Source organism: Delphinapterus leucas, chromosome 12 (genome assembly GCF_059928025.1).
Source record: "Delphinapterus leucas isolate spDelLeu-1000000601 "Yukka" chromosome 12, BTC_Dleu_Yukka2, whole genome shotgun sequence".
Classification (NCBI taxonomy): Eukaryota; Metazoa; Chordata; class Mammalia; order Artiodactyla; family Monodontidae; genus Delphinapterus; species Delphinapterus leucas.
In genome coordinates, this window is record NC_143140.1 from 38,950,506 (window position 1) to 39,022,594 (window position 72,089).

At 40.3% G+C, this 72,089-nt stretch overlaps 1 protein-coding gene across 1 annotated transcript; it reads right to left on the reverse strand.

Moving 5' to 3' along the window:
- Positions 1-962: 962 nt before the first annotated feature.
- MCHR2 (melanin concentrating hormone receptor 2) lies at positions 963-24,424 on the reverse strand. The gene is given in 7 exon segments (XM_022553286.3): positions 963-1,752; positions 1,754-2,020; positions 4,576-4,695; positions 6,908-7,099; positions 11,569-11,773; positions 22,050-22,054; positions 24,179-24,424. Coding segments are annotated over 7 exon segments (1,008 nt in total). The 5' UTR covers positions 24,361-24,424; the 3' UTR covers positions 963-1,715.
- Positions 24,425-72,089: the final 47,665 nt, after the last annotated feature.

Sequence of the window (72,089 nt, forward strand, 5' to 3'; positions counted from 1 at the left end):
GCTTTAAAACCATTTAAAAATTTAAAATCATAATATTTTCTGTATTAAAAAAGACAAAGGAGGTAAACTCTTCAATTTCTCTTCAATTATCAAATAATAACTTCTGTTTATGACCCATCGTGTTGGGTCTTCACATGTCAGGGTTATTCACTGAACCCTGACTGTTGCACCTTAGAGTAGCAAGAATGAAGGCCCCTGGAATTATAGTCATGACACAGCTTTTGATGGAAACTATAAAGGAGCATACAGCCTCTGTGTGTAGCTCTGCAGACCTCAGTTACAGAAGTGAAATATCTCAGATGTGCCCTGTCTCAGTTTGTAGTTCTAATGCTGTTTACACAACCTTTCATCCATATATGAATTTTGATATTACCGTGTTCCAAAATGGTCTCTAAAAGATCTAGAACCAAATGCATTGGGTTAAAAGTCATTTGTCTTGACAACTGAGATATAAAAATGGAGATCAGGTTATTAGAAACCTGGTCTCTGTGACTCTTTTATATAAAGGGCTGATGAAAAATCAGTTTTATATGCCCATGGAGCAAGCGGTTTTGTATATTTAGATGAGGGAGGTGGGTTTACAGATTCATCCCCAAACAAAATAAAATATTTACCTTGTTGAGAATATAGACTTTAAAAGCATTTTTTCCTTACTATATCAAAGTGAATGTTTTATACAAGCCACAAAAGGAAAAGACATAATGAACATCTGTGAAATTAAAAGCGAATTACTTTCTGCAGCCTTGACTAAACATCCACTGTAACCTAAAGAGAATGTGTCTGAGTGTACTTGACGTCCTGAAGAATACTATTATACTATTAAAATGCAGATGCTGGTTTCTATCATTTGTAGGTATGAGAACAAAGCTAAATGCAAAAGAATATGCGTAAACTTATTTCTTTAAGACTATGAACTCATTTCTTTCAGACTTTAGTTCTTTTCCTGTAGGGGTGTAGGAGAAAGCAAAAAACGCAACAACAACAAAACCCAATTATTGGCCCTTTTCAGTATGATAGGTACAGGTTGCCAAGGGGCTGTAGTAAAAAGACATAAACAGGCAGACCTGGATTTCAGCCCAGCTCTTATGTAGCTGTGCAGTGTTAAGCTTATCACTTAACCTTTCTGAGCCTTAGTAAACTGGGGTAATACTTACCTCGAAGGTTTGTTACATGTAATCTTACATGTTGTATGTGTTCAGTACATGCTAATGGTCATGCTAACAGATGGAGTTGATTATTGAAGGCATTAAATTAGACCCTATGAAACTGACATTTTTGTAGATTAAAAAATGGCCATACTTCAGATCTCATTGTAAGGTGGTCCCCTCTTAGGAGCCTCAAGGGCACTGTTACAGTGGGGCCACAGTGTAGACGGCAAGGTCAAATTCCTTGGTGAGTTTTCAGTCGATGGTCAGGGATGGCCATATTCATCAGTGACTAGTTTATAAGATGCTGAAATAACATCCACAACCATGGAGCTCGGGTCTCTTCAGCTATCCCACTGCCTACTGCCTACACAGACAAATATTTTATGTTTCACCTAAGTTAGCATGTTAAACTCACTGCATTTGAATGGTTACAGCACTGTTCTAGAGTCACAAGGGCACAACAAGAATGGACACCAGCACACCATTTTGCCCGCCCTTTTTAATAACATCAATAACATAGGCAAGCTTGTCTAGACTTTTGATGATCCATGTACTCTCCTTAAAGCTCTATTTCAAGGTGCTTTCCATATTGTTGATTTCCTTCTGTCACTCTCCTTTGCCCTTGAGGCAGGCGTTTCCGGAAATTTCCACTCAGCAGGATGTAGAGGAAAGGGTTGATGTTGCTGCCGGCATAGCTGAGACAGATGGAAAGGCAATAACCCATATAGAAAGCCAGCGTGGGCTGCTCTGTCTGTAAGTTCACCAGTTGTATCACGTGATAGGGGGCAGCACTCAGGATAAAGACCGCCACCAGCACCAGCACCGTCTTCGTCAGCTTCATCACCCTCTGCCTTGGAACACTGGGACTGTAGCTGTAGCGGAAACATCTGGAGAGACAGGACACAAACAACCACAGAAATTATGGGACAACAATGTCCCAGAACTTTTTGGACAGTTCAGAATGGCTATGTAGTGAAATGTGAAGCTCATTTTTCTTCTTACTTATTTGGAGCACTGTGAAAATACTCTTTTTCAGCCCTGTGAAAAATTGTCTGAATTTTCCAAAGCTGGAACATTTCGAGAAACAAAATAAATTACATAGCAGTGAATTATAATCCAAAGTATCAAATAAAGATATATGAATCTGTACTGATATATAAATGATTGAATAACATGGGAGAGAAGCGACAAACCTTCTTTACAGAAAAATTCCAAATAATATATGTAGATACTCCCCTTTCCAGGAGACACAGCTTAATTCTCACCCTCCTTTCCCTCTTGAGGGTGGGCTATACTTAATGACTCGTTTCCAAATAACGGAATAGAGAAAGGGATAAGTAGTCATTTTGAAGTGAAGAAACCTCGTAAACACTACCTTAACCTTAGAGTCTCATCGTGATACGTTATCAGACAAACCGAGACTGGGGGACATTCTACAGGATACCTGACCAGTACTCCTTAAGTACAGTACTTAAGACTACAAGGTTATGAAAAACAAGGAAAAAGTGAGAAACTGTCACAGACCAGAGGAGACTGTGGCGATGTGTCAACTAAATGCAGTGTGGTCCCCTGGATTGAATCCTGGAGCAGAAAGAGGACTTTAATGGAAAAACCAGTGAAATCCAATATAGGGTAGAGTTTAGTTAATAGCGGTGTACTAATGCCATTATCTTTGTTTTGACAAATGCAACATGGTAAGATGTTAATGGGGAAACTGGAGTGAGGAGTATATGGAAACTCTCTGTACTACTTATGCAAGTTTGATGTAAATTTAAAATTTTTCTAAAATAAAAAATACTTAAATTTCCCAAATTTCATCATGTTATGTCATATTTAGACATTTACTAGAAATTTCTCTGGGACATGACAAGCAGATGAATAAGCCTGGGAAATGGCAGCTGAAAATCACTCTAAGATAATGATTCTTCTGCAGTTCATCAGAGTAGGCACCATCATTCCTCTAACTTATTGCATTTTTAGGGATAACTGGACCATATGAACTTTGTTTTATAAGATGCTCTTAGCATTTCTGAGAAAAGTGTTGGGAGCAAAGTGATCTGATTTGGAGAACTGTTTTAAAAGGGTTCAAGCGTCCTCTCTAGCTGTTGATGTCATAATATTCCATATGATTCCATTTCAACCTTCTCACCCGTGATACATTTAGAAGCTAATTTTTGTCTATAACTGTGGTTGCTTCTCTTTCCCATTCTAAATAGACCACTCTTTTTTTAAAAAATATAATAGTGTTTATTTATTTTTACTTGTTGACAGTTTGTTTTATTTATTTATTTATGGCTGTGTTGGGTCTTCGTTTCCGTGCGAGGGTTTTCTCTAGTTGTGGCAAGCGGGGGCCACTCTTCATCGCGGTGCGCGGGCCTCTCACTATCGCGGCCCTCTCTTGTTGCGGAGCACAGGCTCCAGACGCGCAGGCTCAGTAATTGTGGCTCACGGGCCCAGTTGCTCCACGGCATATGGGATCTTCCCAGACCAGGGCTCAAACCCGTGTCCCCTGCATTGGCAGGCAGATTCTCAACCACTGCGCCACCAGGGAAGCCCTAGACCACTCTTTAATAATGTAATAATTCCAAAGAATTTAAAGAAGTCAGAAAAAATGTCATGGGCCAATAGAACACCTAAACCTTTGGTACCAGGGTTTGCCACAAATTTAGACTAATGGTGGTTACATTTTTCACATATTCTTTTTTTTTAAATCTTCACAGTGTTACATATGGTGTGTGGGGAAACCCCACAATCTTGTCTTCTCAAAAAAATACAGTAATTTATTCTGAAGACAAATTTTAATAATGATTTTTTAACCTAGCATGTTGTATAATCACTGACTCATTTGAACAACTTGGTATGTACAATTTCAAGTGGAAAATAATTTAGATTTATTCATATAGTTTTAGAGACAAGTATCATTAAAGGTCCTTCCCAAGTTTATTGTCTTTAGGTAAGTCTTTGGTTTTATTTAGTCCTAATTAACCTTGTTCTATGTATTCAAATATTAATGAGATCCTCCCCCCCATGCTAAAAAAAAAAACCCACAAAAATTAAAAGGTTATAAAATATACACAACATCTAGGATATTTACATATGTACACAACTCTGCAAAATGTACAAATAAAACATTTAAATAACAATGTTGATGACAAATACAAAATTATTCTTTAAGCAGAGTCTTGAGTTCTGTTTACATTTTTATGAAACCATTACATCAGTGATTACAATATTTATCACTGAGAGATCCTCAAATAGCTGCTTCAGAACATGACTTATTTTCAGAAAATGCCTTGTAGAGACATTAATGCCCATATGTCTGAGCTTGGCATGTTTCAAGTGACTAATGCTTAAGCTTCTACTGTAGACATCTTAGATCTCTGAATTGTTCTTTTAACAAATAAAACAAAATAAGGCATACACTTACCATCTGGCAACCTTATTCTGTTGATACATCTCCCAGGTATAGCATAAAATTAAAATATAGCACACCAAAATCAAGGGCAAAGGGAAAAAGAAAGCCGTTATCGTCAAATACAGAGTATACCTGTAAAATGAGAGAGAAGACATGACTGTTACATTCACAACGCTAGGGACTTTTACAGTTTATGATTCTGTGATTTTTCAGGGCCCGGAATAAAAGTGCTTGGGGGAAAAGTTAAGGCTCTCTGGGTACTTTCACATACAGAAGGTCCGCTTTTCATTATTCATAGACAACAACTCTTCTCTAGCCAGCTCTTCTCAGTAGCCAATGCTACTGAGTACTGCAGAGTGGGTGAGGGTGCTTATTACCATTATATTTAGTGTTATTAACAACAACAGGCAACAGGTGGCATTTGTTATGTAGTAGGCACTATTGAGGGTGCTTTACATATTTTAACCCATTGAATCTGTGCATCCCCAGGAGTACAATGCCATTAGCATCTTCATGTTACGGAGGAGGAAACTAAGGCACAGAGGGGTTGAGCGGCTTGCCCAAGGTTACTCAGCTAGTAGGTGGCAGAGGTGAGATTTGAACCCAGATACTCAGGCCAGCTCCAGAGCTCACGCTTGTAACTGAGACTCCAGATGGCCTCTCAAAGGGCACAGAAGAGGACCTGTTGTCAAATCAGCCGGTCATTTTCTCAGTGCTCCGCCAGGGGGAACCCTTGGGTGGGCCAACTCCATTTCTGCCCAGATACCGGGTATCCTCCTTCCGGGGCAAAACCCTTATGTGGAAGAAGGCAGCTGGCATTGGGTGGGTGTGGACTGGGTGGCAGAGAGAGCACTCCGCCAGAGGGCCTCTGAACGTAGCACACTAGTCCCAGTCTCCGTTCACCATAAGGACTTAATTCTGGCAGGAACAACAGAGGCCAGAACCTCAGAATATCCCTTACCATAACCAACCGAAAAGAGCAGAAACAGCTGTCGCTGCAAAATAGTCTCTGCTTATGTGACACAGGCCAAAGTCATGTAGTCATATAGTGAGCTTCAGGTCCTGCCCTCCTTTCAGACCGGGGTGCGGCCAGGTTAATTTATCAGCCCACGGTGATTAACTATCATTTCACCTTTAGATGAGCTGGCGCTTTCTGTCTGTGAGTGGAGCCACTGCTGTTGTGAGAGATAATGAATAAACAATCATGGTATCGACGTTGCACTCCTCTGGAGATTTTTTTGTTGCTGGATTCGTAGCCTTGCTGGGCCTCTACCTCCATCCCTCTCAGACTGTGTCTATGTGATTCAGAAATGACTCATCTATTTGACAAGTGGTAGACTGGGAAAAAGGGATCTGCCAGACTGACTTGCCATAATGTATGTAAAAAGCACCTAGCACAGTACCTGGCCCTTAGCAGGTGATCGAAAAATCTTAGAGATTCTAATGCTGTGTTCAAAATTTCAATCAGAAAAATTTCGCCTTAATTTTTCTTTTCAAATTAAGATGTAATAAATGACTGTGTTGGTTGCTGTATTAGTTTCCTAGAGCTGCTGTAACAAATTACCACACACTGGATGGCTTAAAACAACAGAAATTTACTGTCTCACCGTTCTGGAAGCTGGAAGTCTGAAATCAAGGTGTTGGCAGGGTTGGTTCCTTTTTGAGGTTTTGAGGAGGGAGTATGGGCTCCAGGACTTTTCTCCTAGCCTCTGGTGGCTTCTGGCAATCCTTGGTGTTCCTTGGCTTATAGACACATCACTCCAGTCTTTGCCTCTGTCTTCACATGCATCCTCTCTGTGTCTCTTCAAATCTCCCTCTCCTTATCAGGAACCAATCATCGGATTTAGGGCCCACCCTAATCCAGTAAGACCTCATCTCAACTTGATTATATCTGCAAAGACTATTTCTAAATAAGATCGTATTCACAAGCACTGAGAGTTAGAACTTGGATATATCTTTTCGAGGGATGCGACTCAACCAAACTCCAGCTGCATATTGATAAGGTTTGAGTCTCATAACTCCTAGACCCTTTTGGAAAGTCTGCCCCTCCTTTGATTGCTGTGCTCCTATTGAATCTGGCTGCCATGGATCTTTAAAATCCACATTTAAATATATTTGCACCCACTGAGGTTACATGATTAAACTCAGAATCTTCTTCTAAAGGTTACCCTCTCCTTAAAATCAAACTATCAACTTGATGGTGGGAAGCAGAGAACTAAGTGGGGAGACCGGCCCAAAGAGGATCCCCAAGGACACTCTTCGCGGTTGCTCACGTGTTGACAAGGAGGATGAAGCACTTCAAGATTTAATTCAACTCTATTTTTCTTAAGTTTTAACAACCTACCAGAGTACATCGTCAGGTGATGTTAAATCAAAAGCACAACTCTCAACGCCGTCATTAAATCTGATGACCTTCGAGTAGACCCAGTCAGGCAACGCAAGAATAAAGGAAGCTGCCCAAAGGCCCAGGTTGATGCGGCTTGTCTTGTACCTTGTTCTCCAACTCGTCAGTCTCGGTTGGACAAGAGCCAAGTACCTGCAAAGCCGGTTAAGGAAGGGTTTGGGAACAATCAATAAAAGCACTGAGCTCCAAGGATGAAAGGTTCATGACAAGAGTAAATTATTAGTATTATTATCCTCCCTGAAGCACACCTCTATCAGGGTGAAAGAAAGTTATATTTTTTAAGAGCTGGATGGTACCTGTAGAGAAAACAATTCTTGACCCCGTAAGTCTGAATAAACCACTCACGGATACACAGCTGTCACTTACATGAAGACCCTGAAAATGGTAAGATTGTGCTGTGCAAACTTTTTCTTTACAGAGGTGCTTCCCTTGCACAAGAGGCTCTGGAAAACTTTGTCTCTGAATGGGGATTTCCTCCAGGAGGGCAGGACAGGAGGGAGGGTGTACCAATGTGGGACAGGAGGGACGGTGGCAGATGTAGGACAGGAAAGAGGAAAGTGCGTTGGCTGGTGGGAGAATCCCCAGCAGCATGAGATTCAGGCACCTGGGACAGACATTTTGCTCAGATGGCTTTAGAGTTAGTTCCCCAGGCTCTTGGAGGCTCAGTTCACAGAAATCACAGTGAGAATTAACAAACGTGACTAGCAGACAATACAAATTCCTCAGGAAACGTAGGCTGGAGGGGGGATGTGGACTAATTTCATGGGGAAGGGGTTCTCTCTTTTCTTTTTTTCTATTTTGATCCAGAAAAAAGGATAATCATTAATCAAACTTGAAATCCTGATATATCAAACATATTTGGTCCTCCAGCAAATCCAAGAATAATTTTTCAGACACAGCTGAAAGCTAAAGCATGAAAAAGAGAGCTCAGATCCAGAGGAGATACTTGAGAAAACACAGTTTTGCTGGCAGTCGGGGGTGTAGGAAAGCAGCATTAGTAGATAATAAACAAATGTCAAATGTGGTCAGTGGTCCTTTAATTTTCTCCAAGATTTTGTAGAGCTACTTAATGAAGATTTATGAAAATGGAAAATTCTCTGTCTCCTTGCTCTTTCAATTTTGCACAAGAGGTAGGACGTTTTGCACTCACTTAGGGGACCCCTTGCCATGCAGGGACAGGCTTGTGACCCCGGGTGCCTCAGCCACCCCTCCTTCCCCACACTGCACCTGCGTTACCTGTCGCTAAGGAGAGAAAGCTCCCTTCCCTTCCTGCTGAGGAAGGGAATGAAGTAGTGATTGTACAGCAACCCTGCCATCATTCTGTCTGGGATTAAAGATGGAGTCATGGCATCAATCGGTTAGGGAATCTTCTCTCATCATCTCCCCAACTGAAAACCCTTCAATGGCCTTTCTTTGTCTTTTAGATAAAATTCAGAATTCTCACCATGACCCTTGATGTCTTTCTCCCTCCGGCCCTCCCTGTCACTCAGGCTGAAGTTTGTGCCAGTCTCTCCCTGGCCTTCATTCAAACTCTGTCTCTTTCAGCGTCAGGTACATGCTGTTCTACCCGCCTGGCAGGACGTGCCTCTCCTTCCTCCTGCTTCTACTGTGGGTCCCCATTTAGGTCTCCCTCTCGGAGAAGCTTCCCCTGACCACTCGCTCTATACGAGGGCCCATGACTATAAATGCGGATTGTGGGGCAACTCTACTTTTCCTTCTAGTAGGTATCATTGTGTGGAAATACATATTTACCCCTGTGGCTCTTCACGGTGTAATGTCTGTCTACACCTCTGGAATGGAAGCCCCATGAAGGCAGGAGCCTTGGCTATTAGTTTAATGCTGCTGTGTCTCCTGTGTCTGGCATCGTTCCTGTCATACGGTCTGTGCTTAATAAATATTTGTTAAATGAATGAATGGGGAATTTTGGCTCCTACTTACTGACTTTGTTGTTGTTCTAGAAAATTTACTTACGAAAGTAACCACTAATGAAAGTCTAGGTAGCTTTCACCTAAAGGCAAATATTTTTCATATTTTGGATGTTTATAGAATTTTTTTGTATTGCTTTAAAGGTAGGAGCCCTCTCTTAAAATATTCCACACACTTGCAGTTATTAATTAATCAGAGAAAGAAAAATGAAAGAGTTATGGGAAACACTTGAGTTTTATGATCCATTAAATTGACAGTTCAAATAAATGTATAAACAATAAGGCATACTGGTGGCACTGACATTAAGTGCTGGCATTACAGAGAAAACTTCATTTCTGTTTTACAGAATTATAGATTTTGTTGAATTTTTGTGAATTTAGTAGAGTTAGAACTGCAAGAAATGACAGGGGCTGGGGGAAAGTTTCAGTTTTACAAAATCTTTATTTGTCTCTGGCCACGTGATCCTCTAAAGTGAGGGCAGGGAGAAAGATAAAGGCCTGAGTGTCTTAATTTGAAAGTAAAATTTTAGCATTCTGTGTCCATAAGGTTAAAAGAAAAATACACACTATTCAGTTGTGTAAGATACACACACACACACACACACACACACATACACTCAGAAAAAACCTGTGAACATTAGGAAATGTTCTGTGGTCTGTTCTAAGGCAGACAATGCGCTTTCACTTTATTTGCAGTAAGAGGTTTACCGAAGGGGTACAGTTTCCCCTCTTTAAAGAAAAAGCCGATACTCTCCTGCCTTCATGGTATGTACATGGTATGAAGAAGATTTTCTCCTTCTGAGAATGGGATCACGATGGTGAGGACTATACTTTAGGTTGCTTTTCTACAGTGGTTCCTGCCCCGCACAGGGCTCTGGTGTTGGAACCCTGGCAAGCTCACCAGGCTTTACTCCACACACCATCAGCATTGGCGGCATCAGCTGAACTAACCAGGTCGACTTACCCAGCGTGCAGATTAAAAAATGTGAAGCTAAGTATAAGTTGAGAAGTATACTCTACATATTTTGATAATTCTTTTGTAGAAAAGCAGCAGGATATAAAAACTGCATTAAACATTACCATCATTATTCACGTCTGAATAATAATGATCCAGGGAATGATTTATATGGACCCCGCTATTCCTTTGTTTATCCATCTGAAGAACTGCTCATCCCTTCCTGACCCCAAAGGCCCACTTGGAAGGGTAAGAGAGGCAGAGCTCAGGAAAGAGTCCTTGATGGACTCAGGGAAATTTAACACAGCCCTCAAGACTGACATTCACTCATTCATTCATCAGTAGTTTTTGAGCACCCATGTGCCAGGCATTGTTACACAGACACTAGTGTAGTGACCAAAGACCCTGCCTTTGTGGAGTTTACATTTGATGGCCAGGGAAGGCTAGACAAAAACAACACACATGCATATCTTTGTACACGAAATATATTAACATATGTAATATATTTGAAGCAAGGGAGAAAGAAAAAGTAGATCAGAGCAAGGGGGACCAAGTGTGCTGGGTTGGGCTTGGGGTGGGAAGAAGGTGGATAGAGATTTCAAGTGGGTTGCTCTGTTGTGCTTTCTACTGTTGTCTTCAGGGCTTGTTTCTGTTTGGGGAATGCTGCTAAGAGCAGTTGTGGAGGTTCTTGCATCTGGGTGATGCAGGGCACATCCTAGCTTGCATGCTTCCTAAAGAAACCAGGTGGTGAGGTAGTTGCCAGCTACCTGCCATCTCCAGAGTTGGACAGCCTGCCTCTGAACTGGGCTCCATCACTCACTGGCTCCACAGGCTCTGGCCGTCACCATTATCTCCTTGAATAACATTAGCTTACATGGGTGGAGAATCTGGCTTTGGCATGTTCTGGGATACAGTCCAACAAATTTCTAATGATGTAAATGGCAGTATTTGCATTAACCAATCATAATGATGAGTATAAAGGATGGTCCTCCTGGTACTCTGACTTCTCTTTATAGCTGTTTAAGAGCCCACTACTCCACTGATTCCTTTAAGCTGCTAGGTGATAACAAGGGTGTGTGAGACATTGAACTTACCAGAAAGAGCCCTAGACAAGGAGTGAGGAGACCTACTTCAGTTCTCAGCTCTGCCACTGACTCTCTATGTGCCTTTAGCAAATCCCCTCACTTCTCAGGACCTCTGCTTCCTTCTTGCAAGAATGATGGGTGGTGGTGGGGCATTCATTCTGGTCTCCAATATTTCATGATTTTATGGTCTTTTTTTTTTTTTTACATCTTTATTGGAGTATAATTGCTTTACAATGGTGTGTTAGTTTCTGCTTTATAACAAAGTGAATCAGTTATACATATACATATGTTCCCATATCTCTTCCCTCTTGCGTCTCCCTCCCTCCCACCCTCCCTATCCCACCCCTCCAGGCGGTCTATGGTCTTTTTTTTTCTTGCAGTCAATTGTAAATAAAACTGAGATAGAAAAAATGATTGGGAAAAAGGAGATGTTTAGTGTTTTAAGTTTTCCATGAAAAAATTGACCTCTGTGAAAGTTGGAAAAATATTACCTGATCTGTCCTACAATGAAACAAACAAAGGAAGAGGAACTTTGCTATTACAAACCAGCACTGATGTTGCTTAAGTTGGGATGACCTTGGGGAAGTACAGGCATCTCTGAATTATGTTAATATATTTCATAGTCTCTTCACTTACCTGTCCACACTCATTACAGTCATGATGGCACTACAGGCAAACTGGTTGCAGGTATCCAGGGATGTGATGTTGGTGCAGAGAGGCCCCCCAAACACCCACTCTCCTCCCCGGGCCCACTGGTGAATAAGAAAAGGCATTCCCATGATGTGGACCAGATCAGCCACAGCCAGGTTGCAGATATAAATGTCAGGAATTGTTTTTTTTCCTGGACCTGAAAGAAATGGAGGGAAACCCGAGGATTGACATTGAAAGTACACACCTTTAATTTATGCCCTCTCTTACAGATTTTCAACTGCTAACATTATTTTAAAAGTTAAAAGGAAACTGTCACAAATGCACATATGAATGCTTTGTGTATATGCAGACGTTCTGAACTATTTGATAACTAACTGCAGTGGCTTAAAAATATGTCCATAACTTCTTTGATATTGCTTTCAAGAGCGGGGGCCTAGGGCTTCCCTGGTGGCGCAGCGGTTGAGAGTCTGCCTGCCGATGCAGGGGACACGGGTTTGTGCTCCGGTCCGGGAAGATCCCACATGCAGCGGAGCGGCTGGGCCCGTGAGCCATGGCCGCTGAGCCTGCACGTCCGGAGCCTGTGCTCCGCAACGGAGAGGCCACAACAGTGAGAGGCCCATGTACTGCAAAAAAAAAAAAGAGCGGGGGCCTAATTCCCTCCCTTTGAGTGTGGGTTGAACTTAGTAACTCACTTCTAACGAATAGGACGTGGTGGAATTGACAGTGTGACATTCAAAATTTGGACATAAAGGAATGGTGGGGTTTTCTGCTTGCTCTCTCTTGTATCACTTTCTCCGGGGGAAGCCAGGTGCCGTCTTGTGAGGTTACTCAACAGCACCGTGAAGAGGTCCATGTGGAAAGGAACTGAGACCTCCTGCCAACAACCAGTACCAACCTGCCAGACCTGTGAGTGAGCTCCCTTGGAGTAGATGCTCCAGCCCTAGCCAAGCCTTTAGATAGTCCTCTAAAGATGGACAGACAGCTTGACTGCAACTTTTTGAGAGACCCTGAGCCAGAACCACCCAGCTAATCTGCTCTTGGATTCCTGACCCTCAAAACTGTGTGAGAGGGACTCCCCTGGTGGCACAGTGGTTGGGAGTCCACCTACCAATGCAGGGGACACGGGTTCGAGCCCTGGTCCAGGAAGATCCTACATGCCGCAGAGCAGCTGAGCCCGTGCGCCACAACTACTGAGCCTGCGTTCTAGAGCCTGTGAGCCACAACTACTGAGCCCGTGTGCCACAACTAATGAGCCTGCACACCTGGAGCCTGTGCACCGCAACAAAGGGGGGCCGCCACGATGAGAGGCCCGTGCACTGCAGTGAAGAGTGGCCTCGCTCGCTGCAACTGGGGAAGGCCCGCGTGCGCAGTGAAGACCCAATGCAGCCAAAAATAAATAAATAAAAATTAAAAAAACAAACAAAAAACTGTGTGAGATAACAAATGTTGATTGTTTTAAGCCACTAAGTTCTGAAGTAATTTCTACATAGCAACAAATTATACCAACTCTAAACTCACTCAGGCAAAAGACTTTGTCTTTACCTATCCCTAGCACCAAATATAGCTGAATAGGGAAAATAAATGTTTCCATCTTGCAATGCATTTTTTCCCCCACTGAAGCTGTAAGTTCAAATCCTAACTGAGGCCATTGTTAAAACAAATTTTGACCATTACTTAGAAATATTCCAATAAAATTTAACTCAATAGAAAAGACTATTAATTAAGACCCTGAAATCCAGAGTGTGGAGTAGAAATCTGAAACGAGTGAATTGGTGGAGGGCACTGAGAAACATCTCCTGTCAAATGTTGGGGGAAGTGAAGGCAAAATAATTTTCTGAGAGCAGAAATTTAAAATTCAGTTACTCCCTATCTTCAAGGAGTTGGGGCATTCAGTAATAAACAGGTATCATCTTTATCTGGGAGATGCTGTTTATTAATTGAACAAACGTTTTATTGAGCAGCAATTATATGTCAGGCATAATATTGTGCTTTGGGCTGCAAAGCTAAATCACCTAGAAAGTCTAACATCAAGGAGCTTATAGTCTAGACGTGTAATAAATGATCACATTATAATGTGATGAAAGAAAGCTAGAGAAAGCACAAGGAGCGCATACAAATGGGCCTCTACACCCTCCCCTGGGGGCAGTCAAGGCAGATTTCTTGGCAGAAGTGACCTCTGTATTGAGGACAGATAAGAATTTAAGTAGCACATAAGAATTAGCCCTAAGATTGTGCCACAATTATTAGTTCACCCTGGATCCAGGTCTATTGCTCTGTTGTTTGGAAGCTAGTGTGTGTCTTCATTATTCAGGGACTGCAAATTCTACAGCCTGTGAACTTCATATTTAAGCCATCAAAGGCTCGTGTGAGGCGTCAGTCGGGGCCAGGATATTTTACCCAGGCCGTGGCAGCACACACTATATGGGGGAGTTACTGCTGTGAGTCCTTATTTAGCAACCACACTTTGGGCATTGTTGATGCCACTAATACAGCAGGTTGGTTCCTTGTCCCCAGGACGTTGGTGGCTCAGATCAGAAAGACCAAGAAGGAGAAGAGACTTGAGAAAAAAAACATGTCAACCAAAAAAGATGCTAAATGACTGTCCTTGGTCTCTAATCCTCATCCTCACCAGACCATTGGGAGTAGGAGATGGAGAGGGCTCAGGGGAGAGGAACTGATATTAGAGGTCAGCTGGAAGGAGTTCCACGCTAAAAAACAAAAACAGAAGCAAAGGGACTTCCCTGGTGGCGCAGTGGTTAAGAATCCGCCTGCCAAAGCAGGGGACACAGGTTCGAGCCCTGGTCCAGGAAGATCCCACATGCCATGGAGGAACTAAGTCCGTGCGCCACAACTACTGAGCCCGTGAGCCACAACTACCAAAGCCTGTGTGCCTAGAGCCCATGCTCCACAACAAGAGAAGCCACTGCAATGAGAAACCCGCTCACTGCAATGAAGAGTAAGCCCTGTTCGCCAGAGCTAGAGAAAGCCAGCGCACAACAACGAAGACCCAGCACAGCCAAAAATAAATAAATAAAAATAAATTAAAAAACAAAGCAAAAACACAATAATAAAAAATCCTATAAATCTTTGCCTATTAAGTAGATGTTATTTCCATTTGAACTGGGGTATAAACCACAAGTGGTTGCTTAGGTCCTAACTGCAGCAATTAGATCCATGGCCCTTGCTCTCCTCCAGGTAGGCACCCATCATTTACTGATAATGAATTATGGAAATTCCTTTGTTGAGGACAGTGCATGCCATTAACTGGAAATACAAAAGAATAAAATAAAAGTGTTTCTACATGATACTCTGTATAGCAAAAGAGAATTCTGAAGCAAATGATATATCTATCTGGGCATAAGGTACTAGGGTAATAAAACTAACACATTATATTTATTATTACTTTTTTAAACTGAAAGTGACTGCATAGAAATTAAAAATAATTAAATAGAAATGGTAAAATTTCTAACTATACCACTTGCATTCTTTTCTTAGGTCTAATTTATCTTCAGATTTCATGTTGCCAGACTTAATTAGATTTCTGTCTCTCATGAACCAAACATTAAAAAAATATGTAAATCAGTGATCATTTCAGCTAACGTGTTTTTCATATGGTTAATATGGCCATATCTAAATGCTATGATAAATTAAGGTATACCACAATCCCATACAATAAATGATAGAGTTGTTACAAATCATACTTTGGAAGAATATTTAATCAAATGAGAAAGTACTTATTAAGTAAAAAAAAAAAAAAATCAACTATGTACGTAGTATGACCCCAAATTTATTTAGACATTTGTCTAAAAACATGCTGAAATAATATGTCACAGTAATGCCAGTCATTATCCACTTGGTAGTAGTAGTATGACTGATTGCGACTTTATTCTTTGTATATTTTAATGTTTAAAAAGATTCTATTAAAAACATGTTTACCTTTTGCAATCAGAAACAGCGATATATGCAATGGGTTAAATAAAACAAAAAATATATATATAACCCCACACAAGCAGAATGATGCCTTGCTGATCAGCCTACTCTCAAGCCCACTTTTCACCCTTCTGCACTTTGTTCCTAGGTCTTCTTGCCAACTGGCTTTTGTTTTGTTTTGGCCAATAGGAAGCACTATTGGAGGGAAATTGGAGGGTAAGATGAGAGGAGAGGCCAGGGTATTTCCTTCCCGTCTCTGCTGTTGGCATCTCTGGTGGTGGCTGCATCCCGCCCATGGCTCCACCTTCCTCCTGCAGTTCCCGCTCCATGGTCCCAGATCCCACTGTGGCTACAGCTCCCACCAGGCAGCCCAAACTTCCAAGATCTGTAAAACCACTTTTTTTCCCTCCATTCAGCTCAGGGCCAGGAGAAGGGTGGTGGTGTTGGGGCAGAGGATGGTGGTAGGACATGGTAGTACCTTCCTAATTTTGTTTATCTCTGGGTTGCCTCACGTGTCCTTGTTTGGCATTTAACTCTAGTTAAATTATATTCCTATTGTGAGTGTAAAAATTAATAAACAGAAACCTCAATTAAAATGGAGTCGGGAGGCCAGAAGCGGGGAGCTCTCATGCCCTACGATAGCAGAGATCAACAGAAGAAAGACTTCTTGCCTGGCAGGAGCTTAGCCAATGAGAGACTGTCACCACTCAGCCAGTGACAAGCCACTATATTTTGAGCTCTCAATTTCTCCAGTGGACTCTGTTTACTACAGCCCTCCCAACTTCCTTTCCCCCTCTGTAAAAGAATCCTCCTCTCTCTTTTGGGTGGCACTTGCATGTGGCTTGCCATAGTTGCAGATACCCAATTGCAATACTTTGCTGATCTTGAGTAAACTAATTTCTGCTTCAGAAATAACTGGTAGTTCATTTGTTTAAGGTCAGCATGAGGCAACACCAATGGATTAGTAGTGATTTCATAAAGCACTGTGCTGAGAAGAATTGTGAGTCATCACACAGGCGCTACTAAAGGACAGATCTGTGTGATTAGACATGACTGCCAAGGGTGGGAGAGTTTAGAGTAGAGTGACGTATTTGCCAACCCTGCTCTAGATACACAGTGTAAGATATATAAAGAGAACCTAATTGGAAATTCTAGTTTCATTTCTGTGCCCTCACTTATTGTGTCCTTGGGGAAGACATTCAACCCCTTTATACTCCAGAGCTGTCTTGGTGCATTGGACCAAAGCAAGGGTCTCCAATTAACTTTCCAGTTCATTTGAACAGATGTGACTGGGAGTTTTTGTAGCATCTAAAGCATAGGGTATGTGTACAGCAAGGGTGTGGGTCAACTCCAACTCCAGCTGGCACCCTGAGAATGGTATAGGGCTGGGTCAGAGGGAGCACTAAGCTGAGTGGGAAAAAAGAAGAGGCCTTGTTCTAAGCATTTCCCATCTCTGTCTTAGCAACTGGTATTCCATCATTAGACCATTAGTATTCCTTCAGGAACACTCACTCTTCTTCCTGTAATCTCTGTATAAAATGTAGACACCATGGGGAGGGGTTAAAAAGTAAGATGTTTCAGTAATTCATGATTTAGTGTAAATTAGTTGACTTGACAGCCAGTTGAGGGCAGGGAATGAAAGAATGGGAACGTTTTGTTTATAGGGAGACAAGGCATCCTTTAGAGAGCCTCTGCCCACTCAAAGCCGTCTGTCAGTAGACAGGAGAAAGATATGTCCAAAACATGGGGGTGGGGGACCGATGGAGAGAAACATCATCGCCTTTATTGAAGGAGCTTCCCAGGACCGACTGTGGCCATGGACAATAGTTGAGTAATGGGGCTGAGTTCATAAGTCTCTCTCCCAAGAGCGAAAGGGGAAAATTTTACGTTTTAATTGGCCCAGTTTTCCTCCTACATTTTAAAATCTGGCTTCCTTTAGACCTGCTGTGAATTTAAAGTATGACTGAGTAGTAATGATCTGGCTTCACTACTTTATAGTCACCCTCCTAATGCACAAATCGATTCTTAAAAAAAAAAAAAAGCCACATAGGACACCTTATTCTGGAAGCTCCACCTTCTGTAAATCTATTCTTTCATACATTTTTGTAGTCTTCCTTTGGCAAAGTCAGAAGTTAGTTCATTTCTTGCTTTCCAGCGTCACTAATGATCTTACTATTGTTCTATTCATTCTCTTTTGATACAAGTATTTATCTTAAATGGAAATGGGAAAGAAGATCCTAAATCTTCTTTAAATGCATCTAGTTCTCCTTATTTTTAGTGTAGTCTTCATAGTTTGAGCAATCTATATGTTAAGAAGGCAACAAATAAAAGATCATGGCATAGCCAGACTCATCAAGAAAAAAAGGGATAAGACTCAAATCAATAGTTAGGAATGAAAAAGGAGAAGTAACAACTGACACTGCAGAAATACAAAGGATCATGAGAGATTACTACAAGCAACTCTATGCCAATAAAATGGACAACCTGGAAGAAATGGACAAATTCTTAGAAATGCACAACCTGCTGAGACTGAACCAAGAAGAAATAGAAAATATGAACAGACCAATCACAAGCACTGAAATTGAAACTGTGATTAAAAATCTTCCAACAAACAAAAGCTCAGGACCAGATGGCTTCACAGGTGAATTCTATCAAACATTTAGAGAAGAGCTAACACCTATCCTTCTCAAACTCTTCCAAAATATAGCAGAGGGAGGAACACTCCCAAACTCATTCTATGAGGCCACCATCACCCTGATACCAAAACCAGACAGAGATGTCACAAAGAAAGAAAACTACAGGTCAATATCACTGATGAACATAGATGCAAAGATCCTCAACAAAATACTAGCAAACAGAATCCAACAGCACATTAAAAGGATCATACACCATGATCAAGTGGGGTTTATTCCAGGAATGCAAGGATTCTTCAATATACGCAAATCAATCAACGTGATACACCATATTAACAAATTGAAGGAGAAAAACCATACGATCATCTCAATAGATGCAGAGAAAGCTTTCGACAAAATTCAACACCCATTTATGATAAAAACCCTGCAGAAAGTAGGCATAGAGGGAACTTTCCTCAACATAATAAAGGCCATATATGACAAACTCACAGCCAACATCATCCTCAATGGTGAAAAACTGAAACCATTTCCACTAAGATCAGGAAAAAGGCAAGGTTGCCCACTCTCACCACTATTATTCAACATAGTTTTGGAAGTTTTAGCCACAGCAATCAGAGAAGAAAAAGAAATAAAAGGAATCCAAATTGGAAAAGAAGAAGTAAAGCTGTCACTGTTTGCAGATGACATGATACTCTACATAGAGAATCCTAAAGATGCTACCAGAAAACTCCTAGAGCTAATCAATGAATTTGGTAAAGTAGCAGGATACAAAATTAATGCACAGAAATCTCTGGCATTCGTATACACTAATGATAAAAAATCTGAAAGTGAAATTAAGAAAACACTCCCATTTACCACTGCAACAAAAAGAATAAAATATCTAGGAATAAACCTACCTAAGGAGACAAAAGACCTGTATGCAGAAAATTATAAGACACTGATGAAAGAAATTAAAGATGATACAAATAGATGGAGAGATATACCATGTTTTTGGATTGGAAGAATGAACATTGTGAAAATGACTCTACTACCCAAAGCAATCTACAGATTCAATGCAATTCCGAGCAAACTACCACTGGCATTTTTCACAGAACTAGAACAAAAAATTTCACAATTTGTATGGAAACACAAAAGACCCCGAATAGCCAAAGCAATCTTGAGAACAAAAAATGGAGATGGAGGAATCAGGCTCCCTGACTTCAGACTATACTACAGAGTTACAGTAATCAAGACAATATGGTACTGGCACAAAAACAGAAATATAGATCAATGGAACAGGATAGAAAGCCCAGAGATAAACCCACGCACATATGGTCACCTTATCTTTGATAAAGGAGGCAAGAATATACAATGGAGAAAAGACAGCCTCTTCAATAAGTGGTGCTGGGAAAACTTGACAGGTACATGTAAAAGTATGAAATTAGAACACTTCCTAACTCCATACACAAAAATAAACTCAAAATGGATTAAAGACCTAAATGTAAGGCCAGACACTATCAGACTCAGAGGAAAACATAGGCAGAACACTCTATGACCTAAATCACAGCAAGATCCTTTTTGACCCACCTCCTAGAGAAATGGAAATAAAAATAAACAAATGGGACCTAATGCAACTTAAAGCTTTTGCACAGCAAAGGAAACCATAAACAAGACCAAAAGACAACCTTCAGAATGGGAGAAAATATTTTCAAATGAAGCAACTGACAAAGGATTAATCTCCAAGATTTACAAGCAGCTCATGCGGCTCAATAACAAAAAAACAAACAACCCAATCCAAAAATGGGCTGAAGACCTAAACAGACATTTCTCCAAAGAAGATATACAGATTGCTAACAAACACATGAAAGAATGCTCAACATCATTAATCATTAGAGAAATGCAAATCAAAACTACAATGAGATATCATCTCATACTGGTCAGAATGGCCAACATTAAAAAATCTGGAAACAATAAATGCTGGAGAGGGTGTGGAGAAAAGGGAACCCTCTTGCACTGCTGTTGGGAATGTGAATTGATACAGCCACTATGGAGAACAGTATGGAGGTTCCTTAAAAAACTAAAAATAGAACAACCATACGACCCAGCAATCCCACTACTGGGCATATACCCTGAGAAAACCATAATTCAAAAAGAGTCATGTACCAAAATATTCATTGCAGCTCTATTTACAATAGCCAGGACATGGAAGCAACCTAAGTGTCCATCATCGGATGAATGGATAAAGAAGATGTGGCACATATATACAATGGAATATTACTCAGCCATAAAAAGAAACGAAATTGAGTTATTTGTAGTGAGGTGGATAGACCTTGAGTCTGTCATACAGAGTGAAGTAAGTCAGAAAGAGAAAAACAAATAGTCTATGCTAACACATATATATGGAATCTAAGGAAAAAAAAAAAAGGTCATGGAGAACCTAGGGATAAGATGGGAATAAAGACACAGACCTACTAGAGAATGGACTTGAGGATATGGGGAGGGGGAAGGGTAAGCTGTGACAAAGTGAGAGAGTGGCATGGACATATATACACTACCAAACGTAAAATGGATAGCTAGTGGGAAGTAGCCGCATAGCACAGGGAGATCAGCTCGGTGCTTTGTGACCGCCTGGAGGGGTGGGATAGGGAGGGTGGGAGGGAGGGAGACACAAGAGGGAAGAGATATGGGAACATACGTATATGTATAACTGATTCACTTTGTTATAAAGCAGAAACGAACACACCATTGTAAAGCAATTATACTCCAATAAAGATGTTAAAAAAATAAAAAATCATGGCAAGGCATGATAAAAATATTAATATAAATTGTCTTACATTTTTTGGAGAGCAATTAAAATAACTGTTAGATAAATTCTAAGCTGAAAAAAATTAAAACTAATTTACTTTCAAATGACTTTTGAGAGATTAATAAATTTTGAAGAGTAATTTGCAAAGAAAAATATCAACATCCTAGCAATAAAAATAAAAATTAAGTTGCTTCAGATGTTTTTTGAAAGATTAAAGGATTCATCTTAAAAGCTCCATTAACATATATCTTCTCCCTTATTATCTATAAAATTGTAATGGTATGAAGAAGTAGCAGATTTTTCACAATCATTGCAAGTAAATTTGTCAGTATTATGGCTCAGGTTTTCTCTCTTTTTTTTTTTCCAGTTTAATGACTATTTGCTTTATGTTGAGAATCTGTCTCTGGGAATTATAGCTCAGTATTGACTTTTAGAAGAATTCACATTCCACACTTCTTTTTTTCTTTCAAGCTTTGTCTCCATATGAGTGGGTGGAATCAGGCCATTGTCTATTGGTGTAACTTGAGGGGGACCAAGAAGTTTCTCTGGCTCCAGATATTTCAACAGCCTGTCACAGGGCCTGAATTTCACACTGACCAGTCTTTGCATATAAAAGGTGTCTGTAAAAATGCAACCATTTCTGGAGGGCTACACCTTCTAAGGACTTGGTTTCTCAACAGTGGGACCAAGGCTCTCAGGCATGAGGCACACTGCTTGTATCTTTAGGAGGGGACAGCAAAAATACTGAGGGGCAAGAGAGAAAGATGGAAGGAGAAGTGAGCAGGTGCAACAGACAAACAGGGTGAGCTGGAAACATTCCCAGGTCTCTGACTGTTAACTTTCTACTTCACATTATTGCTTCCTGAGGCTTTCTGAGAATATTTGATTACTTTCATCTCTGTTTCTGGAACTTGTTCTTTGAATCACCTTTTTTCACCCACTTGTTTTTAATATCTTGTATTATTTTTCAAATGAGTTAATGTATTTAAATCTTGTCTTCTCCAGTAAACCATGAACTTTTTAGAGTCAGATGCTGCCATATTTCTTTGGTATTTACATAACTCTTAGAATAGTTCTGGGCATGCAATAGGTATTTAGTAATACATATTGAGTGGAACTGCTTCTAGCACTTACAAAATAATTTTAAATGCTTGATATTCACAAATGGTTTTACAGGACACAGTAAGGAATGTCTGAATTCATTAAGAGTAGAATTCCAGTATACCAAATAAATTTTCAATTATGAATGTCATAAAAAAAATGCCATTGATACACTACACTTAACTACAGAGATAATGACAATAAAATGTTGAGAAGCCAGCTGGGGAAAGTGACCAGTGATGAGCTTTCTCAGGGATAGTGAGTGTCATCCTGTCACTCTCCCGAGGGCTGCTCCTGCTTTTAATTGGTCCTGTGAGGATTCTTCCATCCACATGGTAACTCCAACCATCTTTCTAGTTTTGATGATTTGTTTGATGTTATTATTATGGAGGATATAGCCTGGAGTTTAGAATCATGGGATCTGAGTTCAAGTGCTAGGACTGTTACTTACCAGCTGTGTGATGCTAGACAAATTATTTTCTCTCCTGGGCCTCTTTCCTCAAGTGAGCATTGCCATTTTGAGGAGTGAATGAGTTTACAACTGTGCTCTGTAAGTGTAATATGCTACACAAAAGTTTGTTGTAGTTATGTGTTAATATAATGCTGAAAACACCTTTTGGGTAGTAAGTTAGAATGTGTTTTATCATTTATAAATATGGACAAAAATCTTTTAAAATCGTGGCTGTAAGTATGATCGGAGACCAGGACAAAATTTATTTTAACACCTTATGTGTATTAAAACAAGTAAACCTTAAATGTGAAAATAATCGGGATAGCAAAGGTATCATGTAGTGATGGGGCATGTGTACACTAACTCTAAATTCATTTTTGTCAAGCCAGTAGAGGACGAGTACAATGGTCCCTCAGCATCCATGAAGGATCGGTTCAGGACAGCTGCCCCTCACCCATACCAACATCCACAGATGCTCAAGTTCCTTATATAAAATGGTGTAGTGTTTGCATATAACCTATACACATTCTCCCTAATATTTTAAATCGTCTCTAGATTACTTATAATACCTAATACTATGTAAATACTCTGTAATTAGTTGTAAATACAATGGAAATGCTATGGAAGTAGCTGCCAGGGCATGGTAAATTCAAGCTTTGCTTTTTGGAGCTTTCTGGAATTTTTTGCCACGTATTTTTGACCATTGCTTGAACCCCCAGATGTGGAACCCATGGAAACAGAGCCCATGGGTACTGAGGGCTGACTGTAATCTGTTCTTATGCTCCAAGTTAAACCTTAAGCTCTAGGTTTGAGAGGAAGCAGGAAATTAGCTGAATGAAGTGGGGGACATGAAGCAAAGGCGAGAGTTACTAGCGAGCAGGTGCCTCTCAGTTTGGCCCGCACTGGGTGGTCCATACTGAGGGGAGCAGCCCACCACGTATGACTGCCTGAATCTTTGGCAGTAGATCAGGTAGAGTATCTCTCTCGTCTAAGTGAGTGCAAAAGACTCTCTTTTACCAGTCAGGCCAGGTCAGCCTCTTAGGGTAGCTCTTATTGCCGGAAAATAAAATGGTTGCCTTGCAGTTTCAGTTCTTGCCTGGGCTCCACTGCCAGAGATTCTGAGTTAATTGGTCTGGGGTGAAACTCTGTATTAGGATTTTTAAAAGCTCTGTGGTGATTCTTTTTTTTAATTTTTAAATATTTGTTTATTTTTGGCTGCATCAGGGGCATGTGGGATCTTTTGTTGTGGTGTGCAGGCTTCTCTCTAGTTGCGCTGTGTGGGCTCAGTAGTTGTGGTGTGCGGGCTCAGTAGTTGTGGTGCACGGACTTAATTGCCCTGCGGCATGTGGGATCTTTGTTCCCCCACCAGGGATCGAACCCGCGTCCCCTGCATTGAAGGCAGATTTTCAGCCACTAGACCACAAGGGAAGTCCCTGTGGTGATTCTAATATGTAGCCAAAAATGAGAATCACTGCTCTAAAAATTCACTGACTCAACAGTAAGCACTGACATTTTGACGTCTGCTACTCAGATGTTACTTAATACATGATGAAAATATCTGTAGAACTTCTTTAATTACCTTAAGCAAATATTTCCAAAACCTGATTTCATTAAGAAAATCCTACAGGGGGAAAAGGACTCATTGAAGGAGTATAGCATGTCCCTAAATTACGGAAGAGAAAAAGAAGTCCTTACCTTATTATAGTGAATACAATGAGGATGTTGCCAACCAGCCCCATTGAACAGATAATCCCAACCATGGAAGGGAGGATGGCTGTATCCACCATGCTGAGGGTTTGATAAGCAAACTCTGGATTCCAGGATTTGTTCAAAAGTTCAGCAGAGGTGTTACAACAGGATGAGTGAAGTGAATTCATTGTTTATGAGCTTCCAGAGGTTAAAGCTGTGAAGGAATAAGACGTGATTTATTTAATGAAAATTTGAGGCAATTCCTTCCATACAGATTTCCTTTAATTCAAAAAATATTTATTGGGGCTTTCTTTGCACCAAGAATTCATGCAACGTAAGATTCCAGGGTGAGTATGATTGCTCCCTGTCCATATGATGTGACAGATTACTCAAATTATTGAACAGTATACTATGATAGTGTGCACATGTTCTCCACCTGATTGTAGTACACGCTTCGAGCATAGCTAATACTTACTCAGTACACACCAGTCCTGGTTGTTTACAGCTGGCACCTGTTCTTACTGGCCTGCGTGTCTAGTCATATTAGCTAGCACCCCGACAATACTTAGGTTGTTAAGTATACCTTTTCTGTCTGCTATAAAGTGTATGGGGGACACCAACTATGATTGTTTAGGAATGCAGTGAGATAAGACTTCCTAAGATGATTCCTGGTCTGTCTTGAAGGATGAGGAAGAGTTAGATCAGGAAAGGACACTGTGGGAGGGAAAAGTGTTGTAGAGAGTCAGGGAACCATGCACAAAGAAGAATTATGGCACAGGAAAAAATGCCCACCAACCAACCTAAAAATAAACAAGTGAACAGATGAAACCGATGGAACTGGAAAATTATTTGCTTGGCCAACCATCTTGATAAAAGACATTTTAAAAATGCCATCTGGGCTTCCCCGGTGGCGCTGTGGTTGAGAGTCCGCCTGCTGATGCAGGGGACACGGGTTCGTGCCCCGGTCCGGAACATCCCACATGCCGTGGAGCGGCTGGGCCTGTGAGCCATGGCTGCTGGGCCTGCGCGTCTGGAGCCTGTGCTCCGCAGCGGGAGAGACCACAACAGTGAGAGGCCCGCGTACCGCAAAAAAAAAAAAAAAAAAAAATCCCAGTGAGATATTTTGTCATACCTGTTTGGGTGGCCACTATGAAAAAAATAGAAAATAAAAATTGTTGTCAAAATATGGAGGAAAGGGAATCATTTCGCACTGTTGGTAGGAATGTAAATTAGTGCAGCCACTATGGAAAACAGAGTGGAGTTTCTTCCAAAAAAAATTAAAAGTAGAACTACCAAATAATGCAATAGTCCCACTCCTGGGTATACAACTAAAGGAAATGAAGTCAGTATCTTGAGATATATGTACTCCCATGTTCATTGTAGCATTATTTACAATTGCCAAGACATGGAAGTAAGCTAAGTGTCCACTGATGGATGAATGGATAAAGAAAATGTGATACACACACACACACACACACACACACACACACACACACACACAGAGGAATAATATTGAGCCCTAAAAAGAAGGAAATCTTGCCTCTTGTGACAACATGGATGGACCTCGAGGGCACTATGCTAAGTGAAATAAGTCAGAGAAAGACAAATACTGTATGTTCTCACTTATACATAGCATCTAAAAATGCTGATCTTATAGAAACAGAGTAAAATGGTGGTTACCAGAGGCTTGGGAGTGGGGGGAGAAATGGGGAGATGTTGGTCAAAGGGTATAAATTTCTAGCCATAAGATGAATAAGTTTTGGGGATCTAATGTACAGCATGGTGACTTTAACAGTATTGTATCATATACTTGAAAGTTGTTAAGAGAGTAGATCTAAAATATTATTACCATAAAAAATGGTAATTATGTAGGTGGTTGGAGGTGTTAACTAACCTTATCGTGGTAATTGTTTTGCAATATGTACATGTATCAAATCATCATGTTGTATACCTTAAATATGTTATATATCAATAATATCTCAGTAAAGCTGGAAGAAAAGAAATGTGGTATATACATACAATGTAATATTAGTCAACCATAAAAGTGAAGGAAATCCTGTCATATGCTACAATATGGATTAACCTCCAGGACGTTATGCTAAGTGAAATGAGCCAGTCACAGAAGGATAAACACTGCACGATTACACACATATGAAATATCCAGTGTAGTCAAACTTATCGAGAGTAGAAGGTGGTGGCCAAGGGTAGGGGTATGGGGAAATAGGGAGCTGCTGTTCAATGTTTAAAACTTTAAAACTAAAGTTTTAGTCATGCAAGATGAAAAAGTTCTAGAGATCTGCTGTACAGCATTGTCCTTATTCAATATTTAACACGGTACCGTTCACTCCAAAATTTGTTAAGAGGATCGATGTCATGTTATGTGTGTGTGTGTTTTTATCAGAATAAAAAAATGTACGTGAGGACAAAATGAGTGCTTGAAAAATGTGACAGAGTGAATGTTTCATGTTCTAGATGGAATATTCCAGTCAGTAGCCTGTTGGTAAAATATGTTCACACACAAAAAAGTAATGTCAAAACTGAAAACAAAAAAGGGAGATATAATTAAGATAGCAAAAAAGCAAGGCTCACAGGATATTTCTAAGACATATAACCAGCAAAAGGCTCTTGTTCAGAATATATAAAATATGTATACAAATCAATCAGAAAAATGTAGACAATTCAACAGAAAAATGGCCAAAGATTTCAATAGGCATTTATAGGTATCCGACAGTGAATAAACATTTTCTAAGGTACTCAATACTCATTGATGATAAGGAAAAGGCAAATTGAAAAACACAATATACCCTCAGATTGGTAAAAAAAAAAAAAAAAAAAAGTCAAGTTTGAGAGTTCCAAGTGTTGGCAAGGATATGGAGCTGCAGAAACTCCTACCGCTGGCGGGGGTATGAATTGTTATACCACTGTGGAAAACAGGGAAGCATTATTGATTAAAGTTGAATAATTACATATTATCCTATGACCCAGAATCTTCCCCCTAGGTGGGACATAACTAGAGATACACATGTTTATATGGACCAGGATAAGTGCTCCACAATGTCCACAGAAATATTTATTTTAAGTGTCTTAAATGGGCTTCCCTGGTGGCGCAATGGTTGAGAGTCTGCCTGCTGATGCAGGGGATACGGGTTCGTGCCCCGGTCTGGGAGGATCCCACATGCCGTGGGGAGGCTGGGCCCGTGAGCCATGGCCGCTGAGCCTGCGGGTCCAGAGCCTGTGTGTCCGGAGCCTGCGCTCCGCAACGGGAGACGCCACGACAGTGAGAGGCCCGCGTACTGCAAAAAAAAATTTAAAAAATGTCTTAAACTGAAAATAATAAAAATGCCCATTAACAATGGGATGGATAATTAGACTGTAATATATTGATACAATGAAATACTGCACAGCACTAGAAGGGAACAGACAATAAAGACACACAGTAACATGGATGAATCTAATAACTTAAGGTTGGGCAAAAAGCAAAAGTTCATGACGTATGATTCCATTTAGAAAGAATTTTAAAACACAGGCAAAACTAATCTATGTTATTAGGGATACATATAATAATGATAAAAATATAAAGAAAAACAAAGAATTGATAACTGGAAATGTCAGACTGATGGTCACCTCTAAACAGAGGGTTCTGTGGATGGCTCTGCAGGTTATATTAATAGAAAAATAGTTTTTAAAAAGCAGTCTAGGGCTTCCCTGGTGGCACAGTGGTTGGGAGTCCGCCTGCCGTTGCAGGGGACGTGGGTTCGTGCCCCGGTCCAGGAGGATCCCACATGCGGCGGAGCGGCTAGGCCCGTGAGCCATGGCCGCTGAGCCTACGCGTCCAGAACCTGTGCTCCGCAACGGGAGAAGCCACAACACCGAGAGGCCTGCGTACCGCAAAAAAAAAAAAAAAAAAAAAAAAAAGCAGTCTAATACAATTTTATGAATGGTGTGTGTGAGACTAATTATGATGAGCTCAGGTGTGTGTACTGTAAAGCAGGACATTGCTACTTGAATAAGCAAAATTGCACCTAAATGACAATCCACACAATGAATAGCTAGTGGCCATAAAACATCTTCCCTAATCTTAAAAATAAATAAATAAATAGTCTAACATCTGACCATGTGGTTTCAAGGCAATAATCTAAATTTCTGCTCTTTTTTATTAATACTTATCTTCCTCTTAATTTTCTGTTCTCTTTTACTTTTCTATTCAGTTACTTCAAACCTTAAAAATCAGCTAATATAAATGTTAACTTTGTGTTTTTGTTATGCTGAAATTTGATGCCAGAATGTATGTAAAAAATTAGCAAGAGAGTTATTTTCAGGCAAAACAGCTGTACGTGACTGACGGGTTGAACTCACTGAAGAATTTCATACAGAAAAACAATTACAGTCAGTGACCTCATGTTGTTTTTTTTTTTATTTTTGAATTTTATTTTATTTAGTTTTTTATACAGCAGGTTCTTATTAGTTATCCATTTAATACATATTAGTGTATATATGTCAATCCCAGTCTCCCAATTCATCCCACCTCATGTTGTTTTATAAAAAACAAACGCGGCTATTTGAAAAAGTCAAGATGATTAGTTTATTTCAGTCTTCATTCTGTTATTTAGATCATGAAAAACCATGATGTTTAAGACTAATTTTGGGGGATACACAAAATCTAGTGTTCAAGATAAGAGGTGAAAATTTAACTTTTATGACAACTGTTTTTTAGCATTTCCACAATTTTCAAAAAGAAAATATGGATTATATATTCAAATTAACAGGTTTGGCGAACATATGCACTTTTGGAAATGATGATTTAAGTTTAAGATATAGGCAAACTTTTTCCAGTGAATTACGTATAGCAATCCATTATCTCCCAAATCATTTATGTATTTCAGTATCTCTTCTCCAAATATAATCTACAGGAATATAACTCCCCAAGGTTTAGCCAACATTCCTCTGTGTGTTTCTAAGACTAACAGCCTCACATCTAAGATTTGGGAGTATAATCTATTATATGGCTATATGTTGATTTCTTTTAACATTTAACAAATGTTAAAAATGTTATTGATGACTCCTGGGCTGTTTGAATCTCAACCCAAATCTTTTCAGCCTCACCCTTCCATCTCTCTGTGTCTCTTGCTTTATTTATCTCCCAGCTCTCAACTTCTCTGAGGAAGATGGGAACTTCAGAGAGTGGAAAAGGAAGTTATCTGTAAAATAATACTATGTGTGGAAAGAGCTCTGAAAGTAAGCTGTAACCTTTAATCTAAAACCTTTACTCATGTCACTAAAAACCTGACAGAATAAGATCCCTGTTACCTTGGCTGTGACTATTTTTCCTGGTATCAATCAAAACCTCATGCTTAGCATCTGCTGTAAATGTTAGAATTAGAAGTAAAGACAAATTGATGCATCTATGAAAATTCTGTCTAAGTAAAATTTTGTGAATCCCTCTGTCATATTTATATGAAATTTCTTATTTTATCAGTTCACTTAATTTCAGACTTGAGAAATTAATCAGTTGAACAATAAATCCATGTCAAGGAAAATAATCTCCTCGTTCTTCATCTTGTCTTGTCAGCTGTGGCAGGTAGTGGCCTGCTTGCCCTCCAGGTATATGACTCCTAAACATGAAAAGCTAGTGTCCAACAATATTTGGTGTTTCACCAGGTTTACAAAGTACTATATACCTATATTTCTGTCCTTAATAGACACTACTCATTAGTTAAATATATAGGAACAAAATATTAATTCACTGATGGCTGCTATATATAGCTGTTGAAAAGTTTCAAGCATTATTATTAAATTGTTCATATTTTAAATGTTACTGATATTTACTCAGAAGGTTATTTTTAAGAATCTTTTAGATAAAGAATGTCTCAATTGTTAAGTATGATTTCATTATATCTAAGGGCCATTTTCATTCAGGTCAACTGCCCTCTAACTTTACAACAAAAGCCAATGCTTAAATAAGACTAACAATAAATACTCTTTTGCAGGAAACCCCCTGTGCTATCTGTCTGTCTTCAGCTGGTTCCTCTGGAGTGAACCCATCCACCCAGGTAATAAATAATTTCCCTTGAAATTTTCTGGGTATAAACCTATTTCTCACTTATTAAATTGCAAGTTTTGGCACTTCTTTGGAATATAACCCCAGAAAACTGGTCTTAAATAGTTGAGAATGCCTTTTTGTAGGAAGGGTTTTTTTCCTTAAAAAAAGGAAATTTATGCTTGTGAGGTTGGTGTTGAAAGAAGACTGACAGTGTCAGTTTAATGTATTCTGCTTCCCATCGTTTATATACACTGGCGCCTTCATACATACACAATTTATTCATGATGACTAGGACAAGAAAAAGGAGGAATGAATTTCAAGGAAATTAGATTTTTTTTTAAGAAAAAAGAAAGTGTTAAGAAGTCCGAAAAGTGATAAGAAAACGTATATGGCAAAGAGGAGCATGATGTAGAGAATAAATCAAAAGAACTAACAGATGTGAGTGTATTTACATCAGAGTGATAACATCACACAATTTTGATATTTTAAGAAATAAATCCTAAAATAATAATCCTCAACTACTTTTCAGTAACCATAGCCATGATGATGGAATTAAATGAGCCAGCTTTAGGGTTACTTGTTACTATTTTCAAGTTAAATATCAAAAAAAAAAATCATCTGGGGAAAAAAGCCTGCTGCTAATAACTAGTAAAGTCATTAACGATGTTTCAGTAGCCACAAAGCACAAAATATAACAATTATGTATACCTGCCTTCACCCCTGCCCATATATCCACACACACCTATGAGTCCCAGTTGTATAGATTTGCTCTCCAAGTTATGGCCCAACTAACTGGAGGATCTCATTGTTTTTCACCTGATCCACCCATCTCCTTCCATTCTACCAAACTTCTCTGGGGAATCTCTATCTTAATGATCTCTAGGCATGCTCTGCTTTAAGTCATTCATTCACTCAACAAACGTTGTAGTGTCTATAGCAAAGAACAAAACCAACAAGATTTCCACCTCCTGGAGTTACATTCTAATATTTAAGGGTTTAAGGTTATGTAAGTGTACCGCACTCTGCCACTTGCAATCTGTGACTTTGGTTAAGGAATCTAAGTCTCAGTTTACCCATTGGTAAAACAGTAATAAGAACAGTACATATCTCCAAGTATGGTTGTGATGATTAACGGGATAATATGAACAAGTGCTAAGAATAATGTGTTCTAGTAAGTGTTCAATTAATATCAGACATCATCATCATCATCCCCGTGCAGGAGAGTTTGCTTACTGGGGTATAGGACACTGGGATGGGGATAGAGTGGGAAGAGTTGTAGGAATACGAGTTGTGAACCAAGACAGGGCTGAGGCTGCCACTTTCAATCTTTAATCTACAGTGAGTGGGTTTAGAAACTTAACAGGTAAACTGAGGCATATTAACATTTTTTTTTTCCAAGAATTTATTTGAGCAAACATCGATTCAAATCAGGCAGCACCAAACTGACAGTGGTTAGGAGTGCTCCATTGACAGGAGCTAGGGTTTTTTTTAATAGAGAAGATGCAGAAGCAAAGCAAGGAAATGATTTGATTGACTATAGCTGAAGCGATTGCCTTACTTGGGAAAGCCCAGTTGGTTATTTGTGGCTGGTTGTTTCATTTTCTTGGATTCCAGTGCATTAACTCTGGCTTAGTTTTTGGTCTGCTTATGTAGGCTACCACGGCATTAGAGCCACCTCCTTGTTTGATTACTTTAACAAAACATACTACCATCTTTTAGCTCAAAACACCTCAGAGAGTCGAGAGGACTGGAAGAAGGAGGATCACTCTCATGACCCCATATCTATCTATTGACTGTCTAGACAGCAGCTACAATAACCTGATGTAGACATGGGAAAACCAGGCTTGGTCACCTCTCACAGGTAGAAAGAAAACTTCCTGGGGATCACTCTACCTCTCACTTCACAGTTTTCAGTATACCTCTGAGTGAAAAGGAGAAGTTGGAGAGAAGAGACTAGTGAAGTTTGTCTTGATGAATACACCATGATTTGGTGATGATGCAAAAATACGATCAAATTGGCTTGGAGAGTGTTTTTTTGTTTTTTAATTAAAGTACAGTTGACTTATGATATTATATTAGTTTCAAGGGTACAACATAGTGAATTGATTTGCTATTTTTATGGATTATACTCCATATAAAGTTATTATAAAATATTGGCTACATTCCCTGTGCTGTATGTTACATCCTTGTAACTTTATTTTATACCTAGTATTCTGTACATCTCAATTCCCTTCACCTACCTTGCCCCTCCCTCAACCCCTCTCTGCTAGTTTGCTCTCTGTACCACATGACCCTGCAATTCCACTCTTGAGTATTTATACAAATGAAAACACTAATTCTAAAGGATACATGCATCCCCATGTTCATAGCAGCACTATTTACAATAGCAAAGATATGGAAGCAACCTAAGTGTCCATCAACAGATGAATGAATAAAGAAGATGTGGTATATATATATATATATATATATATATATACACAATGGAATATTACTCAGCCATGAAAAAAATTTTGCCATTTGTAACAACATGGATGGATCTAGAGTGTATTATGCTTAGTGGAATAAGTCAGACAGAGAAAGACAAATACTGTATGTTTTCACTTATACGTAGAATCTAAAAAATGAAACAAATGACAAATATATCAAAACAGAAACGGACTCACAGACACAGAAAACAAACTGGGAGTGTGTTTTGTTTTTTTTTTTTTTTTTTTTTTTGGTGGTACGCGGGCCTCTCCCTGCTGTGGCCTCTCCCGTCGCGGAGCACAGGCTCTGGATGCGCAGGCCCAGCAGCCATGGCTCACGGGCCCAGCCGCTCCACGGCATGTGGGATCTTCCCAGACCGGGGCACGAACCCGCGTCCCCTGCATCAGCAGGCGGACTCTCAACCACTGTGCCACCAGGGAAGCCCGGGAGTGTGTTTTAAACATACCCATCAGTTTATTTCTGCTGCTCACCCATTTCCTTAGGATAAGTAGTAGCTGAACACTGTAACCGATGTAGCCTAAACAACTGAACTTTATGCTCACCTTTGATACAAAGCCATTTCACTTTTAATCCCAAACATTCACAGCATCCTTCACTTAAATTCCTTTGCTAACTAAGCAGAGAGAAGTTTTTCTCCACTGAACAAATGCAGGAATTGGATCTTACATTTGGTGGGGTGGGTAGACAGTCCGGAGCAGATCCAGGAGATTTGTAGGTCCTTAAGTTTATACAATGGCAGAGATGCTCTTTAAGAAAAACACAAAGTTACAAACGACTGCAAATATTTATTTAGCATGAGAAAAGACAGGATAGCACATTATAAATATTAAATAGCTAAAAATACCCCAAACAGAAAATCCAGGAAATTAATGTGATTTTTTTATTCATTTCCTAACAAACTTCTAAAATACTCTTCTTCTGCGTGTTTTGGTAGCATAAATTTAATTATCTCTTCAAATGACAATGCTTATAATATATCATCTATTCTCCAAGTTGAGAATCTATAGCTTTAGGAAACCACGTGATTTTTCACAAGTCTCAATCTTTTTATGTCTGAGTATTTTCAACCTATATGAAAACAAGTTATAATCTGGTGGATGCCTACTCTGTGTGGTTTTGGGGCATCAACAAATGGCATTAGTGCCCTAGGAGATGAAGCCACTGCTGTAATTGATGTGGTGAAGGGGCAGAACTGCTGTAGGCTCTGCTTGTGTAAACAGGGCTGCCCTGCAGCTCAGTCCTGCAAACCACCGCCTACCCAGGCCCTTGTTCAAAAAACGCTACCGCAGAGTGGCTGCTGCTAATGAGCCAAATCTGTCAACTTTAAGGAAGGCTCACCTATGGCTTTCTGACAGCGCTTCCCAGCTATGTCATGTTTGCCGACGCACCCACCTGACGTCCAGGTGTCTTCAGGCCCCTGTGTCTTACTTCAGCTCACCTTCTGGCAGTTTCTTTTACACCAGCACCTTCCAGTCTCTGCACGTGGACTCCTCAAGCCTTGCTAAGGTAAGAGGTGCTGGCTGGGATCAGGGCATGTTGCTCAAATTCCAGTTTTGCTTTTAAGAGATTTGCCTCCTTCTTGCCTCCGACACTTGCTGGCTCCTTGCCACACACATTTCTTTGTTAGCAGCTCACACATTCCACCACATCCAAAGCGATCTTAGGCTTATAGAATCCATAGTGCTGATGCTTACCTGACGTTGATTTCCTTTTGACTTTTTTGAATCATTCTTTTTTTCTTTTAATTAATTAATTTTATTTTTGGCTGTGTTGGGTGTTCATTGCTGCATGGGCTTTCTCCAGTTGTGGCGAGCGGGGGCTACTCTTCATTGCGGTGCACAGGCTTCTCATTGCAGTGGCTTCTCTTGTTGTGGAGCATGGGCTCTAGGCACACGGGCTTCAGTAGTTGTGGCTTGCGGGCTCAATAGTTGTGGCGCATGGGCTTTGTTGCTCCGCGGCATGTGGGATTTTCCCGGACCGGGGCTCAAACCCATGTCCTCTGCTTTGGCAGGTGGATTCTTAACCACTGCACCACCAGGAGAGCCCCTCCTTTTGACTTCAATTTCACTTTTATTATGAGATTATATTTTGGTGATTTGGTTTGATGTAGGCAAATGCTTAACTTCTTTTTTTTTTTCGAATTTTATTTTATTTATTTTTTATACAGCAGGTTCTTATTAGTCATTCATTTTATTTTATTTTATTTTATTTTTGCCTTTTTTTTTAACATCTTTATTGGACAGACTCTGGGTCCATCCACCTCACTACAAATAACTCAATTTCTTTTTATGGCTGAGTAATATTCCATTGTATATTTGTGCCACATCTTCTTTATCCATTCATCTGTTGATGGACACTTAGGTTGCTTCCATGTCCTGGCTATTGTAAATAGAGCTGCAATGAATATTTTGGTACGTGGCTCTTTTTGAATTATGGTTTTCTCAGGGTATATGCCCAGTAGTGGGATTGCTGGGTTGTATGGTTGTTCTATTTTTAGTTTTTTAAGGAACCTCCATACTGTTCTCCATAGTGACTGTATCAATTTACATTCCCAACAGCAGTGCAAGAGGGTTCCCTTTTCTCCACACCCTCTCCAGCATTTATTGTTTCCAGATTTTTTGATGATGGCCATTCTGACCGGTGTGAGACGATATCTCATTGTAGTTTTGAGCAAATACTTAACTTCTGATAAGCAACTAAGGCCTGGGATACAGTCTGACATGTTATCCCACTTATTCATGAATCACTCTCATAATGTGTGAATAAAAATTAGTTTTCCTCTGCTCAAGCAATATCTCTCATTTTAATTAGCACATTTGAAATCTCCTTTGACCTTGAACTGTATTAGCTGGAGGGCATTTTCTTTGTGGATTTGAAAGCAGGTTAGAGAGCCTAGATCTCACATTCTAGGCATTCTTTATCTATGATTCTTTAGAGTCTTAGGAAAACTCCAGCTTATCATCTTGCTAAAGAAGTTTTTTTACAATAGTTGGAAAGAAATCCTGAAGGAATTATACTCTTTGCTTAGGAAGAACAGTGTATCTGTGAGACAGTTTCTGGGAGTTGTGGTATTGTCCAGAGAAGGGCTGCATCATTAGTTTCATGGGTCTTAGATACTTTTACTTTCATGAGCCAATTCCTCCATAAAAAATATTAAAAATTATGTTTTACAATTGTATTGGTATAAAGTTGAATGTAATCTAGCTTAGATTATATTTATTTTTCCTCCTCAATTTAAAAGAAATTAAAACATTTTCATTGGCCACTAAAACTATTGTGGGCCCTGGGTGCTGTGGCTTCTTTGCCTAATGGATAAGTCAGTTTCACATACCCTTACAATTAAAAAAAAAATACAGCAAAGTATTGAATCAAAAACCCAAAATTTCATACTATTTCCTAAGCTTTGGAATGAAGAAGGACTCATTTAAAAACAAGGCTATTACCGGTTAATTAAAACACTTGAAGTTTACTAGATGATAAGTATCATTTATCATGCCAATCTTAAATCAGGGGCCGTAGCATTACTTTCCTGGAAATAAATGTAAACAATGTAAATACTTGTAATATGTGATAAACTCAAGGATTACACCCACAAATTGAATAGGCAGGGAACCTATTCTGTTCTTGATTCTTCAAGAACACTTGAAAAATCAACTTTAGCAGAGATTTCAATGTTATATGGCAGAGGTATGGAGAAATGTGAAAAAAATCACAGCTGATTCCCCTGTCTGGCAGGGTCATGACCAAGGCAAGGTAGGTTTCCACTTCATTAACAACATTTCAGCCACGACAGGACAGGAAGATGCCCCTCCTCTTACTTGCTTGATGATGCTTGAAATTAATTTAACTGAGAATGTAGATGTTTATCGCATGGTATGAATGGTGCTTATACTGTGAAAAACCCTTAGAAAATGAAGTATTGTATTAAATGTGTGATGCAGAATTCAAGATTGCCATCTGAACCTTCTCTGAAAGCAGGTTGTGTTAAGGGGGAATGTCCTGATTCTGCCTAGCTTTTAGAATCTACGGGAGGCTATGGGAGGTCAAGGTAATTCATTAGAAGCATAGGTTATCCATTGGCCTTTCTTGAAGGAGGAAGGTAGCACATTGGGGGGTTATGTGTGGAATACAGATAAAGGAGGCCAGGATACAACAAAATGTACCTTCTTCACAATTTGTGCTAGCATCACGCAATGGAATTTGTGAAGTAGTATTACAAAGTCCTGTTTTTCTGATGTTGGTTGGAATGCAGGCAGGGATGGAATTGGGAAGAGGAGAAGTGCCATGGCCAGAATTAGGTTAAGGGAACCAGCAGGGCTTCTGGGACAATTGTACAGGTTGTGCACTGATCAAAGGTGCTGCATCTAAGGGAGGGTTGTTCATTTACTTTGTAGGCATCATAGGTTTAGATATTTATTAAAACATTTTTCTGGCTGATGGTAGTAGAGTATCTTGTTTTAATAAAATTGGCATATTATGTCCATTTTCTGACAGATGGGAGTCAAGTTACTTGGGGAAGGAGAGAGTCTCTAATTTACAGAAAGGTACAAATAGGCTAGTAGTCCTGGATCTGCTAGGAAGGTCCCCAGCGCAAAAGAATTCCTGCATTTTGCCCTCATGTTTTATTCATCATTTTTTCCTATCACCTAATATAGTAGCACAGTATGCATGTGAAATTGACCTTTCCCTAGCACCACACAACCACAAGCCACATGTGACTTATTGAGCACTTGACATATGGCTTGTCTGAATTGAGATGCACTGTAAGTATAAAATACACACCAGATTTTGAAGACTAAGTATAAAAAATATAAAATCGTGCCTTAATTACAAGTTTATCTTGATTACAAATGGAAATGATAATTTTTATATAATGGGTTAAATAAAATATATTATTAAAATTAATTTTACCTGTTCCTTTTTACTTCTTAAATGTGGCTACTAGGAAATACGTATGTGGCTTGCCTTGGTGGTTCATTTTTCTGTTGGACAGAGCTGCCTTAGAAGGCTGATTAGAGAAAATGTCCTTGATAATTTATACAATAGTTATTTACATTGTTATTCATTTAATGCCTTTTAATTAATATAATTCTTATCTACCTCATATCTGTTTTAAGAATTATATGGGGTATAATCCTAAATAGGATTAAAGAAGAAAATTTCTGAAAAATTTATGTTCCTTCTTGGCAAAGACAGTTAAATTTAAAAAATAATAATTTTTTTATGACTTGGCATTTCACCCAGCTGATCTATAAGCTTTAATTTAGAGAAGAGAGTTTGTTGCTGAAAATCTGCTAGTGTTATTTAAGTAGTCTCATATGAACATAGTGGCTTATGTTTGGTATAGATTTTGATTAATTTGATCATTTCAATTTATATACTGATTTTTCTGTTTTGCAGTTTATCTGTAAATTAATGAGAAAGAAAGCATTCTAAAAGCACATTGGCAGGCTTTACTCAACCAACTGTGGAGCGTTGTGAAATACTTGTTTCCAGGTAGATGACTTTTCCTGGCACCACAGACTCTCCCATGCAGATAAGTAAGACGGACCAAAGGCAGGTCAATATACTCCATCATACTCCATTGAATCTGGACCGTTCCCATGATAAGGAGAGATCACTTTACCTGGGAACATCTGGTTGCCAGGGCAGGGCAGGGCACGCTGAAACTGAGGCTGCTTTTGTATGGAAGTGTGTGGGTATGTTTGTGTGTGTGTGTGTGTGTGAGAGAGAGAGAGAGAGAGAGACAGAGAGAGAGAGAGACAGAGACAGAGAGAGAGAGAGAGAGGGAGAGGGAAAGAGAAAGGGAATTTTCTGATATAAGATTCCCAAAGACTAGACAGTACCACCAATAAAATACCATCTACATTGGGATTTTCAGGGATGAATCAAACCCTGGCTGACCTAAAAATTGGTAGTTAGGTATATAATAGCAATGAGAATGTGGAAAAATTCTTTATTTGTCAATATTCAGTGTTCCACTGACAGGTACTGATTACATAAAACTAATTTCCAAAACATCAAAGAAAAGATATATCAATTCAATATTAATTCAGATGGTACAACCCCAGAAGGGGTGCATGAAAAACTAGTATTCATTTATGCTGCAGGTTTTATGATAAAAAGTCATTACGTATTTGAGTGGATGTCAAAGGAAACCCTTAGATAACTTAACGCTTCTCACAGATAGGTCAAATGCTCATAAAATAAGAGACATTTTAGTTTGACAATCAGCAATCCACTACAGTGAAAACAGTGGTCTTCCTAGCTGCTAATCCTTAACTTAGTCATCAAAGATAATACTTCATTTCCTTATTTACTATCATCAATATTATTTTTAATATCCTAAGTACAGATTGTCCTAAGCTGTGGTCCAAATAAAAAAATTAGCAATTCATGTATCTATTACTTAGTATTCTATATTGAAGCCAAAAACAAAGATGTTTTATTTTTTAAAAAATCATGGGCATCTGAACACTTCCACCCTAGGCACTTGAGCGCCCATCCTGGAAAGAAAAAAATAAGTTGCTTGTTGCTGAAAATCTGCTAGCAGTATTTAAGTAGTCTTATATGAACATAGTGACTCATGTTTGTGTTTTGTCTTTTTTTGTTTGTTTTGAGCCCATACTTGGTTTTCATCCCAGACTTCTTAGTACTTGACCTTTCTCTCTCTAGAGTGAATTGAATGGTGCCCCCTGATCAGCAGTGTTTGTGGGAAAGAATGTTTGATACGAACCCAGCCATAGCCCAGAAAATATTCCTTAAACCACTAACATATTAAAAAAAATCACAAAGGAATTAAGAGGACTTAGAGGTTTATGTCATGATTAAGAGTGTAGGCTCTGGAGTCTGAATGCCTAAGACTAAATCCTGGCTCTGACATTAGCTGTGACCTCGGGCAGGTCACTTCATTTTTCTGTGCCTTGGAATATTCATTTGAAAAATGGGGGATAACAGTACCTACCCTCATAAGGGTTGTTTTGAGGATTGAATGAAATAATGCATGTAAAGCATTGTGCCAGACATATAGTAAGTGCTCATAAATATTAACTACTACTTAATTCTACAGTGCCTCACACTTCTATGCCCATAGTCTTTAGTATTATTTTTTTATTGTATTTTATTTTTTGGCTGCATTGGGTCTTCCTTGCTGCCTGCGGGCTTTCTCTAGTTGTGGCAAGTGGGGGCTACTCTTCATTGCGGTGCACGGGCTTCTCATTGCGGTGGCTTCTCTTGTTGAGGAGCACGGGCTCTAGGTGCTCGGGCTTCAGTAGTTGTGGCACACAGGCTCAGTAGTTGAGGTATGCGGGCTCAGTAGTTGTGGCATGCAGGCTCAGTAGTTGTGCCGCACGGGCTTAGTTGCTCCACGGCATGTGGGATCTTCCCAGACCAGGGATCAAACCTGAGTCCTCTGCATTGGCAGACGGATTCTTAACCACTGCACCACCAGGGAAGCCCAATGTTCTTATATTTTAGATACTTGTTTTGTCAGCTTGAATAATGTACCGTTCGACTCACATAGATGACACATGAGGCCATAAGTGAATTTACTCTACCTCCTACCTTCTTTCCCTCTTTCTCTTCTAATTTTTGATAGGTGTGTAGTTAAAAATGTTCAGGGCATATAACATGCCATCCTACGCTCTACACTTGTTTTGGGATTGGCTCTACAGTGAAATACATGCCATGCTCACCACCCTTCCTTTTGCTTTAGGTTAAGGAATTTTCCAAAAGCTACACAAAAAGTAGGTGGTAGAGCCAGTATTTAAGCCAAAGTTTTGTACAAAATTTCATGTTTTTACCACTACATCATGCCTCTTGAAAGTAGAAATACACACACCCATACTTAAAAGATAACCTATACTGAAAGCAAAAGAGATCAAGACAGTACATGGAAAAAGTAAGCACAAATATAAAAAGAGGTAAAAAAAGAAACATAATAAAATAGAAATAAACGGATAAATATGTGAACGAGACTGAAAGTCACTTCACTGGCATAAAATATGCAAAAGTAAAAATCATTTAACATTTTTACGTGGGTACAAAAGATGATATATTTCTTTATATTTGTAAGCCAATAATATATAAAATGAAGTAAGAGTTTAACAAGACTAGAGACAGTTAATCTTTTTTTTCAAAAAGGCATTAAAATAGACAACAGATTAGGGTAAAAATCATTAGAGTTCATCTGCATTCCTTGAACAAAGGCAGCTATAGACCCCAGCAGAATATTGAACCCATGTGATCTCTCAAGGGTAGGTTTCTTACAAGAGATTTCTGGTTTGGTTTCGTTTGGCTGATGTGGAAAATCATTTGAGATGCTTTTAACTTCCAGTTTGAGAAGAACCAACCCTAAATAGCTTAACCCTAACAGAGAAGTCCAGAGATAGGTTGGTGGTTCCAAGACTGTTCATTTCAGTGGCCTAGTGGTGACATCGGGCTCCAGGTCCTTTCCATCTGTCTCCACTGCAGCCACCCTTGTCAGGTAAGCATTTTCCAAGGCTGGTCCCCTCAGGGATACAAGATGGGGACAGCAGCTTTAAACACCACATCCTTACATACCCACAACAAAAGCCAGAAAAGAAACCATTCTTTTTTTGTAGACATTTTAAAGAATGTGCAATCCTTTCTGAACAGCCTTTCCTGCAGACTCCCCTCAAGTACTGATGGCTGGAAGTGCTACATGCTCATTGTTAAACCAATCAATGCTAAAAGGAGTACTAATTGCAATTCAGCGATTGGTCTAAAATAATCTAGATTCGCCCCTGCCCACCCTGGAGCTGGGGTTGGATACATTGTCCCCTGAGGCACACGCCACCCAAACCCGATGCCAGGAGAAGGGAATAATCAACCAACAGCTCTTGTCATAGATGGAGACAGAACAGAAATACTTCACCCTTTACTCTGGACCAGCCCTTTTGACTTTTAAATGCCAGTGAGGATCAGAATGAAGACACAAGTCCATTTTTTTGCACATATCTTGTAACAGCTGATTGGGGCACGAGTTGGTACCATTAGGTATATAGTCTTTCCCATCTAACGAATAACACACTGGGTACCTCTTCAAGAACAGCCATAATAAATATTTGCCCTTGGCTAATGTTAAATTTTCAAGGTATTTATGAGTCAATGAAGAAATCAGGCTTAATGTCTCCATAAGCTAGATGGTATTCATACATACACACATAAGCAGTCACACTCACAAACACACCTGTGACTCCCAATGAGAAAAACAAACATAAAACACGTGTTAAAAACAAGCATTTCCGATGGTCGAAGAGGGTCCAGGATCATATGTACAGAAGTACTCCCTACATTTTAAATGACTGCCTAGATTTTCATGAAAAAAGGGAAGCCAAAACCCAACACAGACAAGTAGAGTGTCAATTATCATAATAAACAAAATTCGTAGAATACTCTTAACGTGCCAGACACTGAACTCAGCTCCTTATGTATGTTATCTCATTTAATTCACACATAACATTCATAGGCAGATATTACTATTATCTTCATTTTGCAAATGGGGACACTGAAGCTAAGAGTATGAGGACATGGCTCAGGTCACCCTGTTAGTGAGTGGTAGGGACAAAAATTAAACCTAGTTCTGTCTATCTCCAAGGCTGTGTGGTTGACCTTTGACCTCTACCCTGAAAAGATGGTGGAAACAATCACACACGGTCTCCCTGAAATGTTTCCTCTCTCTTTAGGGGCCCAAACTGCTCCTAAGAGCTGCTTGGACTTTGTGTTAATAGACTATCATTGTTGCTCGAAAAGAGTCTAGACATATTTTGGCAAAATCACATGTAGAAGCTCTCTATAAAGAACAAACTGTATAAATTCCCCTTCTAGATCTTGAAAATATAAAACATTTTAGGTGGAATTTATGCAACGAAGTGCTCTAATAGTATATAATTTTATACTATTTCTATTTGAAAAAATGTTTTTATATGTGTTCTGTGAAATAATCACCACCAAAGAGAGCAGCTTCTCTTAAATTTCTGAAGAATTTTGTTGGAGGAAAGAGTCACCTAGACTTTATAAAAGAATGGCAATATGTATTTTCTTTACAGTTTCAAGATTATAGGACATTTTTCATGCAAGTATATTTGCAAGTTTATAGGCTTAAAAAAAACTCCAAAACTAAGTTCCATCTCAGTGAAACTGAATGAATGATCAGAGTATTGTAAAATGAGTAGCCCAATTATTTAGACGGTGTGGGATGTCAGGTTTACTTAGGACAGTGTGGGACCCAGGTGATGAGACTTTAGTGTTTTCAGTGCTTTGCAACCCAGTGGTAATTAACTTACTTTGAAATTGGGGTAATGAGCTGCTACATGTATGAGACTAGAGTTCAGTGTGGCAAAAGCTCTGCCAATGTTTTACATGCTTAATATACATCCTCAAGGATAAAATTCCTTCTTATGAAGTATGGCTTCCATCCAGGTCTCTCAGAATGTCGCAGGACAAACACACTATTTACTCTGTGTGTGTGTGTGTCTGTGTGTGTCTGTGTGTGTGTGTTTATTTCAATGAGTAATCATGCCAAATACTGGGATCCATGAGCCACTCTATTAGACTTGAGTATACAGAAAGAGTTAAGAGTTTTATTATTTTAATTAAATAAAACATACCAAAGTTATTCTGAAATTTAATGAAGTAACACAATTGTTACTGTGCTGTATGGTAATTAGCTGTAAGTCACAGGAAATTTTAAGAAGACTGTCATTTTTGTCAGTATTAATTTTTACACAGCCAAATCTAATTTTTCAAAACTTCTCTATAATCATAAAGTTTTCCCTGCATAAGAACCATTCTCTCTCTCCCTCTGTCTCTGTCTGCTTCCTTTCCATTTGTTCCTTCCCTTTCCAAAGACAGTGGGACCCCTGAGTCTGGCTAAGCATTCCCAGTCATCCCCCCTCTCACCATTCCCACCCTCAGCAGGGGATCCAGCTGCTTGGAAGCACCAGGTCCTGGATTCTGTAGACCTTGAAGCCGCACTTAGTCTGGGCCCTTAGATGTGCATCTCCTGCTTTATTCTGAGGGATCTTTATAACATCCCCAATTGTGTTAGTGTGGAATAGAAAGAAGAAACCCAGGTATGGGGCAAAAGAGTGGTACACCAGGGAGAGAAAGGATATACGCCAATGGTTCTGGAACCCTAGCATTTGGTAGTTTGGGGTGAGAGAATGCAGGAATGGAGATAGAGGATGCAGAAAGGGGGGCAGCAGAGCCATCTCTGGGGTCCAGCACCTCTATAAGAGACCCCAGGTGTCTGTACTACCCTGGGGCACAGCTTCTGGCAGTTTTATTCCAAGCCCCCCCTCCTCAGGAAAGCTGGGAGCTAGACAGACAGAGAGAAGAGAGGCACATGGGCTTTCCTCACCCATCCTCACAGGTCAAGCACGCCACTTTCCTGGAGGAATCAGACAGCTTAGGGCCTAATCTGAGCCCTGTCACTTTCTGGCTGTGTGACTTCAAGTAGTCACTGACCTCTCTGAGCCTCATTTTTCCCACCCATGTTTTCCCCATGGGTGAAGTGGCAATAATACTCTACTTTACGTAGTGCTTGTGAGGGTTTAATGAAATGAAGCACTCAAACCTTGTGTAAAGCAGAGTAGGCTCTTGACAAAATTTTTTCTTTTCTTTCCTTCAGCTCTGAGGCATGAAGAAGGCTTCCCCCTTTTCCTTCCCCATCTCCAGCTTTCTTCAATTTCCCCCACCTGTATTTGTTTCGTTTCACTTCTGAGGATCAGAATGTTAAAAATAAATGCACAGGGGGTTGGGGTTGAGTAAGTCTGAGACATAAGGTAAGTGATAGCCTTGGTTCCCTCCAGGTGGGTTGCAGGAGGGGGTGTCCTGGTGACAGGCAGAAGCATCCCAGTGTCTTCAGGGTAAGGGAGCATTTCCCATCCTTGGTCTTTTGCAGAGTGGGGGCTGTGACTTTCCTTCCCAGGGCAGCTAGGGCCTCTGACCAGCCACTGCCTTGACCGTTGGGTCTAGTGGGCTTTCAGAGGTTCTGTAGAGGGAAGCCCCATATCCTAGCCTGGGACCAACCTAGTTAACTGGGGAGTTTGGGGTGCCTGGTAGGACAACTGCTGCACCTTGCACATTTAGCCTATCACTTGTGTTAAGAGGTACAGGCTCAACTCTCAAAATAGATACTGGACTTATCACTATATTGCAGTCATCCTACCCCCAAATCCATTTCTGGTGTTTGAGGAAAGCAGACTGACGCTAAACATGAAGTTGGTTCCCTCATAGCATGTTGGACCCATAGGACTATTCCTGACTCCTCTTTAAACTGCCTGGTGGTTTCCCTTCCCTACTCAATCTCTGCTTAACAATCAACATTAATATTTCAGAAATATTAGGTGGCCTGTGCATTGATGTACTTTATTCCCCAGGCTAGAAAGACTATTTTCTTGGAATTGGATTGCTTTGTGCAGTTTAACAGCATGTGCTAGGCTAGGGGTCAAACAATATTGTCCTCGTAATTATCTTATCACAACCACGAGACAATAGGTGAGGGCATGTCTGCTGGCAAGAGGCCAATTCAATTGTGACATGAAACAGATGTCATGATCCGAGTGAAAAACAAATGATGGGCTACCAATCCAGTCATATCCAGCTAGTCGGCACCCCCTCTCCACATCTCTACCCACTAAGTTATATTAACAAACAGGTTAAGTAGAAAATGCAATATTAAAAAGTTAGAAAACATTCACTGAAAACACCTGGCCCCCAAATTTGCACTGAGCTAAGTTCAGTGAAACTTCTGTGCGTACAGGAAATGAAAACAGTTGCATGTTTATGCCTGTTTCTTTAGTAGAAGATTCAGGGGCATTTTAATAAGAAGATTCCACTACAAATAAAGATATCAGACTTTGGAGCAAAACCTTATGAAGAGGTATAAGAGAACTGATTTCTCTCTCATTGCTAAAGAAAGAACTTTTAGAAAGAGTTTCTCAAAGGCTCTGAGAAGCCCCCGGCCGATGTGCCAAAGCCCACGCTCCCTTCTCCCCGCTCTCCCCAGTTGCCTGACAGCTGCTAACTTCCTAAGGGCATCAGCAGAGTTCAGACGACGTTGCACGCACCATGTGACAGATGAGTAATATAAGGTTAACCAAGTGCCCAAAGGCGCGAACACGGGATGTGGGCTGAGGGGGAGAGGGGGCATCAACTTGGGTGAGGAACCGTATTTTGCTTTTCTAGTTCAGAAAAGGCACCCGGAACCCCTGATTAGGAAAACATAACCCAGTGATCCATGCCTCGCCTTCGCCACTCTATTTAAGCATTTTTCCTCCTGGAAAGACGCGGGATGCGTGAGCTCTGCGCGCTCCAGCTTTCTGAGACGAGGCTGCTGCTTCCCTGAAAGTCATCCTGCCTTGCTTTTCCCGCCTATGTTTCCATTTTCTTTACTGAGTATGAAACCCGCCGGCCACCCGCCCGCTCCGTCCCTCCGGCGCCTCCGCAGAAGCCCGCTGTGTACCTTCCGGGGCTGGAGAGAAGATGCTCACAGCGATGGGACACCTGTCGGTGGATCCGCCCTCTGGGAGGAGCGGCGGGTGGAGCTGGCACCCGACGGTCCCCCGCGCGGTCCCCGGACCCCAGGAGGGCCCAGTGTCGGCGCCCCGGCCTTCGAGTTCCGGCCCCCGGAAACGTCACCTGTGTCTTCCCCCCGTGGAGTGAGGGACACGGCGGCCAGCGGTCCGAGCGCCCTTCTCCGCACGACTGGAGTCCTAGTAGACAAGCCCTGGTGGCAAAACCGCGCGCAGCTGCTTCCAGCTGCGGGGAGGTGGGGAGGAGTGGGAGGGTCTGGATCCCGGTCCGCGGTCTAAGACAGGTGGGAAGACCACCCTATCTCCATTTCCAAAGGGAGTGTCGGGACCAAGAAGCGGCCAGAGGCCCAGAGGGCTGGCTAGCCCTTGCCACTTAAAGCAGGCTTCATCCAATCAGCACATCCTTATTGAGCGCCGGCTGTGTGCCAGGAGCCCTTCTAGGAGCTTGGAAGGCTGTAGCGAATAAAATGTTAAAACATCTCTGCTCTCGCGGAGCTTGTTTTTTTTTAAAGTCACTGATAGTCACATAAGTTCCTATGAACATTTGTAGGTGTTTTCAGCTAAGGAGTGAAGGAATAGATATTCGAGCTTCTTTTTATTTCAACAAATGTTTATTCATGTTCCAAGGATTTAAAGGAAAGAAGGGAGGGAGGGAAGAAGAAACTTATAATACCACCAAGGAACTAGTTTCTTTTTAGAAACTTTGGCTTAGCCTGTTTAAATCTCTTTGGTATTCCAAAAAAAAACAAAAAACAAAACTATTAATTCAGCCCAGAAAAACTGCTCGATAATGACGTTGAGCTTCATGTTTTCTCCTTGATCAAATCGGCTGGCCTCAGTTGCTAGTTAGCAAATAAGGTGACATTTATGGAGCTGGAGCTGGATCACTTCTTCTTGCCCAAGGGAGCCTCATGGGGTTTCGAAGATAGGCAGCCCTGATGCCATCCCAGCGTTGTCATTTACTCTTAGGCAGTTTTCTTGAGCAGGTTCCTTAATGTCTCTAATCCTCAGTTGCCCCTTCTGTAAACTGAGGATTGTAATAATTCCCTCCCATGGGTGCTGGAAAGCTTCCTTGGGATGACATATGCAAAAGCATTTGAACCAGACCTGGCTTGTAGTAAGTGCTCAATAAGTGATATGATAATGGCAATTACAGCACCTTTTAGAATCTTTCCTCCTTCTCTAATCTGGGTGGCCAGAGTGGCGTGGTGAAATGTCATGTGTTTATACCTTAAATTAGAAAAATCAGAAAAACTTGAAAGATTGGAGAAATTGGCTCAGAAATTCCGCAGATCAGCCTTTTTAAAAACAAGTGTACTATCACTGATTATACATTTAGAACTGAAGTTGCCGTAGAGTTATCGGTGTATGCAAAAAGATATTGCCTTTAAATGAGTACGTGCTCTAAAATCTCTCATAGAAAAACCAAGGGAATGAATACGGGAAAAAGAACTTAAAGAGAGTGTAAAGTGGGAGACTTAGTGGCCAAGATCCTAGAAGCATGAGAGGATTGTTAGTAAGTGTGACAAGTGAGATTTCATCGCGACACCTTTGAGGAAAGAGAAAAGAAACCAACCAGCTGATTCATGCCTTAGGTTGATTCTCATCTGTTATGGAAACTTCTGCCACAAACCCTTGTTGAAAAGCATTTTCTGTTTCTCTGATAATATAAAAATGTAGTCTGCTATGAGTTCATAAACCTTACCTTTTTTCCAAGTTAAATTCTTGAAGTTTATTTCTCTGTTCAAGTTTTCTGTCCCTGACAAGATTTTGAGTCTTTCCCACGTAAACTCAAGGGTAGCTTGTCTTGTAGTTCTTACGTGGAGGCATCTATCTTAAAAAAGAAGAGGTCTCTGCAATAATAATATTTGCCGCTCCAATTCTTTGTTCCAGTGATTGATAATGATGATGACAATCAAATTCTAATTGCATACTCTAAATGAGGGATGAAGAAATCCTTTTTGTTGTTGCCATATTGTAAAAGCGAAGAAACCATTTTTTTTAATAGCTCAATATGTTGCATTGTGTTTTACTATGCTTATCAGATAACCTTTCACCTGGTTCAAGAATTTTTGAAGGGATTCATTGATTCTGGTCTTATAAAAATAACAAAAAGAATGAATGAGATGATGGACCACACATGCTGATTCGAATGAGGTTCAATTTGTTCTACACATGTGCATACATGGATTGCAAGGGCACACAAGGGGTCCTGGTGTCTATTCCTCTATATTAAAGGACTATTCAGGAACATCTCCATGCTGACCTTGTGTGGCTTTCTCCTCAGGACCCTAGCCTGGGCTGGGATGTCACTTCTCTCCCAGATCCATCTGCTGTTAACTTGGTCTTTGGCTCTACACTTGCTCAAGCACAGCTTCTGAGAACTGAGTCGTAATCACCCACTCCTATAGAAGGATCTGCCTCCCTCCGAAAGGCTTTATAATGTTCTGGCTGGGGCTGTCGAGAAGTGCTCTCTCTCCAAACTGAATGCATTTTTTTTTTTTTACATCTTTATTGGAGTATAATTGCTTTACAATGGTGTGTTAGTTTCTGCTTTATAACAAAGTGAATCAGTTATACATATACATATGTTCCCATATCTCTTCCCTCTTGCGTCTCCCTCCCTCCCACCCTCCCTATCCCACCCCTCTAGGTGGTCACAAAGCACCGAGCTGATCTCCCTGTGCTATGCGGCTGCTTCCCACTAGCTATCTATTTTACGTTTGGTAGTGCATTGTGTTCATATTTACTCTAGGGGTTGAGTTCCTAGTGAGCTGTGACAATAGGAGGGATTTAAAGTCCCATTAGGTGGAAGAATTTTTTCTGTTAGGAATCTAGCGGATGCCCATTTAGATTGTGAGTTTTAAAAACATCTCTCAGACTGCTGCATCTCAGGATGTTGCTGTTTAATGTTATTTTGTTCCCACTAATATGAACATTGCACAAACACCAGTGAGGTATAGCAATGTTTCTGAAAGTGTGTTCCATAGAACCCTAGTGCCATGAGATGATCTATAAACAAAGGGTTCTATGGTTATGAGAGGTTGGATTATTGGTTTCAGTTCTTTTACTCCTCCTTGGATCTACTTCCTTGAAATGACATCATTATGGACAGAGCATATTTTATCACTCCTCTACTTTGGTCATGTGACTTGCTTTGTCCAGTTGAATGTGGTTTAGAGAGACAGTGTGACAATTCTAAGACTTGGATTTAAGAGGTAGCATGTATTTTCACTGGCCCTTTTGTACTTCTGCCATTGTCTGAGAAGAACATGTTTTTGGCTAGCCTGCCAGGCTGAGGAGAGCAAGAGAAGTGTGGAAGACCCTGATCCACAGACCTGCAGCTTGAAGCAAACCTTCAGTCAAACTGCTAATCTGTGAGATCAAGTGATGGTTATTTTAAGCCACTGAGTTTGGAATGGCTTATCGTCCAGAATTATTGTGGACATAGATAACTGGTATAATGGTCAAAAGAGTTTGGGACACACTGTATACTATATAACTCCCTCACTCCTTCTTTGAGAGTCATAATCCACTGTGATACATTAAAGGCTCTGAGAAGGACTGCATTAACTCATGTCTTTCCAAACTCATTTCATTTTGGTACCTTTATATCATAATAATATCCTATAGAACATATACCTTGGAATTTAAAAAATTTATTAAGGGCAATTTGTGTAAATCCTAGACTTGCTATTAAGAAACCTGACATGAACTCTTAGAACAATTGACAGTGATTCTCAGGCCTTACCAATCAATTAAACTCTCTCAAACTTTGCTTATTAGTAAGTCCCCATTTACGTTCTCATGGCTGCTGACTTTCACATCAATGACTTGTATTGTGTGGCTCCAAATTTCTAAGTGATTAAAAGTTATTGTCCACTGCTGATGCCAGCCCTATTTTAGAATGATTTTATAATCAGTATAAGAACATTTATTTTTTAAATAAATGACCAATGAATTAAACTGATCAATTTAAATTACTTTCATTGGTTTTTTTTTCAAACATCACATATCTAATATTTACCATTAAAGTTACTATTAAAGTTACTCAGAAGCCATGTTGGTGCCCAAACCAAGAATGAATAACCTGAAATACTCCTCAGTTTTGAGAAATGTGGAGCACACACAGTAGAGCTCTTTTTCAAGCTTAGGCACAATGCCAAGCACCAAAGAAAACACAGGGCTTTCGGGAAATATGTAGGAAATAACTCCCTTTTAATTTATTTTGGGGCCTCTGAGTCACTGTTGACATTTGTTTATATTCTTTAAGTGGCCTTGGCATTTTCATTCATTTCAAACACTCACAGGTGCTTATGTTTAAAACTCACTATTGGCAATGAGATCCATGGAACAATTTACACTTTATTTTTTTCCAACTTTTTGAAGAATAAACATAGATTATCATGTATGCTGTCTTAGCAACTATAAATCATTATGACCAAGAATGTCTTAAAACAAAGTGAAAAATCGGTTGACCTATTCTGGCTTTTCCTTTTCTTAGGTGAAGTTCTTTCTTTACACTATATTTGCTCATAACTGGTTGGTCTATCGTAAGGTGTTATCTGTTAGAGTGTTAGTAAAGCTTCATTATCCTTTTTAAGTGGCATTTAAGTGGTATTTTTAAGAGCATGCTTAAAGACATCCATTTCCAATGACAAAGTAGTCAGAGACTTGAAGAAAGTAGTCTATAAGGGTAGAAAGACAAGTGATGAACTTGACAGTGTTGACAATATTCTGCTCAATAATCTCTCAATCATATTTTTTTTTTTTTTTTTTTTTTTTAGTACGCGGGCCTCTCACTGTTGTGGCCTCTTCCATTGCGGAGCACAGGCTCCGGATGCACAGGCTCAGCGGCCTTGGCTCACGGGCCCAGCCGCTCCGCGGCATGTGGGATCTTCCCGGACCGGGGCACGAACCCATGTCCCCTGCATCGGCAGGCGGACTCCCAACCACTGCGCCACTAGGAAAGCCCTCAATCATATTTTTGTGTGCAGTTGGCAAGCCTTGGCAAACACTCATGGGGATAGTCTATGCCCAAATTGGGATTTTATACCTTATAGGAGTTATAATTTTCTGCTTAAGGGGGTTATAATGAGCTACTTTATTTCCTTTTCTTGGGATTTTGTGGTATAATGAAGTTGTACTAATATAAAGTTTTGGAAATTTTTAGAATGGACAATTGCAGAAGTTAGTTTTAACTATTTAGGAATTTCATATTTTATTAAAGGAGATGTTCGTTTTAACTTGAAATTCTATCTGTAGCATAAAAATCATTCCCTAGAATAATTCAGAGGCTAATGGGTTGAGTATTTTCAATTTACCTTGAAGACTGTTTTACTGTCCGAACTAATTCACTCATTTATTTGATTCAACAACCAGTCAGCCTCCTAGATATCAACCAACCTCCCATTTAACCACTTAGCCAACCAACCCATCCACAAATCAGCCAGATAATTAACCAATCAATCAATCAACTAATTAGCCTATCAGCCAACCAGTCAAGCAATAAATTGGAAACAAACCAACCAACCAGCTAACCAACTAACTAGAAAACCAACCAACCAGCTAACCAACTAACTAGAAAACCAACCAACCAGCTAATCAACTAACTAGAAAACCAACCAACCAGCTAACCAACTAACTAGAAAACCAACCAACCAGCTAATCAACTAACTAGAAAACCAACCAAGCAGCTAATCAACCAGCCAACCGACAAACCAAACCTTCTGCTACACAACAATAATTATTCCAGGCATTGGGGGTACAAAGATGGACAAGATGTCATCCTTGCCAGTGAGGAGAGATGTTTGCAATATTGTGGGGAAAACGAACAAATACAGTACAGTGTGAAATGGATGTATGATATGCATTTCCAGATAGAAGTAAAGCATGTTAATTCAGTATTTTTGAAGGAGATCTACTTTAATGAGTTTGCTCATTTGGGGGACCAGGATTTTGAATGATCAGTGAGGTAGAGAACATTCAGCCTAGCTTTCATTCTTTGCTCTAATTTCGGTTTTAGAAAAGACAACCACAGAGACTCACTGTGGACCATTGCCTTTAATCTTTGGAATGAGAACTACATACTGTGTACTAACCAGTTACCCTAAGCATAATTTTACATAATAAACCATATATAATATAGAAAGAGAAGGTGGATGTTAATATCCAACTCCATCCTCAAGAACTTGTGAAAAACTTTGACAAAGCAAATTTAAGTGAATTGACTGATTTAATCCAGTTGATAGTTCTGTTGCATCATATTCAATAACCCTCTGCTATGTCTCCAGTGCTTCTTGGGTTGAGGTAGAAATGCCAGAACCTTGTTTTCAGTTTCAGCTAATTCACTTGCACAAGTTTTACTTTGATTTCAGTGTTTGTAGGGATAATAACCTTCTAAAATGATCTGAGAAGTGCATGGTGCTTACTACTCAGGTTAACATATATCTTAGTTTGCTTGGGACAATTTCATTAATGCCTTTGTCCCAGTGTGATTATCAGTAGTGTCTAATGCCACTATTGTTAGCCCCTGGGGCATCCACCTATGTGCCCTACTTATCCTATGGGGAAGGAATGGGAGTGTTATGGTCTACTCCCTTTGCCTTCAAAATTAGTTATAAACTAGAAACAAAGCAGACATGTGGGTACCATGATACTTCCTGTGGGACATGATTACTATCTCCCTTGGGGGCAGTAGCTCAGAATTCTAAGGTTTTACCATTTATCATTTCATTTCCCCATCAAATGAGATTCATGAACACACACACACACACACACACACACACACACACACACACACATTCTTTGAGAGCATAGAAAAAAGCATGACTAACCATGTGGCAGGGCTCTGATAAGACTTGGCCGTGATGGTTAGAGCTGGGTTTTGGAAGGTAAGCAGAGAAGAGGGCAGAAAAAAACCCATTTTATCTCATGGAACAAATGTATGCAAGACAACCATTTGGTTGTGTTTCCTTAACACAAGTTGGAACATGTATGTCACTGCTTATAAATCATAAATGTGCAAACTTACAACTGGTCAAATAAAAATATACTTGCAGACATGCACTCATTGGTAAAGTTAGCAGTCTGGATACCCAGAAGGGTTCTCTGCAGGTCCAGCCCAGTAAGTCCATCATCAGTGAGAACAGCCTCACTCCTCCAGGCTTTGGGCAGACAATTGGAGCAGTCATTTTGCATGTGCTCCATTGAGTAATACCTCTCCAATCTTGGGTTTTTTCATGATTCTGTTTTTAGAAAGAACATAATTCTCAATTTTGTTGCAGTAAGCTATACTGAGTTCATTTTTAAGAGAAATTATGAAATGTTTAAGGATCACATTTTTATATTTCCAGCATTTATGTTTTTAAATTATTATTTTAGTAGTTTATAAACACCCTTCATTTTTGATACAGATACTCAGAAAGTGATTTAATTTATTCCAGTTTTAGTAAAGAGTCACTCTAAAGCCAAGGGGGAGACTGGCTCACTGGTTTACAATTTGTTTCTCAATCCTTGCAAATTTCATCTCTTCTTATTTCAAAGGTACACTGTGTCCTCGTGTACTGAGCAAAAATAACTCCACGGTACAGTAAAAATGTCATAAGACACTTGACAAGTTCCAGATTACAAAACATGTTTATAGAAGAATTGATATTAAAAATTAGAGGAGCATGTAAAACCAGTCTTAATAAATATAATCTTAAAAAAATTTATAGGAGCTGCACAATAAGGAAGGCAGATCTAAGTATGAGTCTAGCTGTGAACTGGAATCAAGTCTAAGGACCCCTTTTACAAGTTGTGTGCTTTGTGGAAAGTCATTTAATATTTCTGAGTCTCAACTTCATCGTGGATAAAATGGGAACAATATAACTTGCCCTACCCACTTTACAAGGTAAACAAATATGATTAAATATAGGAAAGTACTTTATCAAGTGGAAGTACTTCACTTCCTGCAGTCTATTTGGAGATATTGTACTCCTGGGAGAAATAAAATATATCCACCTGCAAGGCTGAACTTCTTAGTCTGTCTCTCTTTCCTTTGACAACTTCACTCCCTCTTTGCAGACCAAAGTCAAATAAGTTCAGGCCAACCAGAAATTCTCAAGACTGTCAGGATATAGCAATGAAGGTGAGGTGGCCAGGGGTGCTAGTCAATGGACACTTCAAAGATGCTAGTCTTTGTCAATTCTACACCACTGGTTCCTCCTCTGGTTTTTTGTTGGGCACAGAGATAAGTAAGACATAGTTCCTGCCCTAAGGAGCTCACAATCCAGTGAGGGGGACAGACACACAGCTAGACTAGTTAGAATATAATGCAGTGAACAGTATAATAAAGAGACAGCCAGAGGAATATGGAGGCACTTAGCTAAGTCTGACTCTCATCAGGTAAGTTGAAAGACGTATTTTAGGTGCGAAGGATATCGTGTGTGTCAGAAAGCCTCTGTAAAAATCATTACGGCAGACTTTGCAGGACTTACAGTTGGGACAGAGTTTACAACTTGCTTGTAGTGTAAAAATAACAAGCACGGGTTTTGTGGTAGGACGGACCTGTGCCTAAAACTGTATTTGTCAATTACTTGTTGTATTTCTGAGCTTCAGCTTCTTTATCTGTGACCCAGGGGTAATAATATCTACCTCAGTCCACTGGAATGTAAGCTCTATGAAGGCAGGGATTTGGGGTTCTTTTGTTCATTACTGTATCTTCATCACTCAGAAAATGGTAAGCACTTACCTGGCCCATAGTAAATGCTCAATAAATAATTGCTGAAGTTGTTGAGTAAATGAAGGAAGCTATTCAGCTTCCAGTTTTTACTTTTCAGCTAGTTTTATTGAAAAGCCACAATAAAGTCAAGGAGAGGTTGGAGAGGACCTAGCACTAAATGCAGTTCTCCCTATTGGCCACTTGGTGGCAGTGGCAACTAAGCACCAACTGAAAGAGGTCAGGGTACACCCAAATGTGTTATTCCTAACTTCTCTTTATCCATTCAAATTTTAGGACCTACAAGAGGCGTTCGGTCAGTCCCATGGGTTAGAATAAACTTTGCTAATTGAAAAAGAGACTATAGTAAAATTTTTAATAAATTTCTTACTCTAGTTTATGACAATAAGACAGGTCCATAGTTAGATGACACCCAGAAAGGCGAATAATGAAAATTTCCACAGTGTCCTTTAATAAGCTTTCCCTTCACTCCACATCGGTCACACGCTTGGGCCATATCCCAGAACTAGTCATCACCCTGAACTTCTCCACTTCTGAAATCTGAAACTCTGCTTTCTGATCACACACGCCTATTTTCTGCTTTTCGCTGTTACAGCAAAGGCTGTATATTCTCTCCGAGACCACAGTCTCTCAAGTCCTTCTCTTTACTCCTTGATTCAGTCCAGGCTCCAGGGTCCATGCTGCAACCCCTTCCTACATCAACCTCTTTGTCCTTCTTTGATCCCCTTATAACATTGTAGACCCCCCCCTCCAATCCCTCTCCTCTTCTATATTTTCTAGTGTCCCTTAGCAGGGGGTGGCCATAGGACTAAGTTCTCACCAATGACTGTGAATGAAAGGGATGTCTGCAGATCCCTCCTTTCTTTTTAAAAAGAATATTTCTTGCTCTAGTCTTCTTCTCCTCTCTTCCTGGTGAGCTAGAACACAGATGAGCCAGGTAACTGACTTAAGACTGCACAGATGAGGACAGGATGGGGCAAACGTAAGTCCCTAAGAAACGCGTGGGCCTGAGCCTCCTGGACTTTTTGTCTTGTGGCTATTAGGTGTGTCAGACTAAAGACTGACACTTGCCATCTACCCCTACAAGGATTGAATCACAAGCTGCTTTGACCACTGACCTTCAACACACCCTGAAAGGAGTTCAGGGTGGAGATCAGGAGTGAGGCACTCTGTGCTCTGGGAAGAACTGGCAGAAAGAGCTTTAGATAGATGTTTTCAGGAGAAGATTTTATGAGCTCAATTCTTGCATCTTCTCTATCTAGAAAAGCACTAAAGTCTTTCATGGTGACATCTGCTCCTTGTGACTAGCAGAAACCTTCTGCAAAAATGTGTGCTTGATTGCATGTACTCTCCCTTCACCAAAATCACATATAGACTGACCTTTCCCCCTCTCTTCGGAGCAGTTTCTCAGAGCTGTCTGACATGCTGCCTCCTGGGCTATAGTCCTCATTTTGCCCCAAATAAAACTTAACTCACAACTCTCAGGTTGTGCATTTTTTTTCAGTCAACAGGTGAGAGAGAAATACACTTCTATTTTATGTTAGCCACTGTGCTTTGGGGTCTTTTTGTCATAGCTGCTTAACCTTTACCTTAACTAATACAGGATTCACTTGGAGGAACCCCATGCCTAGATCAACCCAACTCTCCAACTCCTCCATGTTTACAGGCTGAGCGCTTCCTGGGATGAGCAGCCTGCCCTGACTGTCTCCACTACATATGAACATGGACTTTCCTCTCCAGGTGGGCCTTCACACTGCCCAATGGTCTTTTTTTCAGTTCTTAGTTGAATCATATTCTCCCTGGTAACTTTTTCAACTCTCTTCTGAAACCATCTCCTACTTCACAGAGAAAATAGAAAAGATCAGGAAGTCCTTCAACTTCTTGCCCCAATCAATATAATTACTTGTAGCTGTCCTAACACTTTAACCTCCTGTCATAATGGCATTGCTTCCTTTCCCTTCCCCAAACCTCATCCTTCCACATACCCTGGGCCTCATGCCCTTCTACCTCGATGGGGACTTGAATCCATCAGTTTTCCTTTGGCTTCCCTGCACCATCAAATACTCCCTATTTGCTCTTTCTAATTGAAATTTAAATATGCTTATTTCCCAATTCCTATTTTAAAACAGCAATTCAAGACTTTGCTTTGATCATATCAAGCTAATGCCTATCTTCTTCCTTTCATAGTCATGCTCCTTAAAAGTCTTGTCTACACTGAATATCTATATTTTTAAAAATGTACTGATATTTTGAAGAATGTTATTTAGAAACCAAAATCTGGGAGCTGGGTGCAAGCTTTCTTTCGAATAATTGAAAATAAATGCTTCCAAAGATGACTTTTTTGGTACTACATTCACAAATATTGAATAGTTTGATGATAGGTTTACAGCTGATTTTATACACACACACACACACACTCACACACACACACACACATTTTTATAAGAATGAACAAATGGGGAAAAGTGGACAAAAATCTTCTTTACAGAGGGCCAAATAATGTATGTAAACACCAGCTCCCTTCCCTAGGAATTGGAGCTTAGTTCCCTTCTCCTCGAGTATAGACTTAGTGACTTGCTTCCAAAGAATAAAGTATGAAAAGAAAAAAAAAGTAACTTTATAGGAGAGAAATCTGGCAAACACTACCTTAAGCAAGTGATCAGCATTAACATTACTAGTGATAAAGCATGTTGATGTCACGTGCCCTCTGATACTAGAATATGTGATGCAAAAGCACTTCACGTCTGTGACATTCTTCCCTACAACCCATAACCCCAGAGTAATCATAAGGACAACATCAGGCAAATGAAAATTGAGGGGTATTTTATAAAATATCTTACCAGAACTCCTCAAGATTGTCGGGGTTATCAAAAACAAAGATAGACTGAGAAACTCATAGACCAGAGGCAGCAAGGAAACATGAGGACTAAATGTAATGTGGTAATCCAGCTGACATCCTGGAGCAGAAAAAGGACATTAGGGGAAAATGGATGAAATCTGAATAAAGGGTGGAGTTTAGTTTATAGTAATTGTTATGATTAAATGCTCATGTCTCCCCCACAATTCATATGTTGAAACCCTAACCCCAATGTGATGGTATTTGGAGGTGGGGGCTTTGGGAGGTGATTAGTTCAGGAGGGTGGAGCCCACATGAATGGGATTAGTGTCCTTATTATTAGAAGAGGCCAGAGAGCTAGCAAGCTCTCTTTTGCCACATGAGGATATAAGAAGTCAGCCCTCTGCAGCCCAGAAGAGAGTTCTCACCAGAACCCAACCACGCTGGCACACTGATCTCAGATTTCAGCTTTCAGAACTATGAGACATAAATGTTCGATATTTAAGTTCCCCGTCTATGGTCATTTGTTATAGCAGCCTGAACTAAGACAGTAACGCACCAATGTCGATTTCTTAGTTGTAACTAATATACCACAGTTATGCAAGATGTTGACAGTAGGGGAAACAGGGTGAAGAGTATATAGGAACTCTCTGGACTACCTTTGCAATTTCCTGTAAAGCTAAAATTATTCCAAGAGAGAAAGTTTATTTTAAAAATCCTGTAACATGAAAGACATTGAAATTCATTCCTACAAAACCAAAGAGGAATTTGTGTTCTCTATGGAGAACACAAATAGTGTGTACAGGTATATATTTTGAAATTTATAGTTGAGCTTTTGAATATCTTGACTTGTGGAAAGAATATTTTGATGGAGCTCCTATTTTTTGGATAAATTTTGGATATATTGGATAAATTTGTTTGTCAGCTGGAACCGAAGATATTGAGAAAGCTTAGGTTTCACAGTATTTATATATTTGGCAAAATATTCAAAAGAATAATAAATAGAGGCCACATTTTTCACAAGTTGTTTTTCTCTTGCAAAAATCATTTGTCAAAGAGCTGCACTCTGAATGGGGGCAAAAAGCAGTGCCTGTGACAATATTTGTGGTGAAATATTTACACACTTCAAGTAGAAAACACTGGAATTGAGAATATTCTCTATAGTTGGCTCTGAGTTTACCAGGTACTTCAGCATTTGTGGAGAGAGTATTTTACCAGATGGAAGTACAGAGAACTGTCAATTTCAAGTGTCAGCAATTTCAAATGTATTAATGACATAGGAAAATTTTAAAGATTACAATTGATAACAAAAACTAAAAATAATAAGATCATAAACACATTCTTCAAGAAAATACTAGTACAGGGCTTCCCTGGTGGCACAGTGGTTGAAAGTCCACCTGCCGATGCAGGGGACACGGGTTCGTGCCCCGGTCCGGGAAAATCCCACATGCCGTGGAGCGGCTGGACCCGTGAGCCACGGCCGCTGAGTCTGCGCGTCCGGAGCCTGTGCTCCGCAATGGGAGAGGCCACAACAGTGAGAGGCCTGTGTACCGCAAAAAACAAGAAAATACTAGTACAATAATATATTAAGACAGATGCAACTCAGCAACTGATAGAAACTCATGACTATGTACTCCAAATAACTGTTGTGTTTATTTCATTTTTAGAGCATTCAGATAGTCAATATGACAGTCTTTTTAGAAAATTCTTTCAAGTGCATAGATGTAATGTCATTTTTAATTTTTAGAAATGATTTTATTTTAAAACAATTTTTTTTTTTTTTTTGCGGTACGCGGGCCTCTCACTGTTGTGGCCTCTCCCGTTGCATAGCACAGGCTCCGGACGCGCAGGCTCAGCGGCCATGGCTCACGGGCCCAGCCGCTCCGCGGCATATGGGATCTTCCCGGACCGGGGCACGAACCCGTGTCCCCTGCATCGGCAGGCGGACTTTCAACCACTGCGCCACCAGGGAAGCCCTAAAAAATTTTTTTTTTAATTTTTGGCTGCGTTGGGTCTTCACCGCTGCACACGGGCCCTCTCTAGCTGCGGTGAGTGGGGGCCACTCCTCGCTGCAGTGCGCAGGCCTCTCATTGCAGTGGCTTCTCTTGTTGCAGGGCACGGGCCCTAGGCGTGTGGCCTTCAGTAGTTGTAGCACGCAGGCTCAGTAGTTGTGGCTTGTGGGCTCTAGAGTGCAGGCTCAGTAGTTGTGGCGCACGGCCTTAGTCACTCTGTGGCATGTGGGATCTTCCTGGACCAGGGATTGAACCCGTGTCCCCTGCATTGGCAGGTGGATTCTCAAGCACTGTGCCACCAGGGAAGCCCTTAAAACAGTTTTGAATAGAACTAATAATGTAATAAAATAGAACCACTAATGTAGCAAAAACAGTTTGCTTTGCTCAATAAATATTTTCAAAGCAATAACATTTTAGTTGTTGTTAGCATACTCCCTTTTGCTCTCAGAACATGCTTGTGTGGATAAGTTCTCCCTCAACGTACAGATCTCCCTGAGCAGCCTGCAGGAAGGCATCAGTTCCTTACTCAATGTTGTGTCTTGAGCATCCAGCCTGGGGATACTTAGTACATGCTTTCTAGAAGGATAAATGCATGAAGGTACACGTTTGGCCTGTGGAATATTCAATGGTGCTGCCACTAACGAAAGGTAAACCGTAGTAAAGCTTGACATTAAAGCTTTTCCTGTTTGCAGTATATGGAATGTAACACCTGGGTAAGCCCTGTCCAAGTGCTTCTGGAGGAGATGCAGGCACAGGGTGGAGCCCCTCCTCTCTCACGCTTTCTCCCTTCTTGGGTTCCTATCTCCTCAAATTTTTATTTTGAAGTATTTAAACCTACAAAAAAAGTTGAAAGAATGATATCATAAATACTCATGTTTCTTTCACTAAAGAAAATGAATAATAATTCCTTATTTTGGAAAATGTACTCACAGTTTCCCAATTGTCTCCCAAATGCTTTATTGTATAGCCTTTTAAAAAATCCTGTATCTAATGAAGCTTCATACACTGCATTTGTCTGTGTTGCTTTTAGGTCTTTTAATCTAGAACAGTCCATTGCCTTCTTTTGTTCATTTTTTACATTATTGACTTTTTTGAAGAGTCTTCCAGAATGTTCTACATTCTGGAATTGTCTACTCTTCAAGTTTTTAAAATGTTATAAAGTGAATTAAAAACATGTGGCCAAGGTCCCTTTTATTTGACCAGGATGTTTTAGAGAACTGGGCTTTTAAGCATAAATGCCAGTCACAATGTAGAGAGATTTCATCCAACATGAGGACAGAGCATCTCCTCTCCATACGGTCAAGGAAAAACCCAGTTATTTTCATGAAGAAGTAATCATTTAGAATTTGTTGATAATTTCTTCTTTTCAAAAAATATTAGGTAAAATTCCCATTAATTTCTGAAGCACAAGAAGTAGATCTGAAAAGAAACATTTTATACATTTAAAGCACGTTGCTTTTAGTTAACGTTTTCAGCAAACATTACACCTGTGCACATTTGGAATAAAATGACCTGTTGCCACATGCTAGTTATGATTTATGCTAATAAATAGCCAAATAGGGTGATAAAGAGGTACTTTTAATTTTAGTCAATATTCCTACACAATATAATTTTGGGGGGATTACTCTTGGTAGATAATTAACTGCATTGTTTTTTTTGGCAGAGAATAAAGCAGGCATAGGCATCAATCCCAGTTAATTCTCCTTTCATTTAAACTGACTGACTTGTATTGAGTCAGTGAATAGCATTTGTTTGCTTTTACTGCACTAGGTGCTGAGAAAAGGTAAAGAGAACATAGCAGGTATGGTTCTTGCTTTGGAAGATATTATTTTCTAATGGTATAAATAAGAGAAACACACTGATATATGTTTTTCCACTTTCCATTTTTTGCTATATATGTATTATATATGTGGTGTTTGTATATATATGTGTGTGTATATACACATAAACATTAACTTTGGGGCATATTAAATTTTATTTTAAATGCTTCATTTCCATCTTGTGCAGAAGATGGTAGGTGCTGAATTAGTGCCTTTTGCACAAATGAACTCAAATTTCTTCCATGCATATTGCTATTTTCAAATTGCTGTCACACACGGTCTGGGTGAATTTCATCTGCATTGAAATTTGGAGGAAGCTCTTGACAGATGACAGGGTGGGTCCCTGCAGGGTGAGAAGAGAAGCCGTGCCAGCCTGGAGAAGAATAACGTGACCTTAGAGCTGATCTTGAAAGACAGGGGAGTGTGTGGCTCACGCAGCCTCCCCGGCACCTTGGCACAGGGCAGTGTGTCCCTGGATGTACATGGGAGAAAACAACAACTCCATTAAGCACCCAGAGCCGTCCACAGCCAAGTGCTGCCTACTCCAGTGTTGTCTGCAGACAGGAAGCCTGGGGATCTTTGGAGAGATTTTATGATAATTACGATGCCAGTTAGATGCTCATCCTTCTCTACAACATTGCTCATGAAGTAACCACCTAACCCATTATGCTGTGGTTAGAGGGTGACAAAAAAATTAAAATTACCCAATTTCTTTGTTTACATGGAAGTCTCACCCAGTAGCATACATTTACATTCGTTTAGATAAAAGGTATCCCTCTGGCACTGAATGGTGTTGGATCAGTCCCTTCACCCCTCTGAGGTTTACAGAGGGGGAATAAAAATATCCACTCTGTTCATCTCTCAGAGTTGCAGAATGAATGTGTATGAAAGTGCTACAATATCTATTATGACCCCTCTTACTGCCCCACCCCATGTGTATTTGACCCACATAAATGTATGGAGTGTGGCCATCAAGGGTGTCCATATTCAAGCAGAAACTGTGGTAGAGAGTCGGGGTGAGCAGAACAGAATGCTGGGGGTGCTGAAGGATGAACGTTTATTTCTTGGGCTCAGAAAGTTTCCCAAGAAAGGCCTGGGACTCTTTAAAGCCAGGAAAGAAGACTGTGCTGATGGCTTCCTTAGAGGAGCTTTCTTACTCTCTCCATCCATCAAAACCCAGCTCAGCATTTCTGCATCGGAGCCTGCGGTGAGCATCCCTGCCATAAAGACATTATGGTGTGGTGGAAAGACTGTGAACCCGGAAAATGAAAAACAGGGCTGGAATCCCAACTCTCCCCCTAATTTGGTGTGTGACCTCGTACACGATACTGAATCTCTCAGAGTCTTGTTTTCCTCGTTTGTGTGACAGTCTTAGTATTGTCATGACAGTTGTGTAACATAGAAGGTGTGAAGCAGCACATAGTGGGCTTTCAGAAATTGTAGTTTCCTTCACTTCAAATCTTCAACCCATCTAACCTGAATGAATGTCTCTATTTTCAGAATGGGGATAATACTTATCTTATGGAGGCACTTTCAAATTCATGAGGCAGTATTTGTAAAACCCAGCACAGAGTCTGGCACATGGACTGTAATGAATTTATTCAGGCTCCAACCTATGATGGTAATATAGTGAGAAGGGTCTGGGGAGGAAAACTGGAGGGACTTGTACCTTAAATAGAGGCCCAGATCACGAGGGAAAGTATCTGAGTTATGTGTAAGAGTCTGCATGATCAACAACTTCTGGGTATGACACATACATTTGGTTTCTCACTTCTTTTAAAAATGCCAACAAATGCCAATCATTAAATATTTTGACATATGACTTGTCTGTTGATATTGCTGCCTAGAAGGGATTTGTACTGAAAAGCAGAGAGGCCTGTTTTCTGGCGCAAGTTGGCTGGGAGATGAGCGTGCCACTCACAGTGTTCTCCTGATGTTAACTTTGTCTGGAGAAGAACTGGAAGTGGGAGAGACTCAGTGTGTTCTAATCTGTTTTTCATACTTAAAAATTTAACACATAACCCCCTATTCCTATCCCAATATAGCATAAGTCCTCTTGACTCTACCTTCGAAATGTATTGCTTGTATCCACCTATTTCCACTTCCATTGCCACCATCCCAGGCCAACCCACTCTCCTAATTGGACAATGGTGTCAGAAGTATTCTATCTGGTTCTGCTCTTTTCTCTTTTCTTCCTTGTAGTGGATAAGGTGATTGTCTTGACAAATTCTAGTCACCCCTCTCTACTGTGACAGCTGTGTGGTTTGTGTGCAACTGGCCCTACCCCAATCTCCAGGGCAAGCCCTGATGATTCAAAGCCTATCAGAAAAATCCAAGACCTATTATAACAGTACTTGGTTTGGCCAACCCAGGACTAAACCAATCAGCCACCATATCTAACTGGCCAAAGGACTGGTTCAAGATGGTCCAATAGGCACAAAGCTTAGGGCATTTGTCCTGTGGTTGGTGGAAGCCATCCTGTTCTCTCCTTCTGCACATGAGGGAGGTAACATGAGGGGGTATGTGGATTGGTGGTCGTCTTGCACAGCCAGCCTAGGATGAAGCCACCACACTAGAAGGCAGAGCTGTCGGAATCTCGGAGATATGGAGTAACGTCCCCTATCAAACCCTGCCTGAAGCCCACTGAACTTTTCAGTAACATGAACTAATCAATTCCCTCCAAATCATTTTTGGGTCTCTTACAAAGATTCCTACTGGCTACATTCCATATAGACAGAGGGATCTCTTCAAATGTAAATCAGACTATGTCATGCCCTACTATGCTTGTCCAGTTCCTTGGTCTTTTCTTTTTCATTAGGTTCTACCTTGGTTTGGCTGGTTGCACAGAGTAGAATTTGAATGGCGCCCCTGGAGGTTTTCAAGGCCCAGGCCCAGGTCTGATCCTGCCTCCTACTTGGTTGGTTCTCACCCCTTGTCTGGAAATGTCCTCTTTAGTCCAGCCACTGGCTGGAATATGGACCCAAGGTGCCAAGTCACTGGACCATCATGAGCCATGAGGCTGCTTCCAGCTTGTCCTGAGCACAGCTCCTGCCTTGGGGAATCTAAGTACAGCTGCTGCCTTGTAGCTTTGCTCAACTCACTAGATGGTCTCCCCTTGGACTCTGTCGTCTGCCTAGAAAAATCAGAATGTGCCACCCATTCAGCCCACCACAGCCAGTGTACACGAGAGCTTCTTAAACTCCCCCTCCTTCCATCCTGTTGTGGAGGAGCTGATCCCACTTCAGTTCGGGGGAGTTCTTGGCCATTCTCCTCCGGGATGTGTTGTCGTCAAAGGGGACAGAAGGGTAAAGAACCAGGCAGTAGAAGAAAGTGGATTATGGAGTGAAGGAACCTTCAGTTGTGAAAAGAGGCAAATCCTAAAGGTAGGACAGTTACATTTTCTGTTAACCACCGACATAAAAGAAAGACAAGTAACCCAACTTCTCAGCTGTACTCCCCTTCCAGCCCCAGGCCTGCCTTTCTTTTTGTCGTCACTCACACACGGCATTGAGGCAGACCCGAGATTAATGGGAGCAGATGTTGTGGAGAAGCCCTCAGTTCAGAATGTCCTGTCTCTTAAACCACCGAGGATTTATACTGTAACATGTAATCGGGAAACCAGTGAGAGGGGGGCTTAAACCGTCAGATGAAATGTCATTTAGAGAAAGGAGTAACATTACGCAAAAGAAAGTGGGTTGACTTGGAATCTAGAATTTCAAACACTCAGGTCTTTCCTTGGATAATGAAGCGGAGAAGTGTCTTTAAGTCTGGATCTTCCTTTTAAATATCCCTACCATTATGTTTTGATTTCTGAAATAACTGAAGTGAAGTCCTTTAAAAGCAAGACTTTAGCACTATGATTTAGATTCATCAAAGGTTTGGTAACAAGTGAACAAAAAGCACTATCACCTTAAATCTCCTGACTCTCCCCATGACTCTTACATGACTGGGAAAGGACATTACCGCTTGCAGGAGGTCTGGGCTGGGACTCCCATGCTCCACTTCCTGGCGACCTGGCACCAGAGCCGTGTTTCTCTGAGCCTCAGTTTACACGAAACAAAAGATGGCTGAAAACACTTTCAACTGTCTCTATGATTCTGACTTTATTTGGGGCTCTGTTTGGGAGTAAGTTCAGAACCAGGGTGGTGATATCAATGCTTTTACTCTACCAAAAAGGCCAAATGTGGATGGACATTTCTTCTGAAACTTGGTCTTTATTGGAGTACAGGCGAAGTCACTATTGGTGTTTTAAAAGTCAGATTAGTCCATAGAGCACTGCTGATTGCATTTCTCTGATCGCAGGGTCTGATGATGGCAGTAGGCTATATAAAATGCCTTCTCTGTAATAAGGAATCTCCTAGACCTATAAAATTCTAATTTATGAACTTCCATAGCTATGAGGAAAGTTGCTACCAGAGCAGAAGTGTGCCAGTTCTGCCCAATAGGTGGGGTGAGTGGATGCTTATAGACCTTTGACCAAAAAAGGCTTAGGAATGATCTTTGAGACTTTAATCTATTTATAAATGTCTGGTTCCAGTTCAATCTTGTCTAAAATCATATTATACAAATATATCTAAATTGGACCTAGGTGCCATAAAATGATATGGGGGTGTCTAAGGGCTTCTCAATGGAATTTTTCTTACTATGATAATATCATTTTAACATTTTAATTAGTTTCTAGGAAGAGTAGACTCTCACCTTACTTTGCTGTGGGAGGAAAAAATTAACAATATATTATTAAAAAGATGGTTACACATAGTCTGGAACTTATTTTTACAACAGAAGAATATTCAACCAGGAGAACTTGTGAAATATTCATCCTTCTAATGAAGATTCTGAAATTTAGAAGAATTTTAAAAAATCTATGTTATTTTCCAGTTATTTTCCAGTCAAGCAAAGAGCTCCTATGGCTTTCCTACTGAGGGCTGGGATTATCCTAATGCACTCTCAAAGGTCTTCCTCATTGGCTTACCTATTATTCTCTTAGGAGGCATCCTTGAGTAAAGAGTAGAAACCTGTCCTGCATAAAGATGCAGACGTAGAGAATGGACTTGAGGACATGGGGAGGGGGAAGGGTGAGCTGGGACGAAGTGAGAGAGTGGCATGGACATATATACACTACCAAATGTAAAATAGATAGCTAGTGGGAAGCAGCCACATAGCACAGTGAGATCAGCTCGGTGCTCTGTGACTCCCTAGAGGGGTGGGATAGGGAGGGTGGGAGGGAGATGCAAGAGGGAGGGGATATGGGGATATATATGTATACATATAGCTGATTCACTTTGTTATAAAGAAGAAACTAACACAATAATGTAAAGCAATTATACTCCAATAAAGATGTTAAAAAAATAAGTAAAAGTTTAAAAAAACAAACCAAACCAAGACCAAAACCAAAACCAAAACCAAACCAAACAAACAAACAAAATAGAGTAGAAACCCTAGAAGGTATTCAGCGCTGTGTAAAAAGATCAAGAAATGGTCACACTGTTTTATATGATGGCAAAGAAATGTTTTGGTTGGAAATTTCCCATTGATGATGTCCTAACTCAGATCTGGGGTACAATGAATAGTGATTTCTCTGGGAAAACATACAACAAGTGAGGAAGGAGGAAGAACAGGAGAGACCTGGGTTGAGGGAGTTGGGGAGAGGAATGAAGAAGGAAGAACTCCCTAGGCTCCACTGGGCTGTGGAGTGGGGCTCTCCTTTGCTGAACTGAAACAAGATGAACTGGGAAGAGAGTGGCCCCAGAGGAGCATCACTGCTCTAGATAATCTGAATTAATTCTGTTAATAAGTGTTTCTTAATATCTATTTGTGTCTGAAATGTGCACATGGACCCCAATATGCCATACACTTAGGAAAGGCATCCTGGTAGTACCAGGGTCTGGTGACAGAGCCACCATGGGAATAGAGGAGCTAAGAGGTTGGACAGGAGTCAGAGGACAACTCCAGCAGAAGGATAGGGGCCCACAGGAGGAGAAAGAAATCTCAAATGTCAACTGTGCAGATCACAGGGGTGTCCCCATGGCCCCCAGCCACTCTGCTGGTCACTGCCGGCCTGTGGTCTGGTGGGGCTGTGCTGAAGTTACAGGCCCCCTGGTCCCTTGTAGGTAATATGGGCAGTTTCACCAGTATAACCCATAATAGTTAGATCTGTGGTTTTAACTCTAATAATATAAATTAATTATTTATGGCAGAGACTGTTAATATCCATCACAATGTCAACAAGTTATTTTTACTAATGACTTTTTGAGATCTGAAACATAACATAGAAATCATTTAGGCAGAGCTAGATATGTATGGAAAATAGCATATAAACAATTTGAGTAGAATTGGGTACCTTTGAAAACCCTTCATATATGCTAAGAGCATAAAATTTTATATTCACAGAATAATGCTTTATAGATGAGTCAGTCACAGTTTCAGAGAAGAACCTGGTAAAAAGGTCAATATTAATAAACTTACCTTTTCATATTTTTTCCAGAAAGTATCTTGAATTTAAACATCATACTAATAGAAATTATATTCTCAAGATTACCCACTCCCCTTACTTAAGTTTTAAGGCTGTATTTTCTAGTATTCTAAAAAACAAGCACATTACACATTTTTAGATATTGTTGTTTCTGATAAATTTCTGCATATTGTCTAATTCTGCATATTGCTTTATGATAAAACTCTTGTATTTCCTTTTAGTTCATTCAGCAGACATTGACGGGACATACAGAAAATGCAAGGCGGTATATCTGCCATAGAGGTAGCATGTGGGCATGCCGTCCAGGCAACCGGGGGGAGAGGGCAGACTCCTGTCCAGAAGCTGACTCCTCCTCCACCCCACTGAAAGTCAGTGGGCAAGAGCTTTTAAAGGGGCGTTTCAAGGGTGTATAAGTGGAAGGAGGGGCTACGGGCAGAAGCAGCATAGTCAGCTCTTACAGTTATCTTGAAATTGGTCATGCAGTGGTCTGATCAGCGTCATCTTGATTGTTTTAAGTGTAGGTAATCTTCAGTTCCACGGTCGGTTTGTTCCCATTTCTTTGAGGCCAGTTCTCAGAATTGTGGCAGCTTATGTCACGGCTACAGTCTGGTCATCGTGTAGTTAACTTCTTCCACCTGGCGGGAGTTTCAGTATCTATAAGACAGCTCACAGGATATGTATGGCTCAGGATATTATCTATAGCCCTTGAGGAGGAAGTAAGTGTCCTTAACTTAATGACTAAATTATTATTGTTTTGTCCTGTTTGACTGCTTTCCTTTGCTTCTGCATTTTCTCACTTCTCTGATTAAACTTATTCTTTGGCTAAAGCTTTCCTACAGACAAAAGGCAGATGGAGGACATAGGGGGAAGGACCATAGGGTCCTGCTGCATTTCAGAATGATAGTTGGTACCTCTTCTAACCAATATTCTTAGTATTGGTTTCACATTGGTTTACTGATTTTGAGGAAAAATGGATTTTCAATGAATAAAAGTTACATATACCTTTATGTTGAAAATTCAAGATTTATTATAGTCACTGAATATAAAATATGTACATTTAATTATATAGTTTAAAATGTATATTTAGAGTAGTCTTTCTTCTCAGTATTTCTATTACTTCTAACTGGATAGTGTGAATTCCACACAGTCACTAACGACAGAGGCTTCTCTGCTGGATGGTTCTGCATTTGCTCCTCCATATCCACTCACCACTCTTCACCTTGCTCTTTGCTACTGGAGGCTGGAGGCTGCATCGTGGGCTCCCTTGTCCTCTGGCTTCCAATTGGATGCAGACAATCGGGTGATGGGAGGCCAGGAGGAAAAATTGGGGTGTATATTCCTCTAGGTCCTCCCTGCAGATTGACTTCTTGCTTCTGCTGGGTTCTGGAAACTACTCTCTTCCATTGTCCGTGCAGGTCTAGGAGTGGTGAGGGGCTCACTGAATGGCACAATCTCTTTTTAGCTTTCTTAAACCCTGCTCACAACTTTCTAGACATTCCCTCTATTAAATTCTACCAGTTTAAGTGTGCTGTCTCTTTCCCGATGGACTCTAATTGACATAATGCGTTTCATCACCTTATTTAGGAAGTCGTTTTCAAATCCCATTGATGTTTAAAACTGATTTTCTTTGGTTTGCATTATGTAAACATTTTTCTATATTTTTTACCTCTTGATTTATTCAGTTTTTTTTTAAGAATACAAAACTTCTAAGGAAGGGTGGTAAGGACTTTAAAAAATTTAGTTTATACAATAAATTACCAGTAAATAACTTAATGTAATACATATGATTTGGTTTCAAAATTTCAATTAACTGCAGCTATTGACTTCAGCCAATGTCACACTGAGTATAGAAAGTCTCAACATTAATGTCATAGCCTGTGACTGTAGCCAATGACTTGCCCAATTTCAGTAGAGGTAGTTTAGTGCCACCACCTTCCCTCCCAAACTCAAGATGCCATTGCCACCATACTTCCAGTAGGAAAGACTTGTTTCTTATAAGTATATGCATGAAGAAACTAAGTTATATGATACTATCTTTTAAATTTATTCCAGTGATGTTTTAGTTTCCCTTAAAGGCTCATCCTTTAATCCAGTTCTGACACAGCATCCTTCCTCTAGTTCAAAACAATTTGGGTTCAGGTTGGAAAGAAAGCAAAATGTGGCAAAATTTGAGACTTTGGAAAGAGCTTGGGAAAGGAATAAAAAATGAATGATGATAGCAAGTGGAGGAATGTCTTAATCACAAACATAGTCGTAAGTTTTGCATTGGGAGTTCTCTCATGTCACAAGAGGGAGACATTAGAATTTTATTGGCTTCATTTTATCTTGAATATATTTGACTATTGGAAAAAATTAACAAGATGAGAATTCTGGCACTGATTCCACAGTGACCTTGGTACCTGACAAACATAAGCATATTTTTCTGCTGGCTCAGGCTCAGCAAACACATTGGTAGATTTGGAATAGCAACTGTGGTGAGGTAAATGTGGTGAAGTTACCACATTGTTGAGGTAACTTCAATTAAAGTTAATTATAAAATTCCATGAATTAGATTGGTTCAAGATGGCAGAGTAGAAGGACGTGCGCTCACTCCCTCTTGCGAGAACACCAGAATCACAACTAACTGCTGAACAGTCATCGACAGGAAGACACTGGAACTCACCAAAAAAGATACCCCACATCCAAAGACAAAGGAGAAGCCACAATGAGACGGTAGGAGGGGCGCAATCACAGTAAAATCAAATCCCATAACTGCTGGGTGGGTGACTCACAAACTGGAGAACACTTATACCACAGAAGTCCACCCACTGGAGTGAAGGTTCTGAGCCCCACGTCAGGCTTCCCAACCTGGGGGTCTGGCAACAGGAGGAGGAATTCCTACAGAATCAAACTTTGAAGGCTAGCGGGATTTGATTGCAGGACTTCAACAGGACTGGGGGAAACAGAGACTCCAGTCTTGGAGGGCACACACAAAGTAGTGTGCACATCAGGACCCAGGGGAAGGGGCAGTGACCCTATGGGAAACTGAGCCAGGCCTGCCTGCTAGTGTTGGAGGGTCTCCTGCAGAGGCGGGGGGTGGCTGTGGCTCACCGTGGGGACAAGGACATTGGCAGCAGAAGTTCTGGGAAGTACTCGTTGGTGTGAGCCCTCCCAGAGTCTGCCATTAGCCCCACGAAAGAGCTGGGTAGGCTCCAGTGCTGGGTCGCCTCAGGCCAAACAACCAACAGGGAGGGAACCCAGCCCCACCCATCAGCAGACAAGCAGATTAAAGTTTTACTGAGCTCTGCCCACCAGAGCAACACCTAGCTCTACCCACCACCAGTTTCTCCCATCAGGAAACTTGCACAAGCCTCTTAGATAGCCTCAGCCACCAGAGGGCAGACAGCAGAAGCAAGAACTACAACCCTGCAGCCTGTGGAAGAAAAACCACATTCACAGAAAGGCAGAAAAAATGACAAGGCAGAGAACTATGTACCAGATGAAGGAAGAAGACAAAACCCCAGAAAAACAACTAAATGAAGTGAAGATAGGCAACCTTCCAGAAAAAGAATTCAGAATAATGATAGTGAAGATGATCCAGGACCTCAGAAAAACAATGGAGGCAAAGATCGAGAAGATGCAAGAAATGTGTAACAAAGACCTAGAAAAATTAAAGAACAAGCACCTAAAGAACAAACAGAGATGAACAATACAATAACTAAAATGAAAAATACACTAGAAGGAATCAATAGCAGAATAACTGAGGCAGAAGAATAGATAAGTGACCTGGAAGACAGAATGGTGGAATTCACTGCCACAGAACAGAATAAAGAAAAAAGAATGAAAAGAAGTGAAGACAGCCTAAGAGACTTCTGGGACAACATTAAATGCAACAACATTCGCATTATAGGGGTCCCAGAAGGAGAAGAGAGAGAGAAAGGACCCAAGAAAATATTTGAAGAGATTATAGGCGAAAACTTCCCTAACATG